The sequence below is a fragment of the Schistocerca serialis genome, chromosome 1 (assembly GCF_023864345.2).
Source record: "Schistocerca serialis cubense isolate TAMUIC-IGC-003099 chromosome 1, iqSchSeri2.2, whole genome shotgun sequence".
Lineage (NCBI taxonomy): Eukaryota > Metazoa > Arthropoda > Insecta > Orthoptera > Acrididae > Schistocerca > Schistocerca serialis.
This window is the reverse complement of record NC_064638.1, coordinates 746,622,763-746,694,851: the sequence shown is the minus strand read 5'-3', so window position 1 is coordinate 746,694,851 and position 72,089 is coordinate 746,622,763. Positions and strand designations below refer to the sequence as shown.

Genomic DNA, 72,089 nt, shown 5'->3' with positions numbered 1-72,089 from the left:
TCCAATTCAGTTCTTTCAGTATCTTTCTGACACCCTCCCGCGAATAAAAAAACCTGTGGCCATTCGTGCTGCCCTTCTTTGTATATGTTCAGTATCCCCTGTTAGACCTATATGGTATGGGTTCTACACACTTCAGCAATATTCTGGAACAAATTGCACAAGTGCTTTGTAAGAGCAATATCTTTGTCAATGGATTGCACTTCCCCAGTATGCTACCAATAAAACAAAGTCTGTTACCTGGTTTACCCATAACTGAGCCTATATGATCATTCCATTTCATTTTCCTACAAAGTGTTACACCCAAGTATTTGTACAAGTTGGCCGATTCAAACAGTGAGTCACTGTTATTGTAGCCATAGGATACAACATTTTTTTCATTTTGTGAAGCACACTATTTTACATTTCTGGACATTTAAAGCAAGTTGCTAATCTTTGGACCTCTTTGAAATCTTATCAAGGTCTGACCGAATATTTATGCAGCTTCTTCCAGACAGTACTTCATCATAGATAACTGCATTATGTGCAAAGGGTCTGAGCTTACTGTTGATATTGTCTGCAAGGTCGTTGATGTACAGCATGAGCAGCAAAGGTCTCAACACAATTCTCTGGGGCTCACTTGAAATTACTTCTACATCTGATGATGACCCTCCATCTAACATAACATGCTGCATCCTCCCTACTAAAAAGTCCTCAATCCAGTTACAAATTTCACTTTATACTCCATACGATCATACTTTTCACAATAAGTGTAGGTGTGGTACTGACTCAAATGCTTTTCATAAATCAAGAAATACTGCACCTACCTGACTGCCTTGAACCGAAGCTTTCAGTACATCATGTGAGAAAAGTACGAGTTCGGTTTCACATCATCGATGTTTTCACAGTCCACGTTGGTTGGCATTGAGGAGGTCTCACTGTTCCAGACACCTCATCAGGGTTGCCACAAGTTTCCCCATATGAGGTTCCTTGATTTCCAGACAAGTTTTACCATTTTTCCCTGACAAATTGAGATCTGAAGGGTAAGTTAAGAAGTAAGTTGAAAATCTGTATTTGCAGCTAGAGTACAAGAAACAATAGAGTAAACAAGGAAATATCTAAAGAAAACTTGCATGCAGATGGTGTTTTCTGATGTGACCAAAAATCTTAAGTACTAACATCACATCTTTTGTAATGAACTGTTTTTTGATGGAGAAAGCAAGTCAAATGGTATTGTGTTTCATTAAGACCACTGATATTATTTTATTTGAATAAAATGAAACGCATTTGGTGACAAAAATACGCATTTCCATGGAGACACAAGACAGATTTAAAATACCTTCACCGGTTTCAGAAATAACCTCAGAAAAAAGTAGATCTCTTGAAAGAAGTGTATAAGGCGGGGAAGAATTGCGTAAACCAGCAATGTAAGTGACTACCAATAAAATCCTTGTTCTGCTATGATCTTTATGTTTTGTTGTTACCCACTGTGTTATATCTATTATTATACAGTTATTGTGTGATTTTTCTTTCGAGAAATATATGAGTGCACAGCGCACAAGCTGCCACCGACTTCTTCTTATTGTCCATGCTTTCCAATATATAAACTACTTTGAAGTGCCAAAATGTACTAGAGCAAATAAAATGTTTATAAAACACCACACTGGTCAATGTACTTGTGGTGAGACTGAAATCCATTGCTCATGGCCTCTGTCCTGCTGAGGAGCACCAGTCCTGGGTCCATGGATAAACCATGAAAATCCACTGCATTACGCCACAAACAAACAGACCCGGCCTGCGGGCACATCGGTGAGACTAGATCTGACGGGCAGGGCCTGCACATTAGTGGGAACCAAAGGGCTTCAAATTGGCAGGGCCGATACATTAGTGATAACCGCAGAAACAGCTTGCAGTTTTGGCTCATTGCGGAAATCCACTTGTGTGGCCAGTTATTCACGAGTCACAGACAGCATGTTGATGAAAGAAGGCCACAATGATCAATCCATGCAACAGATAACTTGTGTGAATACTCTGAGAATCAATAATAATGAGGATAGGTAGTAACTCACCATAAAGATGATCACTGAGCCACAGACAGGCACACAGTAAAGACAATCACACTCTCACAACTAAATTTTCTGCTATAGGCTTTGTTAGAAAATGAAAGCACTCACACAGTCACTGAGAGACAACTCATGCACACATGGCTGCTGTCTCCGGTCACTGCATCTACAGTCTATGAGAATCAGATCCAAACAAACCACTCCTCGTGTCTCCCTGCCTCTCGTTAGCAGATGCTAGGCTAGCAGCAAGACGTGGCAGCAGCACTGACTGCAAGCTGAGGGGAGTGGTAGGAAGGGGAGAAGTAGTAGTAATGAGGGAGAAGGGAAGCGGCACATGTGCTCAGCTGCACCCGGCCAGTAATGATGTATGACACCTCAATAAACAAACCATTTCATCTACTGAGACAAAAACACAATTTTTCCAGTGTTTTCTTCTAGTTTCCCTGCTATTTCCCTGATATGTTTGAAATTCCCTGATTTCTAGAACCTGTGGCAATCTAGCTCGTTATGTTTGAGCTGAGAATGTGGTCTAATATTCTATAACAAATTGATGTCAAAGATATTGGATGGCAGTTTTGCAGATCATTTCTACTATCCTTTTTATAGAAGGGTGTGACCCGTGCTTTTTTTTTCAATAACTGGACACAGTTTTTTGTCTGAGGGATCTACTATAGATTACTGTTAGAAGAGGGGCTCACTCAGCTGAAAATTCAATATAGAATCTGAAAGGGATTCAATCGGGCCCTGGAGCTTTGTTGAGTTTTAACGATTTCAGCTGTTTATCAACACCACTGACACGAATACTTATTTCATTCTTCTTTTCAGTGCTATGAGTATTAAATTGGGACAATTCTCCTGGATTTTCCTTTGTAAAGGAACATTTGAAAACTGAGCTTAGCATTTTAGCTTTTACTTTGCTAACCTGAATTCCATTTCCTGTCTCATTCGCTAGGGGCTGGACATTAGCTTTGGTGCCACAAACAGCTTTTAGATATCGCCAATTTCTTTGGGTTTTGTGAAACATCATTTGACAGTATTCTGCTATGGTAGTCATTGAAGGCGTCATATATTGCTCTCTTGACAGCCAAATGCATTTCATTCAGCTTCTTTCTATGGCCCTACGTTTTGTTTTACATCTATTATGCCGTAATCCCTGTACATATACATCTTTACTCCCACTGTTAAGTGTATGAGAGAAGAGTATTTCCCTTTGTACTATTTACTAGGCCTTCTTCCTTTCAAATATGGAGCATGCGAAGAATGATTGTGTAAATGGAAATGTCCAGGCTGTAATCAGTGTAAACTTTTCTTCATAATCCCTATGGGAGTGCGAAGTAAGGGGTTGTTGTATGTTCATAGAGTCTTCACTCAAGTTGGTTGCCAAAAGGTTGTAAGTAGGTTTTCATGGGAAAATTATCATGTATCTAAAACTGTCTGTCAGTTCAGATTTTTCAGCATCTCTGTGACACTCTCACATTGGTCTCTTTGTATACAGTCTATAACCCCTGTTAGTCCTATTTGGTACAGCTCCCAGTATTCTAGGATGGGTCACATGGAAGTTTTGTAAGCAAACTTCATTTTAGATTGACTGCATTTTCATAGTATTCCACCAACGAACCAAAATCTACCACTTGCTTTAATACAACTGAGCCTATGTGATCATTCTTTTACATATCCCTGTAAATGGGTACACAATGGTATTCATATGAGTTGACTGATTCCAGTTGTGGATCACTGATATTGTAGTCATAGGACACTACTGGTTTGTTGGAAGTACACAATTTTATATTTCTGAACATTTAAAGCAAGTTGTCAATCTTGGCACTGCTTTGAAATCTTATCATGATCTGACCGAATATTCGTTATTGATAACTGCATACTTTCAGAATGTGAGAGGCTACTATTAATATTGTCTGCAAGGTCATTAATTACAACCTGAACAGTAAGGATCCAAACACACTTCTGTGGGACATGCCTAATTTACTTTTCCTTCTGTCGATGACTCTCCATCCTAGATAGCATGCTGTATCCTCCCTACCAAGAAACCTTCAAACCAGTCACAAATTTCCCTTGATATCCCATATGATCATACATTCAATAATAATTATAGGTATGGTACTGAGTAAAATACTTTTCAGAAGTCAGTTGCATCTACATGACTGCCTTCATCCATGACTTGCAGGATGTCATGTGAGAAAACTGTGAGCTCAATTTCGCAAGACTGAAATTTTTGGAGGAGGTCATTCTGTTTGAGGTACCTCATTATGTTTGATGTTCTAAGGTTCTACAACAAGTGGATGTCAAGGATATTGGACAATAGGTTAGTGGATCACTTCTGCTACCCTTATTGCTGACATTTGTGACTTCTTATTTCTTATTACTGGGCACAGTATTTTTGTTTGAGGGCTCTTTGATATATTATGGTTAAAAGAGGGGCTAACTCAGTCACAAATTCTGTACAGAATCTCATACTCACTTTATTAAATTTCAGTATTGTCAGCTGTTTCTCAATGCCACTGACACTAATACCACTCAACTTTACAGTGACATGAGAATTACACTCCTGCATTTTTATTTGTTAAAGAAACACTTGAACACTGGGTTTAAAATTTCTGTTTTTACTTTTATGCTCTCAACTGTCATTCCTGTTTCAGCTGCAAGTGTCTTGACACTAACTTTGGTACCACAAACAGCCTTTTCACATATGAGCATAATTTGTTTGGCTTTTTGTGAGAGATTTTTTTTATAATATTCTGCCACAGTACTCGCTGAAGACTCCATGCATAGTTTTCTTGACAACCAAATATGTTTCATTAAGCATCTGTCTATCTATAGCCTTATGCTGTGTTTTACACCTTTTATGCAGTAGCTTCTTTTCTGTACAATTGCCGTATACCATGAAGGGTCCCTATAACCATGAACTGTTCTTCAAGGAACATGTCTATCCAGTGCATAGGCATCTATCCATTTGAACTTGAGCCACAGTTCTGTGTGTCCCAGTCCAGAGCTAAATGTTTCAAGTTCTTCACTGAGGTACAACATTACTGCCCTTTTTCTAATTTGCTGAACATGTAAATCTTTCCACTTGTTTTAGCTAATCTTTGTACTTTAGTAACCAATGCTGCTATTACTACCTCATGGTCACAAATACCAATTTCAACAAGCACATCCTCATATAAGTTAGGTCTAGTTGTGAGCTATTACACCCAATACATTTCCATCATGAATGGGATTCCAAATTATCTGTTCTAGTGATTTTCAGAGAAAAGATTTAGTATTGCGTCGAGGAATGTTTTGTCTTGTCTTGCCCACCACATACAAAACTGTAAGTATCCCAATTGATTTTTGGATGATTAAAGTCTCCTTTGATGATGACACTATGATTGGGGAACATATGTACTGTGAACTGAGGTTTTTTCTCTAAAGTTTTAGGTTACATCTAGGGGTGTGTGTGGCTGGATACTTTGTCTTGCACAAACATTCTAGCATGCTGCTTCAATTTCAATCTTAGTGAATCTGAATTTCTTGTCTGCTGTGACAACAGCACAGCCTCCATTCCCCATTAGCTTGCCCTTTCCCCAAAAATCTCACTGCAATCAATTGCAGGTTTTAATCAGCTTTCTTTACCTAGCATCATGTGAGAACCACTGCTTCAAACTCTGTTGCTTCAGCAGTATACTGCTAGGATTGCAGTACTCCCACTTGTCAGAGACATTTCTTTGGGTCTTACACCAATACTTTGTAATCTCCCACAGCTATCATTATCAGGTTTTGAAGGGTCAGCTACCTGATATGTAGTGCACACCTCACCCATGTAGGGGGACCATACAGTTCTCAGTCCTATGGCTTAAGTCCTGGAAGTTGCAGCCTAGCTTGTCACAGAACCTTCAAAGTCTCTGGTTCAAGCTTTCTACCTGATTCAGAACCAGGAGATGAAATCAGACCATAAGACAATAGTGGTAATTATTTGTGGGATGAAAGTTCAATTTTGGGTATACGCTGTTCCATTAATTCTGCAATTACATTCCAGTAGTTGGCCTATATTTTGCCCTTTCCCTTCCTTTCTTTAAATTTCAAAAGTATTCAAGACTTTCATCCCTACAGTACAATATAACACATGTGACATATCATCTACAGATCAGAGGGTGGAAACCGCAACATTCCTCCACTACAACATTGGAAAGAAAATGAAGTACATAAACAATGATTCATCAGTCAGTTATCTATAGTAGAAGTGTTGAGCCATGGGTTTGGGGAACAGTGCCTGTATGTGAAGGCCTTTGTGAGACATTCTGCATGCTGATCAAGGGAATTCTCATTGCTGTAGATATGCCACCCACTCATGGCCAGGCTATATGGAAGTGATTTTCGTTTGTGTGGGAGGGACACAGGCAACCAAAATAAGGGTACAGCTGATGGTTAGTAGTCTTCATATGGACAGAGGCATAAATGGACACACATACCTCCACATTTATACAAGACATATTATTTCATGTACTTGTTTTCTAACTATGTAAACAACTTTTGTCGTATCACTAGTATGAAACACAGGTATACACATCATTTCTCTGGAGTGGTATTTATCATCATAAGGACGTTTTAAAAAAGTAACTCACATTCCATAGGAGATGCCACCAGTCAAAACTGGGAAAAACCCTATAAATGTATGTCTGTAAACAAATATTTGTTGGTATATGGGCCATTTTACTTAAGTTGATAATAGCCAGTGGTGTAGATTACCTTCCAGTTTATGTTCATTGCTCATTTCTTATGGGTTGCATTTGTCTCTGTAGTTAGTCCTCTGACTGTGATGCTATTGTCAGATATAGCTCTTATAACTGTCTACTGCCTCCCACATCACCCATTCAGTTTACATCATTTTGAGGCTGTGCTGGCATCAAAACAGGATAGTGATTCTATGAAGTATGGGCAGTCTAACCAGTGAAATGGAGTCCTAATCATCCCATGCGGGAGAGGACTGACAAGATGTTCTCCTATGCTTCAGCCAACATTGTTAATCAACAAGCATTTGTAATGTATGTCGAACAACATCCTAAATGCCACATTTCACCTGAAAACATGTTCAGCAGGTTGTTCGAGTGACTTGCAGACATGAGAACATTTGTAGCAAGGGTAAGGAATTGCAGTAAACCTTGCACAGTTTGCACCCCAGATTTGCAGAAATGAATGTTCTGATGAATACAAGATGATTATGGGACAAGTGTATGAAGAATTGGAGATGATGGAGACCACAAAATCAACACACCACATTACAGTTCTGCCAATGGATGCTGATGATCTACAATTCACAGCTTGTACTTTATCTATATCTGAGGTAGGATGCACACAGAATGGAATAGTAAATTGCAACAATAATGATGTGTGGACAGCTGGAAATCCTTGAGTCATCACGAAAGCAAGACATGCTTTAGCATCAACTCCCAGATTTCTGGAAAAAGTTTACATGGGATCCACTGCAGACTGTTAACAAAGGTATAATCAAACATAATAGGTTCCTAGATATGTGACTGGCTCAAAGACTTTTTAAGTAGTAGAACCCAATATGTTGTCCTTGATGGCAAGTGGTCATCAGAGATGGGGTATCATGAGGAGTGCCCAGGAAAGTGTCATAGGACCACTCTTATTCTCTACATACATAAATTATCTGATGGACAGGGTAAGCAGCATTGTGTAGCTGTTTGCTGATGGCACTGTGGTGTATAGGAAGCTGATGTTGTTGAATTACAGTAGGAGGGTACAGGACGACTTAGACAAAATTTCTAGTCGATGTGATAAATGGCTGCTTGCTCTAAAAGTGGAAAATTGTAAGTTAACACAGATGAGTAGGGAAAAGCAATCTCTAAAATGTTCAAATACAGCATTAGTAGTGTACTTCTTGACACAGTCACGTCAATTAAATAGTCAGGTATAACATTGCACAATGATATGAAATGGAACAAACACACAAAAAATGTGGCAGGAAAGGTGGATGGTCAACTTTGTTATTGGGAGAATTTTAGGAAAGAGTGGTTCATAGGAGATCATGTGCAGAACACTAGTGCAACCCATTCTTGACTACTGCTTAAGTGTTTGGAACCCCATCAGATTGTATTAAAGGAAGAAATTGAAGCAGTTCAGAGGTGGGCTACCAGATTTGTTACCAGCAGGTCTGATCAACATGTATTACAGATATGTTTCATGAACTCAAATGGAAATTCCTGGAAGGAAGAAAACATTCTATCCTTGAAACACTATTGATAAAATTTACGGAACTGGCATTTGAATTTGACTGCAGCAGACATTTTTGTAAGGAAAATCAAGGTAAGATGAAAGAAATTGAGATTGTATGGAGGCATATAGATAGTCAGTTTTCCCTCACTGTATTTGCAGGTGGAACAGGAAAGGAAATGACTACTAGTGGTACAAGGTACCCTCCAACATGCATGATATGGTGGCTTGTAGAGGATGTAGATGCAGATGGAGCCATCAGAAAGGTGCAATGCTGGGTTGAGGAGGACCAGGTGAAGTGAATTGGAAACTGGGTATTGAGGCTGTGGAGAAATGAGGATAAATAAAGTGTCCTGGCCCTGGGTTGAGATATCAGCTGAACTATACAATGGGTTTAGGGTTTTGGGAGGTTAGGAAGATTTCATCTAGATAGCCCATAAACAGACTGGCATAAGAGGGTGCCACCTAAGTGCCCATGGCCATTCTACGAATTCGTTTATGTATCTTCCTATCACAGGAAAAGTACTTATGTGTGAGAATGTACCTGGTTATTTGTATAAAAAACGAGGTAGTGGTCTTGGAGTCAGAAGGATGTTGGGAGAAGTAGTACTTGATACCAGCAAGGCCATGGGTATTGGGGGCATTGGTGTACAGGGAAGTGGAATCAACAGTGATGAGTAGGGATCTAGGTGGTACGGGATGGGGATGGTCGAGAGGTGGTGAAGTGCAGTTAGTTGGAAGTGTTGGTCAACAAGAGGGAAGATTCTTGCAATATGAGCACAATAACCAGCTATAAAGGGGCATCCAAGACTGGTGAGTTTATGGATTTTGGATAGCATGTTAGAAGGTGGGTGAGCGGGTGAGGGGGGGAGTGAGGAAGGAAATGGATTGATTCTGGGATGGGGCAAAGAATTTGAGTAGAGATTGGAGAATTGCTGGACTCCTGGGAAGGAATCAATGTGGCAGAGCTTGTAGGAAGAGGACTCAGACAGTTAGTGGATGCCATCTGTCAGGTGGTCACTCATTCATCACAACAGCCCTTGTCTGCGATGAGGATGATTAAATCAGAGTTCCATCTTAAACTTGTGGATGGATGTTCTCTTTTCTGTTGAAAGGTTTATGATCTTGTGAAGGGTCCTGGAGAAGGATGGCGAGTCCAAGCTAGAGGTAAGGAATTTCTTGGACAAGAAGAAGATGGAAAATACCCTCTGCCATACAAAATGGTTTGCACAGTATACAATAAACTGCAGGTATCATCTCCTTTATTAGAATTCCTAGTGGAAGTTCAGTACTGCTCAGGTATTTATTTATAGCTGTGTGTCCATGACCACATCACACAGTGTTTGGCTTTGCACTTAATGTTTATGATTTCATAGCTCCTGAATTAGTTGTTGTATGATCATGTAATTTTATAGGAACATTCAGCAACATATGTGGATATTGTCTGCAAAATGTGTTGTGAATGATGTTAGTAGCAACGAAATAATAAAGTTAAATGTCATGCATGATGTGGTAGTTTTTCAGGCATTTCACTGTTTATGACATCATATATCTTGAACTATGGGTTATCGTGATACAATGATATAATTCTGCACTTGCATTCAGTGGTATATTTGTGTATCTGTAAAATGTGTCACTTTATAGTTAGTGGTAAAGAAGTAATAAATTATAATGCCATGCCCTGTGCGGAGCTTTTATTGCATGAACAGAGAAAAAGTCTCCTTTCATCATTTTGCAGTAGTTGTCAATGAAGAAAAATTTCATAAAGGTTTAAATTATGTGTCAAGTTTGTTGCAAGTCGCTAAATGCTCTCATTCTAAAATACCTGGATGAATATAAAGTCTGGGAATTCACATATCTTGGGCAACGCTTCTTTTTCACCCCAATTGCCACCCCTTTGATAGGTAGATGGTCCTTACCCCACAGCAATTGTCACCTGCCAATAAGGTATATGTGCACCAAGTTTGGTGAAACTAGTCCAGTGGTTTAAGAGGAGATACGGAACAAACAAGTGTATATAGACACACACACACACACACACACACACACACACACACACACACACACACACACACACACACAAAAGGCAGTAGCACAAACGTCTTCAACGTATCCGGGAGTACTGTATATTTGTCTCTTTAACAATTGCTTCTTTATTATGGCATATGTGGAGTCACACTCTGTTTGAGTGTGTCCTTTCTCTTAAACCTTCTGAGTTATAATTATGTCCTCCTGTTTTGCTAAATGAACTAGTGGATTAAATGGTTCAAATGGCTCTGAGCACTATGGGACTTAACATCTTAGGTCATCAGTCCCCTAGAACTTAGGACTACTTAAACCTAACTAACCTAAGGACATCACACACATCCATGCCCGAGGCAGGATTTGAACCTGCGACCGTAGCAGTCGCGTGGTTCCAGACTGAAGCGCCTAGAACCGCTCGGCCACCATTGGCCAGCCTAGTGGATTACTCATGACTGAGTTGCAATTCTCATACATGCATCCATTGCTATAGAACTGGAATACAGTTTCTTAATTATCTTGAATATTGGTTCAATAAAATACACTTTAAAAAAAAAAGTCTTAGGCAGTAAAGTAGTGGACCTTTAATTTACTTTTTTAGTATAACACAGGTGCTTGTAATCTGGAGGTCCATACTAATCACCCAGACTGACTCTGTTTTACTAAGGCACTTGGCTTCTCTTACCTCATTTTGATTGCCCATATGCAAAGAATATTCATTCTTGGGAAGACTGCCTGCCTCTTATGAAACAAAACTGTTTATAAGAGCATCAGTAAGCCCTTTGTCATTGCAAAAATTTTTATATTCCTTATAATTCTGCTTTGCTTTGCCAAATATGTTCCAGATATAATTTTTTGAGAAAAACTGTGACAATCATGCAAATCAAGTCTCAGTAACCGCATTAGAAACTGAGATATTGAATTCCTTCCCACTGTAACCTCCAATGAGGAGTCATCTTCTTTCAACATCTTTGTATTTGTTTCCTTCATAACCAAGTTCCTGATACTCCATTCTCCTAGGCATAATGTATTCAGAAATATTGCCTTATAGACAGATAGTAGTTTTCTTACAATTACAAAATTGTAACACAATGTATGTGAGTGATGTGAATTGTCAGATTTCTTTGGTGTTTAACAAGACAAGTCAATGTGACACCTGATGAACATTTTTCTGTCGCTCCATGACATTTCCATCCAGAAATTATCTGCTGTTCTGAAATCATTCTTATTTAGAGCAGCGAGTTTGCATGTACATAGTGCTTTCATTATTCTTTTATTCCAGGGTACTATAGGTCTCTGTTTCAAATGCATCTTTTCCCATGTCCGAGTAATTGTGCCGATCAAACATTTTTCTTTATTTATATACTGTTCTGAGTGCCTCCTTCCTTTTTTGCATTTTTATGGACTGTTTTCTTTACTTATTATATTGCTGACCTGACATGATAAATAACTGATTTAATTATTGTTAATTTACTGACATTTTGAAATATTATCATGATTCTAAATATAAAATGAACATTAATTTATTAGATTTTTTAAATTTTGGACACTTTTAGTGTTGCAGCAGTAAATTTTTTCATCACCACCACTCATATTGCTGCTATACTTCTGCTTCAACAACTCTGGGTTATAATTATCACTGCTGCCACCAGACAAAACTTCTTTTTCAGTATCTGCTTCAACAGAATTTTTCATTTTATCACTTTCTGTTCTAATATTAGTTCACACATCATGTAAAATATAATGTAGCTATTTCCATTAGCTGCAAAACCTTAGTATTAATATACCAAAATACAGCTTTGATATGGTTTTTTTACCTTCATTTATTGGTCAACAATTGGCACATCATGGGCAGTCACCTGACTAGAACACTGTTCTTGTTGTTTTCAACATATATGTACTGAGCACATGTCCTCGTTTTACAGGTTTAAGGATGAGTTTTGTTTCCTCTGTCATATCTGACAGTAGATTATTTACTGTAGACATACAAACATCCATCTGCATTGACTGGCATCAAGCCAGCTGCACCAATGGGACAGTGACTTCTCTGGCCATGATATAGCTATTTTTACTGAGTCTGTAGAAGATATTAACAGAGATATTAGGCCTAAATATTTCATTAAATTCAGACATTGTATATCTTTTAAGTAGCCCCATGAACACTGCCATGTGCAGTGAAAAACATACAACTCCACATGCATTCAAACAATACAATTTATAAGCATCAATAGTTGTATTATAACAAATTATTGTTACTGTAAGTACATGCATACCTTTAGTTACGAATAAGTAATGTATTCACAACACAATGAAATCACATTCGTAGATAAAATACTAAAAAATGACACAATGTAACTTCTCAATGTACACACAACACCGCTAACTAAGAGATATGAGCTTTTGAGCACAACCAAAAGTGTGTGAAAGATAAGAGGTCTGCATTACACTGTGCAGCATGAATTTCATGTTCTTAACAGGTTAGGCAGCATATTTTTGTGCACTGGTTACTGAAATTACGAGGTGCTCACAGACGAATGGAGTTACGACATTTTCAGTGTCTACCATCGACGTCCATTTTCATATGATGTGTTGTTGTTGTTGTGGTCTTCAGTCCAGAGACTGGTTTGATGCAGCTCTCCATGCTATGTATGGATTACTGAATCCTCCTACATATATCTTTTCCTGTTTGTGTCAAAACATACAAAATTTTATTTCTTCCTCAGTCAGTTTGGCAATAAGCACAAAGTTTGTTACATACAGTTGTTATAAGCATGCTGTTGGCTTAGTTTTGTTTTGTTTCAAAGTCAACTAACACACTCCCACACCAATGCACTCTACCTCATGAAGAGCTACAATACTTCTATGAAGAGCTCCAGAAACTGCCTATGTGGACATGATCTTCTTGTCGTCGACCACAATTACCTGATGTGTCAAAAACACAGCAGTGAGATCCTCTAATCCTTTGTTGTGCTATATGTTGGTGCAGTTGTCAGTTATTTTTTTATTTTTATGGTTGGCTGTACTACTTCATCATTGAGTTCATTTGGGGATGAGATGATATAAATGTAGATATCATTCACAAACCATGGCCAGCTTGCTTCCTGGACTAAACTCCTATTGAACATTATTGGCATCTGCATAGGAAGATACAGATACTTGACTATTCATAGGGACTTTTCATGTGCTGGCGTAGATTTACTTTTGAAACAGAAATCATTGCTGCAATGTGATCGAATGTACGGATCCCTGAGGATGTTTTAAATGAGAAGTAGGAGTTGCATTCCAGGCATTAGATAGATGGGTAAAAGAATGAGAGTTACAGAATAGATTGCTGTTCTACTAGTCTGGGGAAGAAAAACGAATAAATAAAAATGTCATTCTGCCACTCTGGGGAAAATGGTGTGCAAGAAAAATATGGAGCTGTATTTCTTGTGCCCCTTAATATCCAAAAGTATGTCCTAGTATTTACATCACTTTATGAGGGGCTGTCCACCCTAGAGAGGTACTGTGCATCACAATGAGGTTTTACTGTTAAAATTCTAAGAGTATAAATCTCTATAAGAGTTGATCAGTACATCACTTTTTCCTATGTACATATTGTGAGAAGATCTTAAGGTAAAGTTACAGAGATTTGAGCTCACAAAGAGGTTTACTAACAATCATTCTTCCTGCACATCATTTGAGATTGGAACAGGAAAATGCGAGAGGGGTGGTGGGTGGGGGGAGAAGTGACAGTGATACACAACGTACTATCTGCCACACACCATAATGTGGCTTGTGGAGTATAGGTGTAAATGTAGGTGTAAGCACGGTCAAAGGAAAATATCTTAATGTTACCTTTGTGTGTGTCTCTATTGGTGGATCAGTAAAAAAGGTAAAATCTGTGGTGCAAGCCTGTGACCACACCAATGGCCTGACTTGTACAGGTAGACTGCAGCATTTCTTCACCATGGCAATAGGGAATGGTGGGAGAGGGGATGGTGAGTCCATTGCCCTCACTGACTTTCGCCCCCCCCCTGACTTTAACCCCCCCCCCCAAGGAAAGATCTTTGGTAATCATTTGCTAGCAGACTGAGTGGACCTGGGATCAACCTGGAGGGTCTGCAATGAGGAAACATCCCTGCCTCTCTCCAGGATTGAACCCTAAACCTCCAAGGCCAAAACCTAGAATCTAGTGCTGTACATGCTACACCACCACAGCTGCTCGTGAGTCAGATATCTTTTATAAGCCTAAAACACCTAAGTATGACTTCATGATTACTGTGGGTAGTTATAACACAAAACTTAATAAAAAGAGGGTTTTTTATGTGTACTTGGTAAAGACTGCATGCATGAAAAAACAAGCTATAATCACCTGAGAGTAACATAGTCTGTGGCTCCAAATAACCTTAAGGCAGTAAACTCCTACCTTCTGAGGGAAACTATTTACAAAGGAATTTATAAAATCTCATGAAGCAAATAAAACCAACCAAATCAACTATATTCTAATCACATACAGGGATAACAAAGATTGACTCATGAACTACATGGAGAGGAAGTAGGAATACATTGCATAGGTGAGCAATGAAATTGCGTTAAGAACACATTTTTACACCCAGCACATAAACAATGGGTGTATGGAGCAGAAGAAGAAAACACGGCAAAGATGTCTCCAGGGGAATACAATAGACAAACATGTCTTCTACAATGAAAAGAGCATCGAATCAGCAAGAGTGTACACAAGAAAGAAAAAGAGAAGTTCTTAGAAACAAAACAGGAAGCAGAAGAGCACTATTACAGAATGAAATCGGGAAAAATGCATGAAAAGTGAAAAGAAGAGGCCAAGAACACAGCATAAAATGTATTGACTGGAAAGCATGAAATAATGGACAGAAGTGACGAATATTTCAGGATGATTAGAGTGATCCCAAAGAGGATGAAATATTTCCTTATCACAGCAGAATCACACACTGATAAACCTACACTTTAACAAGTACGAGTCACCTAACGCTTGGAAAACTACAAAGCACCTGGAAGTTTTGGAGCTATAGACAAGCTCCTGAGAAAGGGAGGAAGTGCACTTTACAAAAGAATATTTCATCTTTTTTAAGCTGGTAAATGGTATGGATGAAGAACTGCATCAAACAAACTTTGGGGTTGAGCCCAAACAAACAATACAGGAGCAAGAAAATTCCACAGAAAAATGAACCTCTGGAGTCATCCTGCCAATCTATGAGGGTCATTTCAAAACTAATGCCTCCTACTTATTTGTGTCAACTCTGAATGTCTGAGCCAGATTACGCTGATGTAAGATTAACTTTTAAATTCCCAGTGCGATTTCTAGTATATCTTGGAAGAGTCAAAATTTTAAATATTTTAAAAATGTTCATGGATGATTGCCTAATGGCAATTGTTTTAGTATTCTTATTACATAAAAAAACATTTAAGTAATTTTTTGCAACACTTTAATTTATCAAGAAGATCACACCATAATATAACAGAATGTGCACATTTACATAGTAAGCAAGCAATTCTGTTTCGATGTTACAGTAGTTTCTATGAATTTTTAAGATATTATAGTATCTACTCATTCTTTTTTGAACAAGTTTTACCCATAGTCCATCATCTCTTGGTTGTGCATCAGGGATAGTATTATTTCTTCTACCGATATTTCGGCACGTAATTTCACAACCATCTTCAAGCTGAGTTACTGGAAGACTTTTAACCACTTGACACAATACAGTGGAGTAAACGTGTGCACGAGGGACAATATTGACAGCAACAAAGTGTCAGTCATAGATAAAACCTTGTGTCTAAGAGTAAAACAAAGTAAGCACAGAGTCAGCAAATCCACAGTGCCTACAAATTATGTAGTTGCTTATTAAAATAGATGGAATGTGTTGGAATGCCAGGTAGTGAAGACTTGGAACAATAATTCCTCTGAGAGCAAAGACATGAAATGATTGGTTTCTACGATTTGTCGAACAGCAAATAATTATCTTGGTTAGCAGATTGTCTCCTAATTGCATTTCCACAACACCACAATACATGCCATTCATTCTAATAATCAAGCATGTAATTTGTTAGCACTGTGGATTTGCTGACTCTGTGCTTGCTTTGTTTTACTCTTATATGTATCAAGTTTTATCAATAACTGCTCTCTTGTTGCCAATAGTGTTAACTCTGGCACATGCATATTTCCTTCACAGAACTGTGTCAAGTGATTCAAATTCTGGAAGTGACTTACGTTGAAGAAGGCTGTAAGGTTACCAACCAAAATATCAGAAAGAGAAATAACACTACACTGGATGCACACCGGAAAGATGATTGAATATTCTATCCACAAGGAAAGCTTCAAGAAAAACACATTTTTTTCATCTTAAATAGTCTAGTCCTAGAAACTTATATGTCAGATGTTTGTTCACTGTTACAGCCCACAATTCAAGTATTATACTGCTTCTTGTTTTTCTTCTTATGGCTTCAAAGCTCAAAAATATAGTTTTCTTCTATTTTGCCATCATGTAGTTCTCTTTAAATAACCTCTCTACTTCCTCTTTTGTCTCCAAGACCTTGAGTTATCAGTTGTTCCATAGTGCCCTTTAATAAAATGGCCACTATCATCTGGAAATCACACTGGCTCTACTGTGATTAGTGGTATGGTAAAGCATATACAAAAATAAAAAAACAAAGACAGCTATTTCATTAGACTTGTTTTTCTTGAAATCATTTCAAGCATTAAATAGTGTAATTTCCTAAGCATCAATAATGACTGAACAGATCAAAGGCTTTAGACAGATTTAGAGGGTGTCCGGGAAATAGGTACAACTATTAAAGTGCTATAGAATATATAAAATGTGTTGAAAATATATTTTATTTTTTTCATTTTATTTTATTTTTTTACAAACACATTAAGTAACCTCTCCCATTTATGCATGAAAAATTACATCCTCCATATGAGACCCCAAGGCCTTGTTGCAACGAGCCAGTGTTCTTGATGATGCATTCACAAACATCTGGTGGGATACCGTTAATAACCCTTTTAATTTCATTCTTCAATTGGTGCATTGTTTGTGGTTTGTTCATATACATTTTTGACTTCACAAATGCCCACAAAAATAGTCACAAGGTATAAGATTGCATGATCTGCTGATCATTCCTGGTTGCTGCACAAAGAGAGAATTTTTTGAGAAAACTTTTTTTCTTTCAGCAGAGCAATCATTTCAAATGACGTCTGACATGTCATACCATTTTGTTGAAACCAAAAATCATCATTTTCATCAATAAGAGGAAAAAACCAATCAGAAAGCATATTTCAGCAATGGTTGCCATTCACAGTGATGGCACCTCACTCATAATTTTCAAAAATGTACAGGCCAATCACTCCTCCTGCCCAGAACCCACGCCACATATTCATGTGTTGTGGATGCATCTCATCTTCCACAGTCATTCACAGATATTCGTTACTCCAAATTCTGCAGTTCTGCTTATTGATGTACCCACTGAGTTGGAAGTGTACCTCATCTGAGAAAATTAATCTTTTTCTGAAGTTCTCGTTCTTTGCTTGTTGAGCCAAGACCCATAAACAAATCAACGTCTCTGTTCATGATCTGCAAGTGTCAACTCTTGTGTGGGTTGAATCCTGTACACACGTATTTTCAGATCTTTTGCAAGGATTTCATGCAGTGAACTTGGTGATAAATTCAATTGTTGAGCTTGTCGGCGAACCAATTTTCTGGGGCTTATAATCACATTGTCATGCACGACAGCAATGTATTCTTGTGTTCGAACAGTATCCACTCATACTGTTTTCTTAACACTTTAAACAGAACTCATGATCTCAAACTTCTGAATCAACTTCCAAACTGATGATTCAGTTAGAGCAGCATTACATCTGAGGGGTAAGGATCACAGATAACAAACATGAAAAAAACCACAGCTACCAACTGTTGTATGACAAAATGGTGCAAAATTCAAATTCATCCTTATTCCACAGACACCTGGTGTATCCAATACACAATTTAGTTAATCTTGGTATACAGCTCAAGAAATTAAGGACAGCTATTTCAGATTTGCTTTCCTTGAAATTATTTGAAGCATTAAATAGTATTTATTTTTACTGAAAAAGATAGATAAGTTTTCACAGTTGACTCTCTCAATTAGTTCAGGAAAATTAAAAGGAAGGTCAGCATTGGCCGTAATATTGATGTTTTATTGATAGCATAATCGATTTTCGATCACATAGTGATCACCTTCAGTGCTGTACAAATTAAACTTAGACACAGGTATCAAGTTACAATAACCAAAACTCATTGTGATCACTTCTCAGTTTTGGTTATTGATAACTTGATACCAGTGTCTGAGTTTAATTTGTACAGCACTGAAGATGATCACTATGTGATCGAAAATCGATTCTGCTATCAATAAAACATCAGTGTTACGGCCAACACTGACCTTCCTTTTAATTTAACATATATGGTCGTTGTGCACACAGCACTCCATGGAGTTGCTAATCAATAGTTCAGGAAAGGTACATCATAACAGATTTGCCTATAGATTTTTATGGCTTGCATATCATACTTTTTATGAAATAGCCTTACTATTGTTTGTTCTTCTTTCAAAGCACTATTCCTGTAGTAAATGGTACACTGATTATCTCAATTAAATGTTTTGTTTGCACCATATTTAAATGTTGCTATCTGGAATACAATCAGAACCACAGGATGTTTCACTTATTTAGATTACTGGTAGCATTTAATAGCTTTATTTTAATTGTTCGATACAGGAACATGGTAAGATGCTGGTTCAAAAAGTGACATAACAAGTCCTCTGCATGAAAAGGTTCATTTGAGAAATCAAAGAGACACATAATGTTATTAAGGCAATGGTCCATACTACTTTTCCACATAATTGCCATATTCCTCTAAATATTTGTTTCATCAGTAAATCAGTCTATCAAAACTGGCATAACAACACATCAGCACCCAGGCATAGAGGAAAGCAACCAGCAGTACACCCTGCATATTCTAAAAGACTGAGGCTATAAATTTCTTCGCAGCTGCTGTTATACTAAACCACTCGTGAAGGGTGGGAGGAGGGTAAGGGGTGTCTCCACTAACACTGAAGCTTTCTTCATTTTGGATGTCTCATGATGCACCCACTGTTTCATCCCCTGTGTGGATACAGTGCAGGAGTGCAACACCCTCCACATGATACTACAGTAAATGATGGAAGACAGTCCCATTTGCTTGATTTTATTCTTGTCTGAGAATGCAGTGACACCCACTGAGAATAGGACATCTTGTAGTCAAATGTTTTGTACAGAATATCAACAACAATGACAATGAAGATATTGAGTTCATGCGCAATCTGCCTCACAGTGTACATTGGATATGCTTGGCCTCCACTAGCTTTTGCTCATCTCATACATCTGTTCTGTCTTTAATAAAGTCCTGGCACGAAAACCATGTCTGTTTTCATGACCTTACACTTGTTCTGTAAACTTCAACTATCTGGCAATGAAGTGCAGCTGGTGATGTTTTCTTTAAACACAAAAACCTCATAACACTTTGCACTTCAGTCACTCACCACATATTCATCAATGCCTCCATCCTGAAACAGTTTTACTAAGCACAATGCTATAGTTACTTCCCACTACCATGATGTTTGAAAGATTTGGTCATCTCTTCATTAAGTATGTCAAAAATCTGTACTGGATCTTCAACAGAGCTTACTTGACTTTTTATGATGAATTTGTTGTGCCTTACTTTATTTCTGCCCATGTTGTTATCAATAACAGTCCAGATGAATCTCATTTTGTTCCTTCCTTGTTTGATAATAGAAACATTTGCTAACTTTTTTGCTGCTACTATCTTTTCAGTATAATTTATTCTACATGGTTTCAGAGTTGCATTTTGTTTTGCTATTGTATTAAGCTCTCTAAGAGTGTTGAATGATTTGCTTATTCCGTGTGTTAACCATGCATTTAACTTTTCTTCTCTTCACTAGAAATATATAATTATAGACAAATGAGTCAATGTCTTGTTGCTGTTACCTTGAAACATCTTTCCCCAGTTCCTTTTTATATCATACCACTGAAAATCTGATTGTTTTCAATAATGACTCTTCTTGTGAGAAAGTTGTTATTATTAAACACAAATTTAATTGTCTTGTGATCTGTCAGCTCAGAGTAATAATAAATCAGTGTGTTTATTCATTCATCATTTTCTGCAGTTCTCACCACAGAGAATGCTTAACAAAAGCCAGAGTGATTACAGCTTCATAGTTCTTACTGGAACCAAGTAACATGCAATTTAACTACTAATATTTTTCATATGCCAGATCTGAAACTTCCATCTCAATTTAATTTTTGCCTTAGTAATACTGAGATCTCCACTGGAATGAAAAATATTTCAAATTAATTAGGATTTTGTTTCTCTTGTAGTAACTAGACCTCCAAAAGAGCAACAAACATAACTCTGAATTTCCATACATCATAGAGTTGTTATACTGATATTTTTCCAAAAATAGACATTATTGAATTTTGCTAAAACCCAGAATAAGACTTCACTTTGGTAACATTATTTCTTTATGTTCTTAGAGGCTCAGACAGTTCTGCAACCATGTAGGTTGCAGATTCCTTGACTTGTGCCATAGGGTGGTGGGGTTTCGGGTTCCGCTAAATAGGTCAGGTGTCCACTACACACAGAAGGCGGCTAGATGGGTAGCAGGGGCTGTGTGGCATGGACCGGGTAGTTTTGTAGGTTAGACAGTCTCAGGAAAGATCAAAAAGGTCTCCAGTCTCACAGGTTACAGGGCAAAGAAACGATGAGAACCGACCAAGCAACAGTCGGTATTGTAGTTGTAAATTGTTGTAGCTGTGCTGGAAAAGTACCAGAGCTTCAAGTGTTGATAGAATGCACTGAAGCTGAAATCGTTATAGGAGCAGAAAGCTGGCTAAAGCCGGAGATAAATTCTGCTGAAATTTTTACAGAGTCACAAACTGTGTTCAGAAAGGATAGATTAAATAAAGTAGGTGGTGGTGTGTTTGTGTCTGTTGGTAGTAGTTTATGTTGTAGTGAAGTTGAAATAGATAGTTCCTGCGAATTACTATGGGTAGAGGTTATACTCAACAGCCGTACCAAAATAATAATTGGCTCCTTCTACCGACCCCCCAACTCTGATGATATAATAGCTGAACGGTTCAAAGAAAACTTGAATCTCATTACAAATAGGTACCCCACTCATACAGTTATACTTGGTGGAGACTTCAATCTACCCTCAATTTGTTGGCGAAAATACGTGTTCAAAGCCGGTGGTAGACAGAAAACATCTTCAGAAATTGTACTAAAAGCTTTCTCTGAGAATTACTTTGAACTAGTTCATGAGCCCACACGAATTGTAAATAGTTGCGAAAACACACTTGACCTCTTAGCCACAAATAATCCTGATCTAACAGAGAGCATCATGATGGATACAGGGATTAGTGAACACAAGGTCATTGTAGCAAGGCTCAAAACCATATCAACTAAAACCACTAAAAATAAACACAAAATATATCTATTTAAAACAGCAGATAAAAATTCACTTGATGCTTTCCTAAGAGGCACCTCCATTCCTTCCAAGCTAATTATGTAAGTGTAGGCCAGATATGGCTCAAATTCAAAGATACAGTGTTGACAGCAATTGATAGATTCATAACACATAAGTTAAGAGATGGGACTGATCCACCATGGTAAACAAAACATGTCAGAACACTATTGCAGAAACAACGAAAAAAGCATGCCAAATTCAGAAGAACGCAATATCCCCAAGGATGGCTAAGTTTCACGGAAGCTCGAAATTTAGTGCGGACATCATTGCGAGATGCTTTTAATAGTTTCCACAATGAAACATTGTCTCAAAATATGGTAGAAAACCCAAAGAGATTCTGGTCATATGTAAAGTACACCAGTGGCAAAAAACAGTCAATACTGTCAGTGCGTGATTGCGATGGAAATGTTACCGATGATGGTGCCACTAAAGAGGAGTTACCAAATACAGTTTTTCGTAATTCCTTCATGAAAGAAGATGAAGTAAATATTCCAGAATTCAAAACCAGAACAGCTGTTAGCATGAGTGACATAAAAGTAGACATCTTAGGTGTTGCGAAACAACTCAAATCACTTAAGAAAGGCAAGTCTTCCGGTCAAGATGGTATACCAATCAGGTTCCTCTCAGAGTACCGTATTTACTCGAATCTAAGCCGCACTTTTTTTCCGGTTTTTGTAATCCAAAAAACCGCCTGCGGCTTAGAATCGAGTGCAAAGCAAGCGGAAATTCTGAAAAAAGTTGGTGGGTGCCGCCACAACTTACTTCTGCCGTCGAATATATGTAGCGCTACACAGGCATGCTTTGTAGGCACAAAGATAAATACTGGCGCCAAAACCTCTGCGTCAGTAAATAAATTTAACAAAAAAAAAAAGTGAAAGACGAGCTATTTTCTCCGCCCCGACATTCGACCACTGCATTTCCATACATTATCCAACGAAGTAAATACAAATTCCGTATTGTTCATCTTCGAATGTATCAGCATTTCAATGTACTACAAAAATCCGACTGGCAAGAATGTTTGGGATGTTTGTCAATATGGCCAACTCTACGCTCTGAAATTTTTCCTATCTGTGAGAAGAGATGGTTGCTAATAGGAACTTTTATAAATTGTGAATCACATGCAGTATTCTCGTCACCATAAGAATAATACGCATATAAATATTTTGCCATGTATTGTTTCATGTTTGCTGCTATCTCATTTAAATCTGTCTGCCTAATAAACTACGAAACTGGAGTGAGACAACAGCAAACGCGGAAGAATATACATATCATGTCATGTTTATATTCATATTATTCTTATGCTTAATAGTGATACAGTCAGAAATGAAGCACGGTAATTGACTAGATTTTTAAATTTAAGATGACTCTAATTTCTGTGTAGAATGTAATGTACTAAAGAGGCACCTGCAAAGATTTTCAAACGGAGAAAAATTTTCGTTAAGCTCTCGTTCAGAACATCTTCTATCATACGCAGTCTATTATTTGGTTCTTGTTGATCATTATCAAAGAAAGAAGCAGTGTAAGTAACAATAAATAGCAGTTTCTTGCCATTGTTTCGCTAATGAGACGATTCCTCTCTTGTAGCGGTAGCGTGTACAAAAGGAAGCCATGCCGCGAACGGCGACAGGCCGTAAACACGCACTATCAGAATGTGACAAACAATGCATGGCACAGTACAGTAATGCATTTTCAGCTTAGAGTGACGTAAACACCTACAACAAAGAAAACTGCGCTTATCAGATCAAAGAAAAATAAGCAATCAATTCAAACCAGACGAAGCACGTGGAAAAGGAAGGGTACCCGTATAAATACGGACGGAGCGCCTGACGCATAGCAATGGCTACCTGGTAAAGCTTTACTGCTAAGCTTATGACTCGAACCAAACTACTGTAGCTGTATCGTCATTCATTCGACCTAAATTGTGTCTCATATTACAATAGACCAACTTTGTTTCGATTTGGAGATGCGGCGTATAATTTTTTTTTCCCCTTGAATTTCGAGTCTCAAATTTCAGGTGTAGCTTAGATTCGGGAAATTTTTTTTTCCTTGATTTCAAGTCTCATTTTTCAGGTGCGGCTTAGATTCAAGTGCGGCTTAGATTCGAGTAAATACGGTATGCAGACACAATAGCGCCTTTCTTAGCAATCATATACAACCGCTCACTTGATGAAATGTCTGTTCCTAAAGACTGGAAAGTAGCACAGGTCACACCAATGTTCAAGAAAGGAAATAGGAGTAACCCATTGAATTACAGACCTATATCACTGACCTCAATTTGCAGTAGGATTTTGGAGAATATACTGTACTCAAACATTATGAATCACCTTTAAGAAAATGACTTATTGATACATAACCAACACGGATTCAGAAAATATCTTTCTTTGCAACACAGCTAGCCCTTTATTCCCATGAAATGATGAGTGCTCTCGACAAGGGATCTCAGATCGAAACCATATTCCTAAATTTCCAGAAGGCTTTTGATACCGTTCCTCACATGTGACTATTAATCAAATTGTGTGCTTATGGAATATCATCTCAGTTGTATGACTGGATTCATGATTTCCTCTCAGAGAGGTCACAGTTCGTAGTCATAGACGGTAAATCATCGAGTAGAACAGAAGTGATATCTGGCATTCTGCAAGGTAGTGTCATAGGCCCTCTGCTGTTCCTGATTTGCATAAATGATCTAGGTGATAATCTGAGCAGCCTCCTTAGAGTGTTTGCAGATGATGTTGTAATTTACTGTCTAGTAAAATCATCAGACGATCAATTCCAATTACAAAATGATCTAGAGAGAATTTCTGTATGGTGCGAGAAGTGGCAATTGGCACTAAACAAAGAAAAGTGCAAGGTCATCCACATGGGTACTAAAAGAAATCCGATAAATTGTGGGCATACGATAAATCACATAAATCTAAGGGCTGTCAATTCGACTAAATACCTAGGAATTACAATTACGAGCAACTTAAATTGGAAAGACCACATAGATAATATTGTGGGGAAGGTGAAACAAAGACTGCTTTGTTGACAGAACACTTAGAAGATGCAACAAACCCACTAAAGAGACAGCCTACATTAAACTTGTCCATCCTCTGCTGGAATATTGCTGTGAGGTATGGGATCCTTACCAGGTAGGATTGACGGAGGACATCGAAAAAGTGCAAAGAAGGGCAGCTCGTTTCATGTTATCGTGCAATATGATATGATACGCGAGTTGGGGTGGCAGTCACTGAAAGTCACTGCAGCCAGATCTATTTACGAAATTTCAATCACCAACATTCTCTTCTGAATGTGAAAATATTTTGTTAACACCCACCTGCATAGGGAGAAATGATCATCGTAATAAAATAAGAGAAATCAGAGCTCGAACAGAAAGATTTAGGTGTTCCTTTTTCCCCACGCGCCATCCGAGAGTGGAATGGTACAGAAGTAGTATCAAAATGTTTCGATGAACCCTCTGCTAGGCACTTAAAGTGTGAATTGCAGAGTAACCATGTAGATGTAGATGTAGGATCAATAACAAATTTGATTTTTCAAGTACTCAATATTTTGATGTGACATTTTCCTATCAGTTGGTGCAAATTAAAATGACTACATTCCTATAGCCTACAGTTACTTATCCTATGCAGAACTAGGAAAACTGCAATTATGTTTATAAATTTTATCTGTTCTTTCACAATACATTGCCTTCTACACTTGTATGTTGTCCATCACAAAGCAAAACAACATAGTATTTTATTAAGCAGTGTGAATAGTTTGATGTGAATATCTTCTAGTAGTAAACAGCCTTTCCAATGCTGATGATTTTTAAGACATTTTGATTGTGTGTTCAGTGCTATATGACCCTGATAAGCTGTTGTCCTAGCTGATGTTTAGAAACAGCTGTATTATTTAATAACTCTTGGACAGTTTCAAACTCCTATCCTTGACTACACTGTGTGTTTTGCTTACTGACAGTTTTAGTTAAAATACATTTATGTGTTACATGTGCAGTTATAGCCTAATAAATGAGCTTTACGTTGTTTCAATAAAATTTAGATTTACATGAAAATTTGGAGTTCTCTTTGGAAATGCCCAACATCATTTACACTCAATCATACACTAATTTAATGTACTTAGAGCCAATGATTTAAGAAATGAAATAAGTTTCATTTTTATGGCAGCTTGCACAAGGAAATCAATACGATACTCGTAAACAAGCCTCTTTCTCAAAGGAAACTCAAACTAGAATACACAGAAATAAAAAAAATTAAAAAATCAGGTGTTTGAAAGGAATTTCAAGATTGCTTCAAGCTGTTAAAAATAGGGCAGTGAAACCAAATTCAGGAGAAAACAAATACATGTTTGGGTGAAAAATTACTGCACGCAAAAGTAAGATTGAAAACATTTCCCTAATTCAAAGCAGTAAATTACTTTTTTGACAACAAATGTCAGAAGAAACTTTAAAAAAGTTAATGTAAATCACATCAGTTTGAGGAGTTTGGAAGGAGTTCCAGAAATTATTACGCTGATTCATATGATGACATATATAGCATATGATGACATACATAGTTTTTTCCTATCAACAAAAATTCCTTTGATGATGACATTATTAAACTGAAAACTCTATGGAATGATTTTAAGCAGGGAATAAACAAAGCAGTAATTACCTAATTTAGTTTTAATATACAGTATTCTAAGTACTCTATCAGATTCACACTTTTCGTTTCATCAAGATACATGCTTATGTCTTAAAAATGACGCGACTGTTGATAATTTGGCAACACATCAATGTTTGTATACAAATGCTTCATCAAAGAAGGAAAATGAGTATGTCTCAAAAGGCACCTGTCCTGAGTTCAGAGGAACACAAAAGGTAGCAGAAAATAGTGCAGTAGTTAGTGAGGTGGACTTGCACTGTAGAGGTGTAATATTCAATTCCTTATCCACTCACTCAAATCTATAATTTCCTTGGTTTCCCAGAATCGCACAAGTGTACTTCCTTAGAAAGGGACATGGCTGATTTGATCCCCATCCTTGTCCACTCTGAGCTTGTGCTCTGGCTCTAAAGACCTCACCATAAACATAATGTTAAACACTAAGCTCCCTTCAATCTGAAATTATTACAAAAATCTGAATCATATAACAAAAAAGGTTAAATTTGTATGGCAGGATTGGCCAGCAATTGCTCGAGAGGCATTTGCCATCACTGTTTGTATGTTCTTTCAACTGGATGCCATTTAGGTTTACATTGTCAGCTGCTCCAAGCAGAAGACATGCTTTATTGATGCTCCACAATTTTTACAGTTTTGACTGAGATGAACTGAAGCTGTAGTGTTCATCTTCGGCATGCCAGTGTAGAAGTTGACACAGAATCTGCTACGTAAAAAATCCATGTGACATGCACTTTTATTTACATATAAAAGCCAACTTCTCAAGTTTACTCTGTGTGAGAAAGCATGCGCCACATTCAATTGTGAATTTGAAATTCTAGATTCTAATATTTTATTGTTCATGTCACTTCTGCATAATCCTATACTGACTGTGTCAGTGCTTGCATGTATCGTGATATATTGTGAAATTTCAAACAGCTGCAAGTGCTCTGATAAACTCATACTATTATTGTCAACTGTATTCTACACTTAAATTATGCTCTGTTACCTTTCCTTGACAACAGCAAGCCTATTTTCAGGTTAAAAAATCGTCCCCTGATTTCACTGTATAATTACGTGAGAAACAGGTCTATTTTGAGAATTTTCATATGTTTACAAAAGTATACTTTTGAAAATTTTCATATGTTATAAGTGTTGTGCATAACTTACTTCATAGCAAATCAGCATTTGTGAGTTATAGTTACTGTCAAAGAATAGTTCACACTGAATTTCAGTGTTTATCAACATGAATACATTTTTGAGAGTTTTTGAAAGTTGCGACTGTTGTGTGCATAAGCTATTTCACAGTAAATCAGCATTTGTGATTTAGTTACGCACCACATATTATGATTAATATATTGTGTTACATCTAGTTTTCCCTTCTAAGAGGAGTGTATGTTGTCTAATTATCATAGATTAAGGCTGTTTTCAAGATTGTTAGCATCTAAACGCCTCACCTCAGAAAGATTTAAGAAACTAGCAATTTTTACCACAGGTTTTCCTGTCACCTTCATAGAAACCTCATTTTGTGTACTAACTGCTCCAGTTCTTAAGGGAAAATTATTACTTCTTTAAGCTCAGCAGATTGAAAGATAATTAGCAGGCTTAATTTAAAATTATTTGTTCATTGCTCTTTAACCAGCCACAGTGCAGTTCCACTGTGAATACTGTTCTCAAACATGGGATGTGGTAGCTGATGTTTTTAAGTAGCTGGTAATCGCCCTGACTACTGTCAAAAGATTGATGGCTGCTGAGAGTCATGTACCAGGGGTACCACAGGTTCCTCAAGTACTATCCTCTCCAGCAGATTCTGTCTTCTCTGCAGGAATCATGGGATCTGTCATTACTCATTCACTTGACTGCGAGTGGCATGGTAGTGCTAGGTCTAGGCTTCCTGTACAGGGTAGACAGAGACCAGTGAGGACTCAGGATGTTTATACCAATCTCCGTAATCAACAGGTTCACTGGGACTGAAACTGAGCCAGTGGGACTCATTTCACCCGTTGCGAAACCTTCTTTGTCCTGTGTTGAGGAGGCAAACCCAAAGGGTAGAAGTGCATTAATCATCAGCATTTCAAACATGTGGCACATAATGGTGCCCCTTATGGAAGTGGTTGTAAGGACAGGAAGGAACATCAAATGCACTAAGTACATATGCCTGGGGGCCTTATTCAACATGTTGAGGAGGCTATTCTGGTAGCCACCAATTGAATAAGGTGCAACCAATTGCAGATTGTGTCGCACATTGGAACAAACGATGCCTGTTACCTGGGCTCCAAGGTCATACTTGGATCATTCCAGCAACCACCCTGGCACATGAAGTTTCAAAGAAGGTCACAATTTGCAGGACTGTCCCCAGTACTGATCTTGGCAACCTGGTTCTGAGTCAAGTGGAAGGATTGAACTATAGACATCAAAGTTTATGTGGCTAGCTAGGTTAAGACTTCCTAGACTTGCACCATATGGTTGACAACAGTAAGATTGCCCTAAATGGGTCAGATGTGCAGTACACATCAGAAGCTATTACCCAAGTAATGGACTTTGTGTAGGGTGCACACAAGGGTTTTTTTGGATTAGGTGACTCTCCATCCAGCACAGGTAATAACAGCTGTAGGAAACACAAATATTAGAGTAAGGTCCAAAGGAATTTCCCTCCCCCCCCCCCCCCCCTCCAAAAAGGTGGAAGTATTAAAATCCTATTAATAAATTCTTGAAACATTCGCAACAAAGTGAAAAAGTTTGACATGCTCCTGAAAAGCAGTAAAGCTCACATAATACTAGGGACAGAAAGCTTGTTAAAGCCTGAAGTCAACAGCAGTGAAATTTTTGGTGAACATTTAAGTGCATCTCAAAAAGATAGGGTTACGGGAAATGGAGGTGGTGTATTTGTCACAGTAAGACAAGACACTCAAATCCACCAAGATAGAAATTTAAGCTGCATGTGATATTGTTTGGGCAAGACTCAGTATCAGGGGTCGACATAAAATTGTAATTGGATCCTTCTATGGACCACCAGATTCACCTCCTGAAGTCAATGAAAGCTTTAGAGAGAAAACCTTAGTTTGCTTGTAAGTTCCCTAATCCTACTGTAGTCATCAGTGGAGACATTAATCACCCAACAATCAATTGAAAAGCTATGGTTTTGGTAGTGGTGGGCATGACAAGACATCCTTTGAAACATTATGAAACGCCTTCTCTGAAAACTAGCTAGAATAAATGTTTTGGAACCACACCCATGACAGGAATATTTTGGCAACAAATAGGACTGACCTCTTTAAGGCAGTCCACATTGAAACTGGTATCAGTAACCATGATGTGGTTGTGGCAACAATGATTAGTAAACTAGATAAAAAAAAGTGGTAGTGTCATATCTCAACAAGGAACTTGAAACTTTTATCACAGGACAGGAACATGTACAAGAACTATGTCTCAAGTTTAAAAGAGCAGTTGACCAAGCACTGGACAAATATGCAACCAGTAGAACAGTTCATAATGGGAGGGACGATCCATGGTATAAAGTCACTGCCAATAAACCTCTAAAGAAATAGAGACATCTGCATAATAGATGCAAAACAAAGTGCACAGCTATAGATACAATGAAACAAGTGTAGCTGATAAGAGAACAATATGTGAAGCCTTTAGTGAATACCATGGCAGAATTTTGCCAAATTATCTGTCCAAAACCCAAAGAAATTCTGGTTGTATGTAAAAGCTTCTAGTAGCACCAAGGTTACAGTCCAGATACTCATGGACAAGACAGGAACTGAAACTGAGGTCAGCAATGCTAAAACTGAAATGGGTAACTCTGTTATCAAATGCTCCTTTACTGCGAAAGTCTAGGGGAATCGCTCCAATTTAATGTTTGTACCTCTGAAAATATGAAGAAAATAGATATAAGTGTCAGTGGCACTGAGAAACAGTTGAAATCATTAAAACTGAACAAAGCTCCAGGGCCTCATGGAATCCTTATCAGATTCTATACTGAATTTGTGGACGAGTTAGCCCCTCTTTTAACTATAATCTGTCATAGGTTCCTGAAACAAAAATCTACCCCAGGAGTTGGAAGAAGGTACAGGTCACACCCGTTTAGAAGAAAGGTGGTAGAAGTGATCCACAAAACCACTGTCCAATATCTTTGATGTGGATTCAAGTTTGTTTTCTTCGATGTTTGTATATTTTGAGTGTTTCAGAGATGTCTAGTTTTTTGCCTTTAGGTTGGATATTTAGAATACTGATACTTGTGGTTATTAACGTGGTATTTAGTTTCATACTTTTTTTGATGATGTGTAGTATTTTTTGTTTCTTAGTGCTCCCATGTGTTCCTTGAATCTGTCTGCCCTATGTAGAAACAGCTGCACTCCAAACATTCAGTTTTGTAAACACAGATATTCTTGTGTTGCTGTTGTGAGGTGATTTCTGCCCAGGCTTGTTGTCAGTGGTGAAATATATGTTTATGTCTGTTCTTTTGAACACAATGGCAATCTGATATGCAATACTACCCACAAATGGGATTGTAAGAAAGATCTTATTTTCTGTTTGTATTTTTTGTGCCATGAATGTTTTTCCATTATTGTGTGTTTCAAATTGTCTACTATGTAGATGTTGTAGCCATTTGCAATGGCTGTTTGTTTCACTATTTCCATTTCTTGTTTGTATATAATTTCAGAGGCTGGTAGCTGGACTGCTTTGTTGACCATACACCATTTTGTGGGCAGTGGGATGACAAGAGGTCTTGTGGATGGTAGTGTGTGTTGTGGTAGATTTCTGATAAACTTCAGATTATTCCAATGGTCACGTCTAGAAAATTTGTGCTGTCATTTACTTGGTGCTGAACTGTGATTTTCATGAAAGCTGTTGAATAGTTGGTTTAACTCATCGATATCATCTTACATGCCACTGATGCTATTATCTACATATTTGTGATAGTAAATAATGTTTTTTAAGATGTAGTGATTGGAATTCACAATTTTGTTTTCTAAGCTGTTTGTAAATATTTCTGCCTGTAACCACCGGAGGTACTCTATTTTAGTAATTTTACTTTTGCTTTTGCATTTACATTCAATCTGTAGATAAAGACCACCACAGCACCATGCTCTGAAACAGTGTTTTCTTTTTCTCTACCACCACAAATTACCCAAAAGTCATAACACAATACATACATGCCATATTAATCCACACATATCCATCTGATGATGGAGGTTTAAATCTTCAAAATACACCATGTAAATTAATAAACAGTGACTGGTAAAAGTAAACTTGTTGCTTCATTCAATTCAGTATGCAAACAACTGAATGCAAATATGAAACTGGAGCTATTTAACAACTGAGTTTATGGCAAAGCTCATAGACATCCTTTCATAAAAGATAAATAACAATGAAGGTAGGAGAGCTGATTCACAGACCCACTTCGAGGCTCAGAGTCTGGATGGCACTGTTTTATACTCCTACACAAAAGAAGCATTACCTAATGCTGTATTACCTTACAGGCATGTAGTGGGAGATCCTATGTTTCTAATGCGTTAACCATATGTAGCAGGAAGCTAACATATCACGATTCATAACCTAGAGGAAACAAATAATTTGGTATCTGTGAAGTGCACTTCTGATTATAGTACAAGGGGCATCAGAAAATAACTGGAATTATTTTATTGCATTTTAATGACCCTGCACTTGAGATAGGTGGTGGCAGTACCGGAGAAGTCTGACCTTGAGTGATGTAATACCATATGCGTCAGTCACCTGGCAGTGCATGGTGGTAGGGAAACAGGGTAAATGTACAGATGCATTCATTGTACCCAACATGGATATCAAGTTGCAGCAGTGTGCGTCAATTAGATTTGGCTTTCTTATTGAAAAAACTCCATCACAAACATCGGAAGTGTTGCAGCAAACCCACAAAGAGCAAGGTGTGGGGAAAATATCTGTTCTTGAGTGGCATAAATGATTTTGGGAGAGTGAAAATGACTTTGCAGACGCTCCACGCCCTGAAGGACCTCAACTTCGAAGACCAATGTCAACACAACTGATGTAATGTTGCAAGAAGACCGTCATTTATCATTAACAAAGATTGCAGAGATTATGAATATATCCTACAGATCAACTGAAGACATTGTACGAAATGTCCTAGCATCTAGAGAAGTTGCAGCAAAGTGGGTGCCTCATGTGAGCAGTGACGAACAGAAGGCTCACTATGTGATCGCGTGTCAACAATGGAAGGGAAGGCTTCAGTGAGAACCAGATTTTTTGGACAAGGTCATCGCATGTGACACATCCTAATTTCATCATTGTGACCCAGAGACAAAATAGAACAGTGCCCAATGGAAACATTCTTCAAGTCCACGACCCAAAAAGGCCAAAGTTCAACGAAGTGCAGGAAAAGTCACGCATCTTGTCTTCTTTGATAAGCAAGGCACTGTGTATGATCAAGTGGTGGATGAGTAACATACTGTAACAGCGAATTACTATTGTGAAGTACTGAAAGGGCCATTAAGGGGGAAAACTGCAACAAAAAGACCACATCTTGCTCAAATGGGATGAATCCTTCATAAGGATAATGCACTGGCTATTCATGTCATCAAGACTCAAGAAACAATCACTCAATTAGGCACTGAGGTGATGCCACATCCACCTTATTCACCAGACATAGTGCCTGGTGACTTCAACCTATTTCTTGCAGTGAAAAAAGAGCTTTGGGGTCATTATTTTCAGAGTGGTTGAGAGCTAAACAATCAAATTTCGTGTGTAGTCAACAGATTATCAAAAAGGAGCTTCAGGTAGTGTTATGAACATTGGAGTGAATGCTGGAATCATTGTATCATGTCCAAGGGAGATTACTTTGAAGGTCTGTCATGGGATCCGAATAAAGGTGAGCGGTATTTTCCACTAAACAAATAATTGCAGTTATCTTTTGACATCCCCTCGTATATGTATAAAAATAATGCCAGTGTCACTGATTATGATAGTGGTCTTATTAATGGTCAGTCACAATCAAGAATGCTTCGACTTTTCTCTGATATGGCTATTGGCAGGATTGGTGGATGGCAAACTAGAGTTTCAATATTCACAAGGGATGCAGAGATTTCTCCAGCTAATGAAGCAGATAAAAAATCATCCAGACTAAAAGGCTTCTAAGTGAGCTAAATCAATTGATCACAATATTAGATTTATACCTGATAATGGAGGTGCTTTGTTCCACATGCATAATCCAGAATTTCAGCAAAGAACATAACCTATTTGAATTAGACATTTCTTCACTTGTGGAGCAATAAAAGCTACTAAAATTACAAGCTCAAGAGTAGATATAGATATGTGTGGATAAAACATTGTTTACAGCAGGATTTCAGTAGTTATTGAATAATACAGGAGTTTGTAAGTTACTAAAAATATGACACAGTTGATATTTAGAAACATCTATTTTATTTAATAATTTTTGTTAAACACTTAAATTCTGTATTTGATTATTCTGCATCTCACTCTTACTAAAAGTATACTAATATCTTTGTTTTGTGTTATGAATATCTTTTCTTCATGTCATGATTAAACATTATTAAATGTGCAGTTGTGTGTGTCAATTAACTTATATTCTCTCTGCAGATATTCGATGAATCCCACCATAATTTTGAAAATAAAATTTAAACATCTAGATCATAAACCTTATAAAGAACTTATTTATCAGTAAAACACTTCTCTTTAAAATATATTTCAAGACTTAGTAATTTATGATTTTGTTTTTTGTCCAGGCCTCGAAATGCAGTACTACAGGACAGACATACTTTTTTATACTCCTGTACGTGCAGAAGCTCCAATACTACAGGAATCATTGTTCTCATTGAGAAAAATGTGGAACTATAGAAAAGGATTTATGAACAGATATTACTAAATAAAAATAGCTGAGCTTTATCATGATTCTCATTAAATAATCTGTAGGTAGCTTGTTTCTGGTTTCGATTAATCTCCTAGATTGTAAATATGGAAACATTAAACTGGTAGTTAATGACCAGTGAATGATCAAACTGAAAGCCTACGGAGCCTAAACAAGTAGTATACAAAGAACCTTATTGTGAGAAATGATCTACACATTAGAAATGAGAATTGCTTCATGTTTACTATTTTGAGCTTGATGTCCTTCAGAAACAATTTTCGCCCTGCCCTTATCTTTTCTTTTTCCTTTTTTTCAGTTGGGTGCTTTTGCAAGCATGATCCAAGAAAGTATGAGAATGGAAGTATGCACAGCAGCAGAACTAATTCAAAGTCGACTATGAATGGCCCTTAAAGTATGTTGGTAGTTTGTTCACAGTTAATAAAAGAGATTCCTGTATGATGTTACATCATTCAAATGTATCCCATCCAAATGTGTATCATTCATTTGTGCAGAATACTGGTACAATTAAAATTCTTTATCTTTATTCTTTTACAGTAGTGGAATTGGAAGCAGTCTGTTGTCAAAGTCAACATTGTGTTCAATAAGAACTGTCACAAACTACAGTCCTGAATAATGGTAGAAATTATGTTAAGAGAAATGTGAGAACAAAAATAGTCATTCAATCCTGAATGACTTTCTTCCATAGAGAAATGAGCATTGATACTGTACACTCTTTATCATGTGTTACCAGTTGAACACAACTACATCAAGATGACAAGTTATTTTCATCAGACAACAGATATGGCCAAGTAATATGCTGTGTACCTCTAGGACACCATTCTGTCACTCTTCTTTTTGAGGACACAGATTTTTGGACCACACCTTATATTACACGAAAAGGAGAGGGGAATGGATAGAAATCAAATGTTTTGTTTAGGTATGTTTACCTGCTCTGCTTTCATGATGAATTATTAGATGTGATACTGTAAAATGAAACTACCTATAATGAGTTCTTGTAGCATGAATCATTCAGTTGATGTTGTGATGATGACAAATATGACCACCAACAGACATATGCTTAAAAAATCCTAAGTAGATCACATAAATTATAACATTATCTTTTTTATTTTTTCATGGCAGTGTTACCATTAGAATATTAAAATCTTGCAAGAACTCGCAAGGGCAACCTCTGAGCTATGTTTGTAATCAATTAATGCCTCAGGATACATTTCCTTAGGGACTTGAAATACTATAAATCTCATCTCTAATTACTGACCCATTTTACAGTTCGTTTGGTTCAAATAGCTTAAAGCACAAAGCGGACTCATTTTTCTAAGTAAAACCATTAACAGCCTCTTAGTTTGGGATCCACATCAGGTTGGACTGAAGGAGAAGCAATTCAGAGGCGGGCTGCTAGATTTGTTACGAACAGGTTCAAACAATACATAAGTGTTACGGAGATGCTTCAGGAACTCAAATGGAAATCTCTGGAGGGAAGGCAACTTTCTTTTCAGGGAACACTATTGAGAATATTTAGAGAGCCAGCATTTGAAGTGGACTGCTGAATGATTCGACTGCTGGCAACATACATTGCACATAAGGACTACAAAGATACGATACGATGGAGGCATATAGACAGTCACTTTTCCCTAGCTCTATTTGCGAGTGGAACAAGAAAGGAAATGACTAGCAGTGGTAGAGGGTACCCTTCGCCACACACTGTATGGTGACCTGCAGAATATCTGTGTAGATATTCTGATATTATCCTCTACAAAGAAAAGCATATATAATCTTGCAAATAAACCCTCCTGATAGTATATTCTGTGGGCATTTTGTGGAGTATAAAATATTTTATGGCAGCAATTCAATTCCTCTTTCAAATATCTTCACAAAAGAAACCAGATGGGCACACAGGACTAAACTCAGAATAACGGGAATCACAAGTTTTAGTGGTGGGCCTGCTCTATTCTTAACATACATAAATAATCTTCCAGTGGCTTTAAAGGTGTACTCTGAACAATCATGTTTGCTGATAACATGAGGACACTAATAAAGAACCCATCTGCCATTACAAAGTACGGATCAGGAATTACTTCAGAGCAAACAAAATTCATAATCTCATGGAAACTCATATCCAATTTTGAACAAACAGAAAAATAACTTACTGGCACCAGATACAAACATTAATGGTCTTACAATAAATCAAACCTTATGTGGTTCCTTCGGGTCCATGTGGGGAGAGGGGTTAAATAAATAAATTCATTCATTAATTATTGGAGAGTCTGTTTATAAGACTATACATAGTTAAATGTACAGGTTGTATCTGGAGATTTCAATTCTGTCAAATGATACTGATCAACACTTAGAACTGTTGATTTCTAATTTTTGTTTATTTGCCACATTAAAGCTCCCAAATGAACAGAAGGGCACAACACAACTATCAAAAATGTGTGTTGTGTAAAAACTATGAACAATTTTTTTTTTTTGTCCTGTTACTTTTACTGATTTTGAAGTATGAGCTGTTATAAGTGGTTTATTTGATTATAACATCCAAATGTTAATAATGGAACAATCTTATCTCTTTGGTACTGAGAATAGAAGTACAGCATTGTGTTAAAATAACACAGTGGAAATTAATATGGAAAGTGTTGTAAAACACCGACAAAAAGTAAAGGCACCAGTGTTTGACTGTGAATTAGCAGTTGACCATTTGAGAGAAAAACTACACTAATAAGAGTTCTAATCACCAAGGCAGTATGTAAATACTAGCTATGGATAGCCCTGACATCTAACTGCAGGATTTTAGTAGGGCATATACAAGGCATCATGGGATAAAATGATAGATGTTTAGCTGAAAGCGTGTATATGCTAATCTGTTTTGTGCAGGATTCCTTATGAATTTTGTTAAGGACAAGGTGTAATCAACTGTTCTTCCATGCTGTTAGTGTTGACTTAGGATTTTAGCGCAAGCATTACTGTAAAAAGGTAAGTTATTTTGAAGGTCATGATATAGAAATAAACTGCTAGCAGCCAACAATGTACACAGTCAAGCTCTGGTCAACTGCTAAATTAAAATGACAAACTTTTCATTAATTGACCAGGCGGTCAACTAATGGTGAAAGTTGTTATGATTTAGTAATGCTTTAAATATTTTAACTTTAATGGTGAGAAGAAATAGACTAGTAGTTTTATTTCTTGAGGCTCTGCATTGGGTGCATCCTGTGGATAACCAGGTGGTCAAGTACTGGTAAACTCAGTGGTGAACTTCTGACGAAATTATATTGAGTCTTTATTTAGAATTTTTTTGTCAGCTGTAGACCTGTCAAGATGGCTCCTATCAAAGGCAAGTTCCGGAATTGCTCAGAAGAAGAAATGAAAGCAGCAGTTGAGGTTGTTCACCTCTATCATACACCAGTTCGAACAGCAGCTAAAAATTGGGGGGGGGGGGGGGGTCATAAGAATATCTTTATAATACAAAGTGGAAGGTAAGAGCCTATTGAATGACAAAATTGTTCCACATTCAATACTTACTGAGAAAAAAGAGGAGGGTCTTTGCAACTGGGATTCCCATGACAGTAATACAATTACAAGACAGTGTTCAATGAATCATAAATCAGCTTAATAGAAGTAACCCATTTGCTAATAATCATCTTGGCAGAATGTTGGTGCATGCATTCTTAAAGAGAAATCCTATTACAGCAAAAAGAATCAGCCAGAATTAAATCACAACAAGAGCTGCAGTTAGCAAAGATGAATTAAGAAGGTGGTTTGCTGGTGTATAAAAATACTTTCAGAAAAAGGATTTACTAGATGTACTGAAAGACCCACCTAGAATTTTTAATTGCAATGAGACAGCCTGTTTTCTCAGTCCTAAAGGCAATAAGAAACTGGCTCGTAAAGGAGATAAAGTGATTAACTAGGTCACACCAGATTCCATTGCAAACTCATTTTATCCATAGTTAGTTGAGGGGAAAAAAAGTTTTTCCTGTTGTACTGTTTGTGGATGGCCATTCATCTCATTTGAGCCTTCATATAAGTCAGTTCTGCGACAAAAAGAAAATATTTTTTTTGGGTATGCACCCAAATGCCACACACATTCAGTGTTTTGAACACTGCAAGAAAGCAAGAAGAGAAAAGTTCACCAATGGCGAATTTATAGTCCTGAGGCTTTTATTTTAAAGAAGAAAGGTTTTACTAATCTCTGAAAGAAAGTACTAGACAAAATAGTTACACCATCCATTTTGGCCAGTGAGTTTAGAAAATGTAGGCTCTCTCATGGAACCCACAAACTGAACGTATTCTGGACAAGAACTCAGCTGTCAAGAGAAATCAAGTAGAAATTCACAATAATTATGAAGAGCAAACATACAAATACTGGAACAGGGACTTGAATTACTGAATTATAGCATTGGCAAGGCAAAATATATTGTCTTCTCAAATTCTATTGATGAATAGCAAGGTGATCCTTGTGATCAGTCTCTTTTTATACTTCGGAAGAAAACAAAGCACCAGAAATCAGCTTCTTTTCAACCTCCCCATTTCCTGAATGACGACAGCAATAATGATGTTTCTATACAGATGTTAAAAATCTCCCCTGGCTATGAACCAAACCATAAACGGTTGTACATGAACATGATGCAGAGCTGTGTGACATACCAGGACCATATAACAATCATCTTTTTCATTCCTTTGAATCTAGTCAAACTCATTAAGAAGAAACAGAGACAAAAAATTCATTCTACTGTTCTGATCCAGCAATATTTTGAAAATAAATTAAGGAATGGAAGAGAAGCAGAAAAAATGAAAGAAGAACTGAAAGGAAAAGAAAGAGGAGAGGGAAAATGATACAAAAAATGAGTTCAGGAAAAGGCAAAAATTTAAAGGTAGAAAACTGAATTTTGAGTTTTGAAAAATACAGGATGGGATAATGATAATATTATGAAAAGGGTAGACTACTACTCACCATATAGTGGAGACAATGAAGTCGACAGGCACAGCAAAAAGACTGCTTTCAGTCAAAAGGTTTTCTTCTGAGATAGACAGACAGACAGAGACACACACACACACACACACACACACACACACACGACAACTGTCTCTGGATTCCAACACCAGACTGCAAGCAACAGCACATAATAGGAGAAGCAATCTGAGTGGTGAGGGTAAGGAGGAGGCTGGGGCAGGGAGGGGGGAGGGATGGGTAGGGGCGGGAGGCAGTGAAGTGCTGCTTGTGGGAGAACACGGGGTTGAAGTGGGGCGAGGGCCAGGCAGCTAAGTGCAGACAATGAAGAACATTGGGGTGGTTAGTGCATTCAGCAGCTGGTTGGTCCAGCTGTTTCTTGGCCACAGTTTGTTGGTGGTCATTCATGTGGACAGACAGCTCATTGGTTGTCAAGCCTAGATAGTACACAACACAGTGGTTGCAGCTTAGCTTGCAGATCACGTGACAGGTTTCACAGGTAGTCCTGCCTTTGATGGAATAGGTGGTGGTGGTTGGAGGATATATGGGACAGGGCTAATAAAGGGATATGAGCCATGAGGCCAGGGGTTGGCAGCAGGGGTGGAACACAGATGGACGAGGACATTGTGAAGATTTGGTGGGCAGCAGAATACCACTTTGGGAGGTATGGGAAGAATAGTGGGTAGTACATTCCTCATTTCAGGGCACGGCGAGACATAGTCAAAACCTTGGCGGAGAATGTGATTCAGTTGCTCCAGTCCTGGTTGGTACTGAGTCACGGGAAATCCATTTCTGTACAAGGTAAGGAGGGTAATTTTGCTCTATGAAGGTCTCAGTGAGGCCTTTGTTAAAGATCTAGAGGGTCTGCTCTTCACTACAGATGCAATGGCCATGGATGGCTAGGCTGTATTGAAGGGCCTTCTTTGTGCTGAATAGGTGGTAAGTGTCGAAGTGGAGGTATTGCTGGTGGTTGATAGATTTGATATGGACAGAGGTACTGATATTGGCTATCTCTGAAGTAGAGGTCAACATGAAGGGAGGTGCCTTGTTGGGATAAGTAGGACAAGGCCATGTGAATGGGGAGAAGTTGTTGAGGTTCTGGAGGATTGTGAGTAGGGTTTCCTCACCCTTGATCCATATAACAAAGACATTATCAATTAATCTGAACCAAGTGTGGGGTTTGGAATTATGTGTGGTTAGGAAGGATTCCTCTTGATGACCCAAGAATAAGTTAGCATAGGATGGCGCCATGCAAGCACCCATTGCCACACCACAGATTTCTTTAAAGATGATGTCTTCAAAGGTGACATAATTGTGGGTGAGAATATAGTTGGTCATGGTGACCAGGAAGGAGGTTGTGGATTTGGAATCTATCGGACAATGGGAAAGATGGTGTTCAATAGTGGGCAATGCTATGGGCATTAGAGATATTAGGGTAAAGGGAGGTGGCATCAATAGTGTCAAGCAGGGCAGCATGTGGTGAAGTGAGAGTAACTGTGAAGAGTCGCTGGAGGAAGTGATTGACATATTTATATAGGAGTGTACTTTGTGGGTAACAGACCGAAGTTGTTGGTCTATTAGAGCAGAGATCTCTCAGTGGGGGCACAGTAACTGGTCACAATGGGACACCCTCGGTGGCTGGGTTTATGGACTTCATGAATCATGTATGGGTGCTGGGAGTAGAAGGGCAGAGGAGAGAGACAGACTCAGGAGAGAGGTTCTGGAATGGGCTTACGGATTTGAGGAGAGACTGGAGACCCTGTTGGATTTCTGGAATGAGGTCACTGTGGCAGGGTTTGTAGATGGACGAATATGACAGCTGGCGGAGTCCTTCCACCAGGATTATAAGCAGGTAGGATTATAAGGTCAGGATCCCATACTTATACTTCTACCTACTAACAAAGGCTCCACCACTGTGGTTTTGAACCACAAGGATTACTACGCAGAAAGACACCATCAGCTGTCGTGTTCATCTACTTACAAATCCTGACACATTGACTCCATTCCAGAAATCCAACAGGATCTTCAGTCTCTCCTCAAATCCTTAGGCTCATCCCAGAACATCTCCCCTGAGTCGATCTCTCTTCTCTTCCCTATCACTCTCTGCACTCCTACCGTCTACATGCTTTGTCCTCAAGCCCATAAACCCAACCACCAAGGACGCCCCATTGTGACCAGCTGCTGTGCCTCACTGATAGTATCTCTGCTCTCTCAGACCAACACCTTCAGTCTATTACCCGCAACATACCTTCCTATATAAAAGACACCAATCATTTCCTCCACTGACTGTTCACAGTTCCTGTTCTTTTACCACACAGTGCCCTGCTCATCACTGTTAATGCCTCCTCCCAAACACCCACATTGAACACTATCTTTTCCAAAGCCCGATGGATTCCAAACCTACAATCTCCTTCCTGGTCACCATAACCAATTATGTCCTCACCCATAATTACTTTACCTTTGAAGGCATCATCTTTAAAGAAATATGTGGTACGGCAATGGGCAACATCCTGCGCCAACGTATTCATGGGTCATCTGGAGGAATCCTTCCATGACACCTCTGTGACCTGGATCAGGGTGAGGAAATCCTGTCCACATTCCTCCAGAACCTCAACAACTTCTCCCCCATTCGCTTCACCAATCTTCCTCAACCCAACTATCCACCTTTCTTGATGTTGACCTCCATCTCAAAGATGGCCTTATCAGCACCTCTGTCCATATCAAATCTATCAACCACCAGCAACACCTCCACTTCTACAGCTACCACCCATTCTGTACCAAGAAGTCCCTTCCATACAGCATAGTCAACCATGGCCGTTGCATCTGTGGTGAAGAGCAGTCCCTCTCGAACTTTACCAAGGGTCTCACCGAGGAATTCACAGACCGAAATTCCCCTCCCTACCTTGTACAGAAATGGCTCTCCTATGCCTTTTCTCTCCAGTCACCCACCACCTCCCAAAATTCCACAGTCCGGCCACAAAGGGGCATTTCCCTTGTGACTCAGTACCGTCCAGGACTGGAGCAACTGAATCACATTCTCCGCCATGGTTTCGGCTATGTCTCATCATGCCCTGAAATGAGGAAAGTCCTACGCACTATTCTTCCCACCCCCCCCCCCCCCCCACAGCGGTAGTCTGCCACACACTGAATCTACACATATCCTTGTGTATCTTTACTCCACCCCTGCTGCCAACCCGTTGCCCCATGGCTCATATCCCTGTAATAGATCTGTCCCATACCACCAACTAAACTCCAGTCAGGTCACAAGCATCACCTATTGTATCAAAGTCAGTGCCACCCGTGAAAGCAGTCATGTGACCAACAAGCTAAGCCGCGACCACCATGCTGTGTCTACGTGGGCGTGACAACAAATGAGCTGTCTTTGTACATGACTAGCCACCACAAAACTGTGACCAAGAAACAGCTGGGCCAGCTGCTGAACACACTGCCCAACACAACATTCTTCACTTCAATGACTGCATCACAGCCTGCACCATCTGGATCCTTTCTACCAATGCCAGCTTTTCATAACTGTGCAGGTGGGGACTCTCCCCGCAATATATCCTATGTTTCCGTAACCCCCTGAGCCTCAACCTTTGTCACTGTCATTCACCCACCTGTCTCCAACCCTGTTCCCACTCCAGCACTGCACAGCCTTAGATTACAACACTGCACCCTCAGTCTTTCTATTTCTCACCTTTTCTGCTCCAAACCCACTCCCCCACACCCTCTTTCTAACCTCTTTGTCTACACCTAGCTGCCCACCACTTGTCTACACCTAGCTGCCCACCACTCTCCCACACCCTCTTTCTAACCTCTTGTCTACACCTAGCTGCCCACCACTCTCCCCACTACGCCCCTTTATGCATCCACAAGCAGCATTTCACTGCCCCCACCCCCACACTGCTATCCCTCCCTGTTCCCACCCCAGTCTCCCCATATGTAGACTGCTTCTTTCATCATGTACTGTTGTTTGCAGTCTGGCCTAAGCAGCCAGAGACAGTTGTCATATGTATGTGGCTTGTAATGTATATATGTTGACTATTTCAGAAGAAGAATTTTTGGCTGAAAGCTTACTTCTTCAGCAATCTTTTTGTTGTGCCTGCTTGCAACTCATTGTCTCCACTATATGGTGAGTAGCAATCTATCCTTTTATAACACTGTCGTGATTCCGAGTTTTCTATTTCAGTTCCAGAACTCTCTGATGACCATACTGAAGGCTGTGATGTGAAGTTTAGTGATGTGGAAGAAGGGATAGACTTCAGTTTAAACCATAATGACTATGTCAGTGTTGAATATAGTGGGTCTTACGATCCAGGAAAAAATATTAATGTTTTAGATGGCTCTTACAGTGTCATCCATGACTAAGAGTGGAGTTCCTACTTACATATGGACAGTAAGAGAGGACAAATAACATACTCAAGGGATCAAATAGCAATGAAGTGTTATCTTTCTGAGGAAAATTGGCAGTAAATGACAAAATTCCCTGAGTTTTGTTAACTTTTGTCAATAAAGGTATGCATGGTTGTACATTTCAGAATGAACTTGTAATATGTACATATTTCAATGAAACGAACATATTCTTTATCCTAGCCTGTTGAATAAAATTGCTGTCTTCATCTACTGAAACAGTTTGTGGTCAACTGCTGAAAAATTTGGATTTTGAGGGGTCAACTATTATAAAAATAGACTTTTTAAAGTTTTGAAAAAAAAAATTAAGTTGTCAAATATACAGAGAAAAATGTTCCTTAGCTGGTCAACTGCTGGTGCCTTTACTTTACCAGTAGACATAGTCTCAGCAATTCTGTCACTGAATATGAATAATACAAAAGAATTCAGAGTCTGAGGAGCAGAACAGCCCTTCAAATACTAACCAAGCAGTTCACTAAGCATATTTACTTTCACTTACTATCAATAATGGTTTTAAGTTTAATACCTCATTGTTTGCCGATAATCAGATCATAGAGATAACAATGAAAATCAGTCCTAAACAGTACTGCAGTACTGCTAGATATGGTATGATAGTCTCGACCAATAAAACTGAATTACCACATTTAGAGCATTGGACCTTATAGCACGTAATATCACTATAAACAAATTATTGAACAAACACATAAATTTAAGCATACTGGGCGTTATTTTAAACATATTAAGTTTGAAGATGTGGACATGAAGCTCCACAGATTAGAGAAATCCTTTGGTACAATACAGTGAACACTGAAACATAAAATCCAAATGACTTCATTTGTTGTTGTCATCTCATATGAATAGGACAATTGTTGCACATGTAAATGTTATGAATAAGTTTTTTATTATGTGTTTCATGTGGATTACAATATTCAATGCTTTGTGTTTCAGTATTCATGACAAATGAAATGCTTTACGTGATTTTCATACCATATGATGGCTTACAGCTGAAACTGATAGTAGTAATAAAATCCAGCTAATGCAATTCAGTGTCATGAGTTTTTGAAACATATTTCGACTGCTGAAAATGGCCTGAAAAAAAAAAAAAAGTCCTATCCAAAAGAAGAGACTGGGTAAGTTGTATACAGATATTGTTTCATTGTTACTGCAATATGAATACAAGAACTGGACACTTAACATCTGAACAAATAAGATTGAGCGAATCTTCTAAAATATGGCTTCTTTTTTGTAGCAGGATAGTCATTCAATAACAAGATGAAAAGCTATTGACTTAAAACAAATAGATCATATACAGCACATGAAAGATGACAGAAGTACTAAAATGATCAGGGGAAATAAAACATGATTAACTTACAAAAAGATGACATGAACAACTTTTTTAATAAAGAGCATGGCAACAGGTCTAATACTTGAGGTTGTTGCTGATGATGACGATGATGACATACTGTCAAGTGTGTTTGCACTTAGAACTCTCCCATGTTTGCGCTGAATTGAGGACAAGGGGTACTAACTTCCTTTGCATTATTTACTCCCTCTTGACTAATGGCATTACTTAGTGACAACATGAAGCTAAAGCAAATCAAGTGTTCTTCAGTAAAAGTCAGTAACATAAATAATGTGTGCAGTACAAAGCTGTATGTCTTGCAAATCCCTCTGAAGGATTTTGGAATTCTTACACTTGCTTCCCACTACATTCGCTATTTAACAGTGTTGGTGCTAATAAAAAGAATGAGTTTAAGTGAAATGTGACTCACACAACTACAATACAAGATACAAATCTGATAATCATGTAGACTTTGCATTTTCGTCTAGTTATGAGTGGAGTTCTGCATTCTTGTGCAAATGTCTTTAATGAGTTGCCTTACTCAGGCAAAAGGGACTCAGTCTGGGAGGACACTTATTTCCCTAGCTGCTCATGAGACAGAGATGGAAACCTCAATGTTTAACCACCCACCTCGAAGCAGAATGTGTGTACTGCTAGTAGGTATCAATACCTAACCCACAAAGAGAGCTTGTGTCACCAGTCCTCCTGATACAAGATTTATTTAAAACCATTCAGTTATAGTAATAGAACATAGGCTGCTTCACAGAGTGCGGTTTTGATAATTACAAGAAAGAGAGAGCAGCTTTGAGACAGTTTCACCTTTATAGATTCAAAATGGTTTACCAGGCATTGCTGGCACCTTAAAATCTATAAAGTAATTGAGGAATGGGACACTGTTAGTTGAAACATCTAGCTTCCAAAAGCAACAAACTTTCAGATAGATAAATGCCTCTGCGAATATGCAACTGAATTCTGCTCAGTGGGTAGTTGATGACCTTCACTTCGGTGACCATTTCTCACCTTGAATTTGCTTACCAAATGGGGCAGTCCTCTAAAGGAAGCCACCAAAATTGGGGTATGGGCATGGGTATTATAGGCAACAAAATGACAAATGTTAGCAGCCAAAAGTGGCATATCACAATACTCAGATAGTTCAGTGTGCCATCCAGCTCCATGCTATCACCTACCTGTTGAGGTACTGAGTCATGCATAAACGGGAAGAGTAGTTGGAAGCGATAAACAATGAGCTGCATTGAATGAGATCCTTCTCACTTGTCTTCACATAGGACATAGCCCTGTGACATAAAGGCTTTCTTGCTCCAGCCAAGAAGAGCATCAGTGTGTGGTGATTGTGGCATTAAGATCAAACTGAACCACATTTCAGAAGACTGTGTTTTATATTCAGAGAAGATGGAAGCATCTAATTTACTGCCAGATTTTTAAATAACAATCAAACTAATGTGGTACATATTTTTAACGTTTTACGAAATGTCCGACTTGTTCCCTAAAATTTATCAGGCTCATCCATGTTTCTTGTAAGTGCTCAGCCAGCCACATATTCCTGCAGATCTATTTTAGTCTTCCTCTTGACTTTCTTGTGTTTTAATTGACAATTTTAGAACACCTGACCAATTTAAACGATATCTTACAGGATGTGAGCTAGTGTGCAGTTTATCATGGATGATCTAGGGGGAGAGTGTATGCAATTTTATATCAAAGTGTTTTTACTTCTTTTATCACACTTTTGATATTTCAACTACATTTTTTTCTGCTAAATAAAGGTACTTATAACCTCATCACCGGATGACCCCCCCCCTCTCCCCCGCACACACACACACACACCACACACACAACCTGCCAGAAAATATTAAAAAACAAACTGCGAACGTCTGTAGATTACAACCAAGAAACTATCTTAATAACTGTTCATTTTACAAATTATTAAATTCAAGAATTGAAGTTATTGCTTACTGCATAATATGCGTGAATATAAATGCACCCTGTAGAAAAACCACTTTTTGCGGTTTGAAAAGGATCAATGCAGTCACATCAACACTAAGCATGCAGCAGTAGATAAACAACTGCCACTCAGTGTAAGTAAGGAAACTGTTGCGTCTTTTCCTTTGTGCCGATGGTATCATTGCCACATGTCCGATGCCTTTTAATGCCGCACACAACCTTCCTGCGCTGGTACTACAGTGTGACACATCCAGCACCACTCAGGTGTTTTTCTCTACCCACTGCCATGAGGGATGGCCGGAGCCAGCTACGGGAGGAACAGTTTGCAACCAGGGAGTGAGACGGAAGAGCGGAGCCCTGGACTGTGTCAACCTGCTACACGACGTGTTCCGGACAGAAGATGCCTTTGTTCAGTATCGGTGACACTGTGGATAATACCGATAATTAACGTTTTTGAGTTATAGTGAGCTGTGGTGATTTGGAATAGTCGTCGCCCAAGGGTCTGAATACCGGGCATGTTGTATGTGACTCAGCTGTGGGGCGTATATTTAACTAAGAGAACTCTGCAGGAGGGGGAGTCCGAAAACTTGTCATGCTACTCATATGTACTGTATTCATATGGTTATTTTCATGTCCCTTCCAGAGACAAGTTCTGATAGTTTTGTTTTCTTTGGTACCTGTTTGCAAGGAGCAAAGATAAATGAATGAGGAACTTGCAGTAATTTTGATAGGGTTAATGCATGTGTTATATTCACTTCTGATTGTAAAGTTTTCTTGGCCAAGATACCACATTAATTTAAATAAAATGATTCATTGCAAAGTTTTTTGACATATTGTTTTAAATCAATTATTTTGTGTCATTTTTAAAAGTTTGGTTTTAAGAGTATTAGTGGATTTTACTGGATGGTTAGTTACAATAAAATTATGCTTAGAACTGTTGTATTGCACCTATCTCCTCACCTCCAGCTCTTCCACTTAATGCTCTGTTACACTAAGGTAGCAGAGAGCATCATTGTTATGTGAGGTCATAGAAGTGGTATGAATTATATCATTTTTTTAATGACAGTTCACTAAGATTGAGCTGTGTTACATTTTGTAAAGCCAATAGTACTTTGGTGTTGTATTGTTTCAGCATGGCAGCCAGAAAGGTGTCGGAGTTGCGGAAGGAGGAACTACTGTACGAAGTAAGTGTCAGGGGTGCCGATACATTGGCAGTGTGGCTGAGTTAGCGCGGCAGCTGCGGGAAGTCACTGACCATTCAGTTGTACTGCCGCAGGGGAAAGCGAGGTGAGTGACGCCGTATCCAGCATTAAGTGTGCACTAGGCGAGATGAAGTCAATAGTTTCCTTCTATGAATTCAGTGGAACCGTCATGGTCACAGGTTAATAAGAGTGAGAGCTCGGATTATACAATATATTGGTAGGGCGCAGGTTCTGTGTACTGTCAGCCCCTCCACACCCAGTGTAAAGAATTGTGTGAACAGTTTAAACACATTATTAGGACGTACACAGGGGATGTTAGTACGCGGAGGAGATGCCATGGACAGGGGAATTATCTCAGCCTACCTTAGGGACAAGTTGCGAGCGAGGCCCCTTCTATTCCTTCTATAAGAGGTAATAATACTTTTGCTAAGTTGCCCAACCCTTTCGAAAAATTACTACTGGAGGCAAGTACGTTATCATTAGATTCAATTGATCAGGTACTAAGCACTTTGCATTTTCTATCTGAGATTAGAGGATAGAGGGGAATTTTTTGACTTGACTGCTTGTCATCTTTATCAGTGATTGAGTCCAATAGTGAGTGGGCATCTGGAACAACTGTTAATGGACGCTAGGCATCATGGGTTGTCATTAAGTGCATTTCGGGAGTTAATCTGCCGTAATTATTTGTCCCCCAGAAAGTAACATGAAGTTATTTGTAAAGGATATCTTGAAGTCCAGCACAATAACAAGCCATTAGAGAAGTATGTTAAAAGGGTAAAGGATAGTGCCAGAAGTTTATGTCTTAATTATAGTGAAGCGGAAGTAGTCAAGAATATTCTCCAGCAGGTGCGTCCTAGCGACCGTTGCAGAGCTCTGTTTCGTGAATGCCCACAGAGCTTTAGGCAATTAGATGAATTGATCAATAGTGCACAAGCTCTCATCTACGCCGACCAACAATGAGGTAAGGAACAAGTTTTTCAACAGCAAGAGCTAGCCTCATACGACAGGCAGGTTCCATGGGAGTAAAGTACTTTGAGTGTAAGAGCAGTGGGCAATTGTTGGGAACTGTCCTACAGTAAGGTGTTTCAAGTGCAAGAACAGGGGACATATTGCCGAGAATTGCCCTAAAACAGGGAAGGACAAGAATTTATTATGGTACTGTAGCGGGGATCACATGTTAGGGGGTTGTGTATAAGAATTGAAGCAGCTCCCAGAGATAGAGTTCCTTTTGTTTGCACAGCACTAAGTGAGGAACCTGTGTGTGTTCTGCTGGACACCAGTAGTTCCACATCTTTAATGGATGAAAGACGGGCGTCGACACTGCATGTTGCCAGACTTATCATACAAAATTGGCTATTGCCTACTAGCCAACTCAGAGCAAATGCAAAATTTTGGGGGACAATTAAGTTTAAGATCCGAATTGGTGAGTTTACGTGGAAATTTCCTGTCCAAGTGGTGCGTAATCTGTCGGTATCAGCTATACTGGGTGCCGATTTTGTCGGGAAGGTAGGGCTGGTGCCCCAGTCGTGTTGGAGGAGGTTTTATTTCAAGTTAACCAGGGAAAAGCCTTACAAGTTCTGTAAACATCGTGTACATTGCCAGATTAATGGTTCCAGACATGTAATGAATGCAATGGAAACCATTTCCGTGTATGACCTGGAGCATTTGTTGCCAGAGCAGAGACAGCAGATTGTTGAGTTGTGTACCGAGTTCAGTGATGTACTAACCGATCAATTAGGTGAGATTAAAGAAACTGAACGTAAGACCGGATTAACGGACAATGTTGCCTTAAGGTGCCTACCATATAGGTCATCCCCACATCATATGAAAGCATTGAGGGAAACTACTTGGGAAATGTTGCAGGACAAAGTGATTAGACCATCTAAATCTATATACTCTTCACCTATATTTGTGGTACCCAAACAGCAGGGGGGAGTGCATCCGGTGGTGTATTATTTTTCAGATCTTAAGTTTGAGTGTGTGTATCATTATTTGGGTAGTTTGGTGATTTTTAGTGAGAGTTTTGAAGAGCATGTTCTGCATGTTTGTGAGGTAGTCCAAAGGCTGTGAAGAGCTGGATGTACTGTCAAACCATCTAAAGTTAAATTCGCACAGCCTGAAATATCCTTTCTGGGGCATATTGTCTCGCCGCAAATAGTAATAGCCTCACATAGCAAAGACATGTGGCCTAAATGGAGGCACTGGGAACAGCACATGTGAGGTGGGGTATAGAACTTCACGTCACAATGGTAAACCATAACTGTGACTTTTTCCAGAAGGGCTTCTCCCTGAAAAGCCAAGATGAAAGCACTGGTATCAATACAATTGTCTTTAGGACTTCTCTGGACTTACTGGATGAAATGAACACTATGCCATTGCAGATTAGTCCCGAGTTCTTCATCAGTTTGAAGAAGGAGGTCAAATAGAAAATAATGCCCTCTGTCATATTTAAGGACTGGTGAGGAGTAATGCCCACCAGGATGCCTCCTAAGTGCTTGCAAGCACAAAAGGAAGCCAGCAGACTGATAGAAGAGCTTTTCATCAGCAGGGGACCAGGTTGCTTCTTACTACGGGAGTCTACTTCAGCAACCCTATCTTCAATATCTTCTACAAAAGAAGAGTGGTTTGGTAATGGCCACAGTCTCCCCATCTGTCCGGGAACAAACCAAGTAAGAGGAAACTTTTGTCCTAAGCTGACAGGCCTGGCCCTCCTACCAGGGAGTGATGAGGTAGGAGAAGGCCAAGAAAGTAAAAGTAGGAGCAAAGAGAGAACTGATCCTATCTGAAGAGATGCTCACAGAAGAGCAGCCAGAACTGTGAAGCTTAGCATGCTTGCCCTGGTACCACCCACTCTGATCAGGGGCTCACCCGAGTGGGGCCACCGTGTTGAAGCAAGGGCCGCCTGGCATAGTGGTCGCTGCCCCAAAAAGATTAGCAAACACTCCTAGTCATGCGTGAGGCAGTGATCGCGCAGGTACCAGAAGTGTGATCCCTTTGTTTTCAGGAGGCTCAGCCAGATGTGTACATGACAGCCCTATCACACAAACTGGCAATCTTACTAGTGACCTAATGGAAGGGAGAGGTGTAGGCAACGGTGGGGGAGGAAGGTGGGGGAGGGAGGGGAATCCATACCTGAGTCGCTAGGGAGGGAGTTCTTCCCCAAAACTGAAACAATTTAGAGAGGGAGGTCAAACCCCAAGGGTGACCAGAAAAAGCTGAAAAAAAGGGAGAGCAAAAATGCAAGACAAGACTGTAAAGGAATAGCAAAATTGAGGGAATAGCTGAATTGTTGTACAGGGAAACACCGAGGAAGAAAGTGGGGGGGGGGGGGGGGGGGGAGGGAGAGGAGCTAGGATGGAAGGGAGTGGATATGGGGAAGGGAAAGCAGCCCTGTGGGATGAACACTTATTTGAAGGCAAAATGTTTAGTACTGCTGACAGACACATATAAAAGTAAAAGTGATGACACACACCTATCTTTTGGAACTATTAGTTCCTTCTTCAGGGAGGAGAGAAGTATAGGTTGGGAAAGGTTAAGAAGGAAAAGCATTGCTTTCACTAGTATTTTTTTCTTTCACCAACCTCACCATGTTGACTACAGATGGCTCCCTCTCATCCTGGTGTCTAAGTGACTTGCCCTTCCTTCATAACTTTTCCCACCCCATCCCTCTCCCCTCCCTGATGATGGTACAAACAGTTAGGATAGTGTTGTTATTTTTATTTTTATATGTTTCTGATATTTAAACTTTTTGCCTCCTGAAGTATGAGTACTTGGATGTACAACTGATGGAGCTGTAATCCATGAATGCTCAATATCACACATTTTACATACAATTAATATCCACTACACCTGGTATTATTTAAGTCCTTTGTGTAATTCACATGCAGCAGTACCTCTTTGTTAAATATATAAGTAAGTGATTGCATGAATCTCTGCACTATCTTAAGAAGACAGGCTTACATTCTGTGAATAATCATCTACTCTACAAGTTCTGTAAAGAAAATGATGATGTATTTAACTTCTTCTCTTACGCACTAAGTTGAGGTGACTATCACAAGGATTTTTTTTTAAAAAAATATACAAACCTTTTGGTATAATAGTTGGGTTTCTTCAGCCAGCTGACCTAAGTCTTGGTGCTGCAGTCAAACTACAGTGTCCTTACACTGTGCATTTAGCAGATATATTGGACAAATTCAACAAGGTCAATACAGCCCTGAAGAGAGACAAAATGAATTGCATTAGCCCATTAGTATTCAGTGTTACATTAATGGACAACAACAAACTTCTATAAGCATGTTACACTTATTTACAGATTATTGAACATCTATTCTTCCATTCCAGTTTTAGTATTTGTAATAAGCAGTCTATTAGAGGGGACAGTTGGCAACTAAATTTTAACATTGTTTCCACAGCTTGAATTTCACCACACTATGGATTTAGAGTAAGTGTAACATTAAAATATTTCACATTCAAATTTTAAAAAAACTCTAAATAGTTTTATAATAACGCGACAATTACATGTCATTTATTTAAATTTATGCTACATTATTTGTACTGCAGAAACACATGCTACATTTTCTGCGTGACATAAAAGTAACACAAAGCACCAATGAGAGCACTTTAATCATTTTCATGCATTATTCTATGATGCCTATTTAGAGGAGTAGCTGAGATTCTACAGCCAGGGTTTATGGTTCAGAAAGTTTTTGACATACTATTCGACAACAATCATAATGTGCAAAACACTTTATTACCCAACCTCATTCAAACATTTTGACTAATGAAGATCACTCAAAGACAAATTCTTGCAGATGCTGGAGTTAGAACTTCATATGGAGAAGAGGCCGTATCTCAGTTACACAATACATAAACATCAATTTCTCAAAAGGAAATATTTGCTCAAATACAGCTGCCACCAAAGCTTACAATAGTTCAGGACAAGTCATACACTCATTGTGATACAATGGATTGCTGGATTGAAGGAGATTTTGTAATGAATTCCAAAAAAATTGACATTTCTACTTTCCCGAAACAAGACACCAGCAGTGTAGTTGAGTAATAACTCTAAGCTATTCTTCGATAATAAAGATCAATGTCATTGCTAATGAAATGAAAAGGTACAATTCATCTAAAAATTATCCTGATCTTTGCACAGCCTTTGAGGAAATCAAATATTTCTTGGCAGTTGTAGTACTTATTGAGTATGGTCAAATGCCAACAAAAAGAATGTACTGGGAGAGCAAAGGTGACATACATTATGAGTTAGTGTATAATGCAGTGAGAAGGAACAGATTTGACATGATCCTTCAGTTCATTGATTTTTCTGGTACATCTATATCTACATGATTAATCTGCAATTCACAATTAAGAGCCTGGCAGAGGGTTCACCAAACCATCGTAAAGCTAATTCCTTACCGTTCCACTTCCTTACTGTACTGTGCAGGAAAAACCAACACTTAAAACTTTCTGTGTGAGCTCTGATTTATCTTATTTTATCATGATGATCATTTCTCAGCAAAATATTTTCACACTATAATGAAAAGGTCGGTGATTGAATTATTATGAGATGATCCTGCCCCTTTTAATAACTGTCACTCCAATTCATCTATCATATCCATAGCACTCTCTCCCTTTTTACATAGTAATACAAAATGAACTGCCCTTCTTTGAACTTTGTCGACATCCCCAATCAGTCCTATTTGATGTGGATCCCACTCTGCACAGCAACAATATTCCAGAAGAAGCAGACAAGTAGAGTCTAAGCCATATCTTTAGTACGCCTGTTACATTTACTAAGTGTTATAATAATAATGTTGACTATGATGCAAACAATAGTGGTAAACTGTGGAAAATTTAGCCTCTTATTATTCATTGTAAGGGACAATTTCCCAAATATTGTGTGTCAGAAGAGAATTTGTCCTACGATGAAAGAACAGTGAGCTATTTTCAGAGGCGTAGCCTGAAACAACATATCTGTGGTAAACCAATCCGCTCTGGATATAAGGTCTGGTCACTGAATACACCTTGTGGCTACTTTGTGAGATTCGATACCTATCCTGGCCAGATAACTATTCAGATTTCAAGGCAGAAGTATTTTAACAAAGCAACTGTGCGTCTCATAAAAATGATTTAAAATCCACCTCCCAAAATGAAATCACTTCCATTTCACATCTGTTTTGACAACTTGTTTACAAGTTTTCTTTGGTCATTTTTTCTTAGGTTTTGGGGACACCAGGAATGTGATAGAAAATAATATCCCAAAAACTGCCCCCTTCCAAAGAAGTGGGAAATAGAGAAAGTGAATGGTGCTATATAAAAGGAAAATAACCTGTTTCTGTGTAGATTGCATAACAACTTTGCACTGCATAACAACTGTTTCTGCAGCATCAAATACAACTGGTGTTACAGGACATTTTCAGTGGTCATGGAAACACACTGAAGTTCCTTAACCCTCTGTCCTGACAGAATACAGTAAGCTCATGTGCAGAACTGGCTGAACAGATGAAAATGTGAAATACTACAGGATAAATATCCATAACAAGAAATGGAACGGAGATCTTTTCAACTGGATATTGGATGTCGCTCTACACAATGCCTGGATGCTGCACCTCAAAAATGGAAATACAATCTCTTGTGTAAAATTTTGATGAGAAATTTTACTTCAGAAGGTATGCCATGCTACTTAGATGACCAGGACAAACCTCACACTACAGTACTGTAGCAGATGAGCACCCGTTTAATGGAATGAACCACCTGATTGTGAAAATACCGAAACTCTAAAGAAGACAAAGTGTTGGAATAAACTATACATCAGCATACACCAAGTGCAAGATGTGTAATGGGGAATTATGTGTTCAATGTATTATTGCCAATCTTAACAAGCAATTAATTGCTTTTGCTTTGTACTCACATTTAATTTGTCCTCCGAGTCTTCCACAGTGCTACGCTTCAACAAAATCTCGATTTACAAGACGCATCACTTCGAGTCATACGTCATATGCTTGAGCTTTTGATTGCTGTCTCTGCCTTCATCATCACTGACTGGCAGGGCTGGCATGGTGTTCTGCTTATATAGATGTACTGGCAATGTCAGGAACCTTCCAGAAAGAGTCAGAGTGACACATGTGTGATAGAAAAATTGGGCAGCTCCTAGCAGCTCCATCCCACTGTGGGACTGAGTGACATCACATGGCTCAAGGCCTGGCACCAGGTTTGAAACTGCCAGGCCCACATCCCTACAAATGTCAAGCCCACGTCTTTGCTTTCGCTCAATGTCCAAAGGTAACCCCCATGCCCTATTAGGTGTGTACCCCTAGTATTTGTCAAAATTGTTGCCGATTATTCTACTTTTGACCATTTCTTTGATAATAGTATCCCAGTGTGATGATGTTTCAGGCAATACTCTCATCTTATCAAATTGTATTTTATGCCTGTTTTGTAGGCAATTTTCAGCTACAGAGCTGTCTTCTCAAGTTCCCTAAGTCTGAGATGTTGTGGATGCTCTGTGCAACACTCAACAACAGTGTGAATAGTTAGACTTATGTAAATGCTAACATATTCACAGGGGACACCATACATGCCAGGAACATGAAGACCTATGTTGCCTCTAATGGGACATAATATATCTCTACCTTGGAGGCAAGTCTTAACACTGGTGTTAGTCCGTGTCTCTTCAGCATGCATTGCAGCTTGCTTTTAGTTGCTCCACAGTATGGAAGGAATGCAGCTGGTTTAGCCTCTTCTGCTGATTCATATGGTATCTTTTGTCCATGCACTTGAAAGCTTTTGAAATTCCCCCTTGCTGTAACCATTTTCTGTAAACATGACCTACAAATGCTGAAATTCAGACTCTAAATGGTTGTCATCCAAAATAATGTTTGTCTTGTGTACTAATATACTCATGACCACTTTTTTGTGTACAGGATGAGGAACACTGTTGGCATTCAAACACCGGCAGACATGAAGACCTGCCAGCCCCAGCAGTCAGTGATTTTAAGTCCTGATGATGATGGCGGACACAGCTATTGAAAGCTCGAATGTTTTACTCAAAGTGACGCAGATTACAAGAAGATTTTATTGACATACTTATTTATTTCAATTAAAAATATGTACAAGTGCTCTCCACAGCACTTAGCATTACATCATACAGTAAATTAATTAGAAACATTAGCTAAAAATTGCTATTTTGCCTTGAACTGTTCTTTTTCAATGTAGGAAAAAATGTAAAAGTAATAAATATATAAAAAAAATTATTTGGGCTCTATAAGGTAAAGGTATTAGCATCTTCACTCACTGACAAAGTGAACCTTCACATCAATATAATTTGAGCTGACACGAATTCTGTCATTTTACAAATCTTCAAGAAATTGCATGCAAAGTTTGGGACAACAGAAACAGACATAGATGCTTTTCATTCATTAACAGGATTCCTTCAATGCCGCCAAGAAGACAAACATACAAGAAAGCGGATCAATTCACAACTCAAACAAGCCAGCTAATATCATAAAAGTATTCATTCTACAGTGGTGTGCTGTAAGAATACTGTGTAAAGTTGATAACCAAACATCATGCATAAGTCTCTTCTGTGACCTTGTTGTTCTTATACAAACATGCCAGTACCAATATGCCTTAATGACATTTGTGGTTAACTAAAACAGTGAATTTAGCATTCACAATCACAATACTAGAACTAAAAATAATTTTCATACAAACTACACATCCCCATCTAGGATTTAAAATGGAGTTTTATATTGTGGTGCACAAGACTGTAAAAAGTTGCTGGTAGACATTAAGCAGAAAACTGAAAATTCTCAGACTTTCAAAAACAAAGTGAAAGAATAACTTTTTAGATATTCCTTCTACAACTTATCAGAACATGTGACCTCAGGAGCGTAAATTCCACAGAACCCAACTGTATGTGTTAAAGAGATCTTGATTTTGCCAGTATTCAGACAGCTGATGGTGTTTTGCGTAATATTAATTAATCTCTTTGTTCAGTATATCAGATGAGAGCAGCTGCCAAGAACTCCAAGAGAAAACACAGAGGCTTTTTCCAAAGTTGCAGTTTTTCTCTTAATATACAAGAACCATTTCCCACAATCACCAGTTTGGGCAGATTAGTAACAGTCATAAGTTGTTACTAGTGCTACGTTATAATGACAGCTATGTTTGCTAATGTATGTCTCCATAACATTATATTGAATGCACTTCAGGATGTTCAGTGAACATAACCAGTGTGGGTAGTCATTGGCGAGAAGTAGACAGCAGTGGCAGCAGTACTTAGTTTATATCGAGTCCCTAGTTTAGTCACTTTATTACATGGTCCTCCTTGTAAGTGATGAATAACCGTTTATTGGCTCTGATGATAAATGATTTTCGTTCCTCTAATTTTTGTGTATCTTTCAAGTATTATTCTGCTGGTGGTGTTATATGAAGTTGTCATGTAGTTTCACACAGACAAAACATCACAGTTGACTGACTGAATTAGAATTAGCAGCCATCACAAATATTCAGTAGTGCTCTTCTCCTTAGTGAATAAGAGATAACTAGGAGCTCCCTAGCTGCAGTATTTAGACTGTGTGTAGTGACTGCTTGGGTCAGTAATGTGTTCTTGCTTATAGTTGAAAACAGGTAACGATGGAAAAGGATTGTGTCAGCTGCGCACAGGTGCAAGGAGAACTAGCCACTGTCTGGAAGAAGTGTGAATCTGCATTAGCCATGATCAACAGACTTTCAGCTGCTGCCCTGGGCTGTAGTGGTGGTGGTGGTGGTGGTGGTGGTGGTGGTAGTGCTAGTGCTCTGACATGTCTAACCTGGTCGGTTGACAATCACTTGAAGGTGAATGAGACACAATGACAGCATTATCTCTAAAAGGAAGGCAGAATGAGATACTGGCTGCATTGAATGCCATGAAAGGAAAGGGAATCAGACAGTGTTGCCACATATCACCCATATTAATCAACAAGTAAACAATGCAAGCAGTGAGAAAACAAAAGATAAATTTAGACAACAAACTAATTTCAATGTGACAAAGTACAAACTATAAAGTTTATACACCTACATGATCACTCTGCAGTTCACAATTAAGTGCCTTACAGAAGGTTCATTGAACGCCTATAAGCTATTTCTCTACTGTTCCACTCTCGAACAGCACACACGAGAAATGAACACTTAATTTTTTTTGTGCAAGCTCCAATTTCTCTTATTTTGTTATGACGACCATTCCTTCCCACGTAGGAGAGCGCCAACAAAATACAGGGTGTTTATAAATGAACATCGGGGTTTGAACGCTTTATAATATTTATTATATTAAACTTACAGTTTTAAATGATATATCAAATGAAAGAGCACCTCAAACAGTTTTACCAACAACCTTATAAATGTTCAATGTGAGTCCATTTGTCACGCAGCACTCATCAAGTCTATAGCCGAGTTCTTCCCAAACGTTGATAAGTGTGTCTTCAGTGATCGTAGCAACAGCTGCTTCACTGGTTTCTTAATTCAGGGAGGTCTGCTGGTAGCGGAGGCACATGCACACGATCCTTGATGAAGCCCAAAAGGAAAAAATCGCATGGCGTTAGGTGGAGTGAACGTAGAGGCCATGCAAAGCAAGCCCTCTCATTGGGCCCCTTGCGTCCTATCCAGCCCTTGGGTAAGGTGAAGTTTAACCAATCATATACTTCACTATGCCAGTGAGGTGGCACACCATCTTAGTGGAAAATGAAGTTCTCTGGCTCATCTTCTTCCAACTGATGGAAGAGTCATTGCTCTAGTGTACCACGGTAAGAAGTGCCGGTTACTGTACCCAAGTGCTCGATAGGCCTAAGGCTTTACTTTTCTCTTCCCTAAACAGGAAGCCCTTATATTCACTACAATAATTCAGTAAAGATTTTACCACACTCAATAGCTGTCCATCAGATTTAAAAAATTAACAGAAACTTTATGGGATGAAAGACGGTGTTTTCAGTTTTGCCTTAATATAAACATTATCAGAATTATTTATTGACCTAAACAGTAATTTACTGAGTAAAAACATTGTTCAAGTAGAAATTCTTCAAATTCTACTTTAAATCTGTTTTCATCTTCTAACTTTCTGATGTTGGCTGGCAGTATGTTGTAGAGTTTTGTACCAATATGGCTCACATGCCTTTGTGTGTGTGTGTGTGTGTGTGTGTGTGTGTGTGTGTGTGTGTGTGTGTGTTCTTTTTGTTCGCTGAGTATGGAGTGCTGTGCTATTTCGAGTGTTGTAGTTATGCAAGTCAGCATTTGTCTGAAAATCTGCATTTATATATATATATATATATATATATATATATATATATATATATATATATAAGGAAGGTATTGTTAGAACTTTACGCTTGTTGAATAAGGGTTTGCATTGTGTCTGTGGATGGCTGTGTGGTGTTATTCGGATAGCCCTCTTCTGTAACAGAAAGATTTGTTTTAGGCAGCAAGTGTGGAACCCCAAAATATTATTCCGTAAGTTGCAAGATACTGAAAATAGCCAAAACAAGCCGTCCTGGCACCCTCTGTAGTACAAACATTTGCTATAATTCTAAGAGCAAAACAGGCTGAATTAAGTTCCTGCACAAGTTTCATTACATGATCATTAAAATCACGATTTTCATCTACATGAATCCCCAGCAATTTTGCTGATGCCAAAATTAGTACAGTTCCCTTCTGAATTGTCTCCAGTCAAATCACATCACTACCAATTCCACTGGAATTTCATTTTAGGAAGGGAACGCACAATGACTAGTGGAAGAAATTTCTTGTAATAATTCTACAAATGTTTAAAAAATGATAACAATATTGCCTTCATGTTTCTGTGAACTTGGTGCTCTTATTTGAGTAACACAGAGAATACGAAGAAAACCTTGGTTTATTTCATTTAGTAGAAACAGAAAACAAATAATATTGGTAATAAGAATGAGATTCAACCATTATTCATTTTATAGCCATTTGCATCAAATCAAAGTTACTGATTTCCAATATGGTGAGGTTTAATGGAACATCAATTACTTGTCTGAATCACGTCTGATTTTTTTTTTCTCCTGTAGGTGGTTCAGCAGCCACCAATAAGATTTACTGACTCTTTTATTAAAATTTGGACAACAGCAGCCAAGTGCAGTCAAATATAAAACATAAGCTAAAATTTTTGTGTGAATGTAACATATTCATTTAGAGAAATCAGTACTATAAGCAAAAAAGAAAATGTTATAGTATATTTGTATTATAAAATCTGCTAAAATACAGATGACTGTAAGGTCAATATGATCAAATATCAAAATAAACTGTTGGACAGAGTGCTCAAGTTATAACAATTGTACATTACGTTAATACTTGTACCACAGATCATGAATATGACTTTTTGTAAAGATGTGAAACATGTCAGTTTAAAACAAGCTTTCTTCACATTCCGAAATTCTTTTAATTTGTTTTTAAATCCTGGTTGGCTATCTGTCAGACTTTTAGTGTTATCCAATAAATGACCAAAGACCTTTGTGGCACCATAATTAATCCCTTTCTGTGCCAAAGGCAGATTTAACACAGAATAGTGAAGATCACCATTTTTTCTAGTGTTGTGGCTATGCACTTTGCTATTATTTTTGAACTGGGATGGGTTATTAATAGGAAATTTCGTAAGCAAATACACTAGACTCTTGCTAATCCGGCCCTCAGTAATCCAGCCTGACAGTAATCCAGTGCACTTCCAAAAACATGTGCACAATAAATTATCATCCACAACAATGCTTAGTTAAACAATACTTTATATACTTTATTTGAAATTGTAGCTTTCTTTACAGTTCGGAATCATGTCTTTTAAAAGCAAACACGTTACACTAGACCTCAAGCAGAAACTCGAAATTTTAGAGAAGTTAAATTGAGATTCTTCGCAGAAAGTCATTGCTGCTGAGTTCAATGTTTTCTGTACATTAAATGGCGTAACATAATTGATAAATGTAGACTTTGAACATAAGCCTGTTGCTAGGCAGAACATTCAAAATTCATGGATGTGTGCATTGATGAGAAATTGAATTGGAAGAAACAGATTGATGATCTTCTGAAATGTATGAGTTCAGCTACTTCTGCTCATAAGGTTATTGCAAATTTTGGTGATGAACACATTTATGATGCAAGAGTTTTATTTTTCAAATGAAAGAGCAGTTTAACACAAGACATACAACACTAGCAATTAACAATAATAACAAGAAAAGATTAAGCAATGGAATAAAAGACTATGGGTTTATCAGAAGTGCCAAAGATAAAAATACATCAAACCCTAAAACATTATATACCTGCACACAAAAAATTTAAGGATAATCGGCACAACAAGCTCCACTACGCAACACTCTTACTCTTGTTGGGTGATTTTAAAGACACAATTAATAATGATTTTCAAACAGTTTGAAACTTTTCTTTTGATAATGCTTTTGTAAAAATGTCAACAATTGATCTTCTGGTCTAAGATACAAGAGTGGAACCACCACTTATTTTCTCATGAACATAATGAAACTTAATGTCAAACAATAGAAAATCCAGAATAATGACAATATTAACAAAAGGATAGATTCATACTCATCATGAAGAGGAGATGGTGATTTGTACATAGGTAGAACAAAACGGCTATACATGTGAGCTTTCTTCTAATGTAGAGCACACACACACACACACACACACACACACACACACACACACACACACACTCTTTCATGCAAGCACCGCTCACACTCATCTGATCACTGTCTCTGGCAAATTAGGCTCTCTCTCTCTCTCTCTCTGTGTGTGTGTGTGTGTGTGTGTGTGTGTGTGTGTGTATTAGTTGTGCTTGTGTGAATGTGCGTTTTTCTATGTTACAAGACAGTCTTTTAGCCATAAGCTCACATGTATAGCATTCTTTTTGTTGTGCCTGTCTGTGACTCAATACCTCGTCTACACAGTGAGTAGCAGTCTACCCATTTCTTAATACTGTTTAAACTTCATGTCAATGTTATTAGGCCTGTTGTCATATTCATTGTTTTTCATTAATTGTAATGCACTCTGGTTGTCCAAAAAGAGTTGAGGAGGTTCTTGTACCTTGTAGATATTGTGGGATGCTTTTAATAGCAATCCAATGGTCCAGTCCAGGGTTGTTGAGAAACTGACTTGCTTGACTGACAAAACATATGGTCTCACCACTGTGGCAGCAAACATTAAACAGCCTACAATTTCCAAGGAGTTGTTATCTTCATTAGCAGTACTCCCCAAAATTCAACTGTAAACTGCAATGAGTAGTTGCTGCGAAGGGACTGCAGTTGTTCATCTTGAATTTTTCTCAGACGTGGCTAATACAGCCCAGTTAAAAGATAAACAGTTCTTTACTTTCAAGGTCTGACATGACTTCCAGTCCTACAAAGTAAATGGGATCATCAACTACAGTTCCAAAATGAATCTTGAATTCTTCAAGTATTTTATTTATAGCTGTGGTTGATTTACTCATAATTAGTCCATCATCATTTCAGTTGGAAGAGCACTAGTCCCTCAAAAGCAAAGGTCCCGAGTTCGAGTCTTGGAGTGGCACATAGTTTTAATCTGCCAGGAAGTTTCATATCAGCACACACTCCACTGCAGAGTGAAACTTTCATTCGGGAAACATCCTACAGGCTGTGGCTAAGCCATGTCTCTGCAATATTCTTTCTTGCAGGAGTGCTAGTTTTGCAGGAGAAATTCTGTGAAGTTTGGAAGGTAGGAGATGAAGTAATGGCAGATTAAAGCTGTGAGGAAGGTCATGAGATGCGCTTGGAAAACTGTCAGTAGATTACCTGACCGCGAAAGGCAAAGGTCCCGAGTTCGAGTCTCAGTCTGCCACACAGTTTTAATCTGCCAAGAGGTTTCATTAAACAAAAATTGTTAAGAACACCTCCTGGCCGTCAACTTGAGTGCATAATACACAATACTGAAATAAAAATTGGTTTGATCTATATTTTACTTTCTTTCACTTTACAAGAAATAACTCTTAATGTAACTGAGCTCACTTCACAGACTGTTTGACATGAAGCAAATGAAACATTACCCCAGTAACAACATAACCTTGGGCAGATTGTGATATCGTTATAACAGTTTCATGATTCAGGAGTATAATTTCATGAATAAAAGAGCACTTAAATACAAGGCGCATAACACCAGCAATTAAAAATGGTAACAAGAAAAGGATACACAATGGTATAAAAGACCATGTGTCAGTCAGATGTGCCAAAGAAACATGCATCAAATGCATTGAAACATAATTTACCTGCACACAAACATTCAAACATTGGAAGTGTAATTTAAATAATTATTATCCCATATAATTGTTGACTGTACTTCAGAGAAATCTTTGATGATTGAAAACGAAGTCATCTGAGTACATTTCTAGCACACAGTGCACAAGATATTATCAGATCCAACATTAGTATCAAAACTCCTACATATTTTGTTTTATTGTGTGTCAATGGGTGGTACATGTACTCTTCCCCACACACTCTAGCACAGTTGTGGAGTATAAATGTTTATGCATAAAGGTTGTATCTCTGTAAAACCAACATCTAATTCCAATTACTTTCTTTTGTGTCACAAATACTTTCAGTCTAAGTGCAAAGTTACCCCAATGTACTAAGCAATAGACATCAGGGAATGAAACTGTACAAAATTTGCTAACTTATTGTCTCTTATGTCCCAAACACAAGTAATTATTCTTATGGCATAAGTAGCTGAAGATAAAGGCTATAACCTGTCTGCTGTGCTCTGTACAGCTTATCACACCAGTCATCAGTTATTGAACTTGTCTAGTTCTAAGCATATTTGGTATGATATACTGAAATTTCCATTAATACCAATGATTAAAAATAAATAGTACATGGTGTGATATTTTCATATCTCATTCTTAATGTAAACTTTTTAAAATGAGTAAGCATATCTTGATTTTTTCCAAATCTTCAAGAGTATCAATAATGAAAATTACAGTTTTCTTAAAAGAAATGTCTGAAATATACACTCACCTTGTAAGAAATAATGTAGGATATGCCTTTGCCCTTGTTCCTCACTAACTTCTCACAATAAATATTGTCATTTGTATCATCAATGTGCAAAAAGTAACTAAAAATAGTGGCTGTAATCACGTAAATCAGAAAATGCAACACTAAGAGCACAAGTAAGACTTCATCAGTAGCATTTTCCTCGGGGACCTGCTGAATGGCCACAGGGAAGAACTGTAGCAATTTTAGGCATTTTCTTGTAGTCACTAGACTACATTCAGACTGGGGCAAATGTCAAATACTTGTCTCCAAGCTAACCATTTCTCCATGACATAATCATTACATTCTGAAGCCAGAAGGGAGCTGGAAAAAAGGGTGCAATACTCACTGATTATAATTTCCATGTACATTTAAACCAAACAACTGTGAACGCAGCAGTAACTGAGTTGTCAAATGAAACATTTGCTCAAAATAGATTATTTTTTATAATTTTACACACCATAATGGGAAGACAACACAGATGAGACAGCCTGCCACCTATACCAAAATTCATTACACTTTCACTCTTTTGATATATATATATATATATACAGAAATGTCAACATGTTTGGAAACAACCACAGTTTGTTCTTTAACAGCATAAGGTATATATCTTATGTTTTCTGTGAATACTATCACATAATACCAGATGAAATAAAAATTGCTACATATCCAAAATTTAATACTCAACTAAAGGCATTTCTAATAAAGCACTGTTTCTATTTCGTAAAAGGATTTCTGAATATGTAACAAAAGAAGTTACTTAAAAATTAAATTGTAAGAATATGTACCTAAATTTAATTTACTACTATTTCCTAAGACTATGTATAACTTCAACTTTTCTTTGAGCTATGAAATATCAATAGTACAATTTGTGCTGCGTGATATAACTGCACCAATAAAAAATCAGGCAATCAATCAATAATAAATAGATGCCATTAAATGTTTATTGCTTTTCAAATTAACAATGCCCTTTTAAAAGCTCTAAGATGTAAAAATTCTCTATAATGAAACATCTGCAGAACGGTGTCACACATTTTGTGGACAGCTAAAATATCTCAAGAAATGAGTGCTACTTACAAGTATTTTCAGACAGGGAAACAGAAAAGGATTGCAGGTGAATGGAAGAAACCTTGAAAGGTTCATTTCTTATACATATGTTAGCCATCCATGAACAAATGATAACTGTTATTCTGCGATCACTTGTTCTAGATGCCTTTACTCAAAGTTCTCAAAGGATTTATGAAATCTACAGTAAATGTTTCATTTCGAGTAATGATTGCTTATGAGAAATATTGTTTTGCTTTTTCTTGGTTTTGTTGTGCTCTTCAATCCGAAGATTATTTGATGCAACTCTCCACGCTAGTGTAACTGAGCAGCCTCCCCATCTTCCTATAACCAGTGCAACCTAAATCCATTTGAAGCTGCTTACTATAGATAGTCCTTGGTCTCCCTGCACAATTTCCCTCCACATGGCTTTCAGTTACCTAACTGACACCTCAGGATGTGTCTTATTAGTTACTGATCAGGTCTTTTAGCAAGGTGTTCCATAAACTTCTTTTCTTCTTGATTTAATTCAGTACCTTCTCATTAGATATTCAATTTACCCGTCCAATCATCAGCTCTCTTCTGTGTCACCACATTTCCAAAGCTTCTATTCTCTTCATGCTTGAACTGTTTGTTATCCATTCTTGATATCCATACAAGCCTGCACTACACATAAATTGTTTCCGGAAAGACTTTCTAACTCTTAAATTTATATTTGATGTTAACAAATTTCTGTATCTTGATATCATTCAGCAAACATTTGAACCAAATTATGTACTTGACTAGAGCAAAGAAGCTACAGTTTATAAGAAGCTTGCTGTACGAATAATTGTGCTCAAGAACAGGAGATGAGCTTAACATCCCATTGATGATGAGGTCATTAAAGATGGAACACAGAACAGAGTCAAGAAGGATTTAAAGGACATTTGACATTTCCTTTTGAGAGGAAATCACAGTATTTGCCTTAGGCAATTCAGGGAAACCACAGAAAACTGAAATCTGGGTGGCTGCAAAGGGATTTAACTATCATCCTCTGGAATGAGAGTCCAGTCTCTAACCACAGTGCCATCTCCTTGGTGGTTATTATCACATTGCTTCCTCAAAGATGTTATACTTCTTTCTGAAGGCTTAACAAACCTTGCATGCACCAGCATGTTGCTCGACATCTGATGTTCCCCCTTGTTGCTGATCAGAACATCAATTTAGACTATAATCTATGTAGGTAGCAGCTGTCTGTTAATTTCCTAGATCTTGAGAATGTGGCCAAGTAGTGTAGGACTAATATTTTGCTCCCTTTGTAACTGGATGGCTAGAAGGAACTTGCTTTAACCATGTACCAGTGAATAACAAAGCTGGGAATTGCCTTTCCTCAATGGTGTTGGAATGAAGTTAAATCATGTTGTTGATGGGCTTGGAGAAGGAACACAGTGATTTGGAATGAGTCTGCAGTAAATGCTGAGAGCACGGTAAGTACAGGACACTTCTTTGAAGACACCGAGCAGTCCTAAGAATAGTGTGAGCTGGATGCATGTGGCTCTGGGAAGCAAAGAATTATTAGTCATACAAGACTACAAGTGAAAGAAACAGACACAGATGTGTGGAGGATGATCAGTTAACTGTATGTCCTTGCTATCTGAGGGTTAGGTGAGGTGAATTTGTAAATCAAGCTCTTAACAAACTGATGTATCTCTTATTTTTTTCCTACTTTGTGCTGACATGTTCTCTGGCACATCTACATATATTTGAGCAGAGTGTAGTGTGTCATAAATATCGGATACAGAGTACAAACAATGCAGTAAGGCAATGACTATCAATTAACTTGCTCTACTCTATGGCAATCCTTTACTCATGGTTCAAAAAGATTAATGATTGGAGAAGAGAGCTGAAGCAACTGCCATATGTCAGTGAAATCATTTTGCAGAAGAATTATGAAATAATGCCACACAGTAGTAAGCACAACAGACCAAAAGAGCCACAGTTATACAGGGTGCTTCACGTACAACGCAAGTGCTGTCTCCAACACTATGCAGGGACTTGTTCCCTCCACCCCACAAGCAAGCCACAGTCACTACATGACGCTCCAGCTCATTGTTCAGACAGAATGACAGGTGATGCATTATTGTTGCAGCCCCGAATAAACTAGACCCAACTTAGGCATTGCGTTGGAGAGAAGTTTGGGAAAATCTTTGTAGCATTTTGCATTTGAGACTGGTGTGGCAACAGCATCCAGTGCACAGCACAAGCTCACACTGAAACTTTATAAAGTAACGAGTGCACTGATTGACCAACTGAGGTACAGTTGCTCAACAACAGAACCACAAATAGCAGCTGCAGTCTGTGCATGATGGAGAGGTTGAAACAGAAATGCCCTTCCTTTCTGACAAAGCACACCTGCATTTTCTCATTCTGTGAACTTGGAGAACATTTGGTGTTGGAGTTATCAAAACCCTCATAATTTACATTATAAGCCTCCACAAGATGTGAAAACAGGAGTGTGGTATGCAATTAGTGCAATATGTATTATCTGACGGAGATTTTTACAACATATCATAACTTCTGGTGGCTATGCAAACAATATGTTACAACACTTTTTCCAAGTAACAAGTAAGAAAGCTGTCTGTGATTATTTCATGAAGGACGATACAAGCGCATACACCACCACTGCACCTATGTCAGTATTAGGAATTATTTTAGATAACAGAACTATCCTATCATCATCAAGTTTATTCCCAATTAAAACCAAGCGACAGGCAAGTGCATCACGTAGAAGCCCCAAACTGCCTAAGGGGGTGTTGGTTCCCACCACAAACAAGCCTTGAGGTATACATGAAACACCCTGTAAATGAAGAGAAGCATTGCAATTACAGAAGCTGGCAAACCATGTGTATCAAAAAAACAAATTAAGACATAACTTATCACACACTCTTGCTAAAAATTACAAAGATTCCAGACCATGGTGCAAATCTTTGCACATGATTTCACCAAATGAATGTCAATATGCATATGATCATGGTCTGATAAGGTTGACAACCAACAGTATCAATAGGGCATTGAAAGTAAGCTGCTATGTACAGCAAAATAATTCTTTTAAACACATATAAATAAAATTTAAATACGTACATGACATACCAGAATTATAAACAATTTTAGACAAATACTCGTCAGCTGCAGCAACAGCAGCACAGGTTGCATATGCTATCATTTTCTTTGTAAGGCATGCTTCTTTTGAAGATATCACACTCATAAAATGCTACATTTACATAGATCTCTCAAATTATGGCATTCTATTGCTGTCAAAACAAACAATAATACATTTGACTGTTTGAACAAATTTGAAATTTATAGAGTGACATTTTTCTGATTACATCAATCCCTTTATTATAAGAAATTGTTGAATAAATGATATAATCACTGTTATTTTTTGCAAATAATCTTCTGCAGTCGTCTACTTGTGCAAATAAATATTTTGCATTTTGTGGTTCATACCAACATTAATTCACACACACTCACACACACACACACACACACACACACACACACACACACACACACACACACACATATACATAATTATTTGTAAGTCCCATAACAAATGAAAGCCTTTGGGGATGTGGAACAAGCCAGGTTATACATTAAAAAACACAAGAAACCACTGCTGACTCTTGTTGTGTAGTATACTAAAGCCATATTGTGAGTGGCACTAATCTACTCTAACTGATAATTATAGTAATTAGTTCTAGATTACTTTATATACATAGCTGGCAGTGAAAAAAAAACAGCTACTTTAAAAAAAGCCACTGCTCCTCCTTCCATAATTTTCAGCTAATGTTTTCATGTATACTCCAAAGTATTTATGTAGCTTTAGACGCACCACTATCCGGTATACACTGGTTCTTTTACTTTGTGTTTAGGTATTTGGGGTTTTCAAGTTTCTGACACATTTGTACTAGAAAACTTTTATAGAATTATGGGGGAAAAAAAGGATAGAAAATGAAACTCTATTTGGAACACTAAAGAGGGCTGCGTAGTCTACATTGAAATTATTTCTGCATCTCATGCTGTGGTTCTGAATTGCTGTACCCATGCTAAATTCACTTTTGTTATTAACCACTAATATCATTAGACAGGTATGTACTTGTGTAAGAACCCCAGATCATTTAAGAGGCTTCTGTAAGATGTTCAGTTATCAACTTTACACAACATTTTTGTTGCACATTTTTGTAGAATAAATCCTTTTTTCATCTTAGCTGTATAGTCCCAGAAGATTGTGCCACATGACAGAACTGAGTGAATGTAAGCAAAGTATCTAGCACTCTTGTCTACAGGTCAACACAGGCAGAGAGATTTCTGGGAGCTCATGGAGGATAACTGAGCTTCTTGGTCAACTTATCCACATGCTGGCATCACATCAGTTAATTATCCAGATACCAAGGGACTTCACATATGGAGCACCATCCAGTGTATGCTGGTTTCTCTTAACCTCTGGTATCCACATGCAATTTTTATTTCTTTGGAATTGCATAATAGGCATTTGTATAACACTAAGGTTAAGCTGTTGGCTATGAGCCAGTTGTAAGCCTCACCCATTCTGGTTGTGTCTGGTATATAAGTGTGTTTTGAGCCTGCAACGGTATACTTCTGTCATCAGTAAACACTCAAATTTTTGAAGAGTCCTCAAAGTTCCCAGGAACATCATTTATGTAGACTAAGAACATGAGCAGGCCAAGCAGCAAACATTGAGGCACACTATATTTCATGTTTCCTCACTCTGTATTTAATTTTATGCCAGTTGCATCATATGCTAATGTGACCTGGATCTTGAACTGGATACAATAGTGTTAACAAATATTGATCTCATAGTTATCTCTGTATACCAGTCATCACATGGTGACTCTGAAAACTTTACTGCACAAATGGAGAACTGTTTATCTCACATTACAAACCTTACGGTAAGTGTAAAACTGCATTGTGTGGTGACTTCAGCATACATATAGCTGATGGAAGTACAAAAGAGAGGGTCTTTATGAGCTTAATAAAAAGCTATGGCCCGTTTGTAGCAAAACAGCTTGCAACAAGGAGTGATGCCTGTCTACGCGCAATTAATAACAAGCTCAATACATGGGATTATAATATCAGTGTAGCTAACCCACGGATTGCATACCACAGTGCATTAGTAATGGAGCTCATGAGTCAATATGAACAGCAAGAGTAAATTGCAACTCAACATACTGAATTCAGATTACACATTCAGTAGAAGGATTATTATAGAGGAGAGACTAAATGACCTGAAAGCAGCACTGTCTGGTGTAAACTGGCTGCAGAAAATTGCAAAGGTGGGGATGAGTGACTCACTTCAATATGCATTCCAAACATTAAGAATGAAATTTAATGACATGTACCCCATTAGTCCCCAACAACAATCTCGTAGACAGATCACAAGGAAGGGAAAGTCTTTTAAAGGGAAGATGTGGTATACAATTGAGTTAGATAAATTAAAATGCAGTGTCAATGTTCATGAAGTGGATAAAGATAGCTTTAGATCTTCCATCTAAACAGCTGCTTCAATGTAAACACAGAGTAAAGGGAATTTACAGAAAGGGATTAAAGGATGCTAAAAAGAAGTACAATATCAGGTTCATTAAAGAGGCTCATAATCAATGTAAAACAGCATGGACTCTGGTAAATGGGCACAGGAAGAAAACTACCTTGACTTACATTCCTATTGTCCTGATGTCTTCAATCAGTAATTTGCTAGGATAGTGGAAAATATTGTAAATGAAATACCAGACTCAGGCTTAGATACTAAAGCTCATATAAAAAATCTAAGCTGTTGCACTATTAATAACTACAATGAAGTGCCCCCTAAGGACCTTGTAAAATAGTGAATTCACATAAGCATACAGAGAGTGCAGATATCTATGGCATGTCTTGTACAGTCCTGAAGAAACTATCACAGAGCCTGCTCAACCACTAGCAATACTAACCAATAAATGTTTATGCTTCTGTGTCTTCCATGAATTCCTGAAACTGGCACCAGTCTATTAAAAAGGTGACTCATGTGAAGTGTGCAGTTTTAGACCAATTTTAGCTAAAGTCATGGTGTCTGTGATGAAACACCAAATACTAGGTTACTCTGAAGACAATTAAACTCTTCCAGGACACACAGCTTGATTTTCATAAAGAAAAGTCAATGGTTACAGCAGCACTGGACTTAATTACAATGATAATGCAGGGGTCTGAGAGCAGAGAAAGTATAGAATTGGAACTCTGTGACCTTAGCAAGGCATTTGACTGCATCTTGCAAAAGATACTACTTAATGAGCTAAAGTGTCATGGTATTGAAGTGCTGTTCTGGCAACTATTCAGTCTTATTTTGAAAACTGTAGACATGTAGTATCAATTCATGGAGCAATCTCACACGAACAAAAATTGGAGCATGGTGTACCCCACAGATCCAATGCTTATAAAAGTATATTATGCACTATTTCATAGCCACATTAATCATGGCCTGCTGTTGGGGACACACTTCAGGTAGCAACAACATGTTAATACACAAAAGTAAATAAATAAACTGTCAGGATCATCACTTCAAACAAAAGACAGGTGCACTGCATGCCTCTGATCACACAGTTAGAAATAATGACCATTTTTATCCAGTATGTGTTTTTGCTCTGCCTCATCTGTGTAAAAGAAAACCAAGGGGCTTGCAGCGCGTGGCAAGAAATACATATTTATGACACGCAGGAGGAGGAACACTGAAATACCAACTGCTGACTGTCTGGAAAA

The 72,089-nt window shown here is 38.2% G+C and overlaps 1 long non-coding RNA gene across 1 annotated transcript; it reads left to right on the top strand.

Annotated features, from left to right (window-relative positions):
• The first annotated feature begins 34,126 nt into the window (after positions 1–34,126).
• LOC126481938 (uncharacterized) lies at positions 34,127–48,295 on the top strand. Its single transcript, XR_007587617.1, has 4 exons — positions 34,127–34,410; positions 34,666–34,761; positions 34,905–35,286; positions 48,153–48,295. It is a non-coding gene; the product is annotated as an uncharacterized LOC126481938 (long non-coding RNA).
• The last annotated feature ends 23,794 nt before the right edge of the window (positions 48,296–72,089 follow it).